At 39.5% G+C, this 60,948-nt stretch overlaps 3 protein-coding genes and 1 long non-coding RNA gene across 10 annotated transcripts; 1 reads left to right on the top strand and 3 right to left on the bottom strand.

The window, feature by feature from the left end:
- Positions 1-415: 415 nt before the first annotated feature.
- Positions 416-20,118, bottom strand: LOC124881127 (heterogeneous nuclear ribonucleoprotein C). Of its 4 annotated transcripts, XM_047386636.1 has the most exons (10): positions 19,983-20,092; positions 9,397-9,446; positions 9,273-9,323; positions 8,437-8,702; positions 7,394-7,466; positions 5,136-5,183; positions 4,753-4,922; positions 3,054-3,167; positions 1,634-1,785; positions 416-1,507 (listed from the first exon to the last, which is right to left on the bottom strand). In XM_047386636.1, the coding sequence occupies exons 3-10, from the start codon at positions 9,275-9,277 to the stop codon at positions 1,421-1,423; spliced, it is 915 nt and encodes a 304-aa protein (XP_047242592.1). In that variant the 5' UTR covers positions 9,278-9,323; positions 9,397-9,446; positions 19,983-20,092; the 3' UTR covers positions 416-1,420. The 4 variants fall into 4 exon arrangements, with proteins under 4 accessions (XP_047242592.1, XP_047242591.1, XP_047242594.1 ...); XM_047386635.1 differs by lacking the exon at positions 9,397-9,446 and having other exon boundaries at positions 9,273-9,351; positions 19,983-20,118; XM_047386638.1 differs by lacking the exon at positions 9,397-9,446 and having other exon boundaries at positions 3,066-3,167; positions 9,273-9,351; positions 19,983-20,118.
- A 990-nt stretch (positions 20,119-21,108) lies between these two features.
- si:ch211-63p21.2 (FH1/FH2 domain-containing protein 1) lies at positions 21,109-34,932 on the bottom strand. 2 transcript variants are annotated; one of them, XM_047386665.1, is made up of 9 exons: positions 34,811-34,932; positions 26,209-26,349; positions 25,875-26,057; positions 24,168-24,287; positions 23,921-24,082; positions 23,573-23,835; positions 23,252-23,477; positions 21,621-21,729; positions 21,109-21,524 (listed from the first exon to the last, which is right to left on the bottom strand). In XM_047386665.1, exons 1-9 carry the CDS (start codon positions 34,880-34,882, stop codon positions 21,496-21,498), a joined length of 1,305 nt encoding a protein of 434 aa, XP_047242621.1. In that variant the 5' UTR covers positions 34,883-34,932; the 3' UTR covers positions 21,109-21,495. The 2 variants fall into 2 exon arrangements, with proteins under 2 accessions (XP_047242621.1, XP_047242620.1); XM_047386664.1 differs by lacking the exon at positions 34,811-34,932 and adding an exon at positions 28,282-29,249.
- On the top strand, positions 34,332-46,816 carry si:ch211-63p21.1. Of its 3 annotated transcripts, XM_047386666.1 has the most exons (7): positions 34,332-34,366; positions 34,827-34,928; positions 36,556-36,645; positions 36,925-36,999; positions 41,700-41,770; positions 41,871-42,042; positions 44,499-46,815. In XM_047386666.1, the coding sequence occupies exons 2-7, from the start codon at positions 34,860-34,862 to the stop codon at positions 44,706-44,708; spliced, it is 687 nt and encodes a 228-aa protein (XP_047242622.1). In that variant the 5' UTR covers positions 34,332-34,366; positions 34,827-34,859; the 3' UTR covers positions 44,709-46,815. The 3 variants fall into 3 exon arrangements, with proteins under 3 accessions (XP_047242622.1, XP_047242623.1, XP_047242624.1); XM_047386667.1 differs by lacking the exon at positions 36,925-36,999 and having other exon boundaries at positions 44,499-46,816; XM_047386668.1 differs by lacking the exon at positions 36,556-36,645 and having other exon boundaries at positions 34,336-34,366.
- Positions 46,817-50,714: 3,898 nt separating this feature from the next.
- On the bottom strand, positions 50,715-52,855 carry LOC124880024. The gene is made up of 5 exons (XR_007041215.1): positions 52,640-52,855; positions 51,985-52,107; positions 51,571-51,908; positions 51,301-51,480; positions 50,715-51,085 (listed from the first exon to the last, which is right to left on the bottom strand). It is a non-coding gene; the product is annotated as an uncharacterized LOC124880024 (long non-coding RNA).
- Positions 52,856-60,948: the final 8,093 nt, after the last annotated feature.

Genomic DNA, 60,948 nt, shown 5'->3' with positions numbered 1-60,948 from the left:
CAGCTGTTCTATCCACACACCTTTATCCTACAGCTTTCTGGGAAAACCTGAGCATTCAGCAGAATAGGTCGCCTGACACAAGTAGAAAGGTAGCAGCCAATACTGCTTATGCTGGGAACCTTTCATGTGCAAACTGTGCATTCAAAAATAGGCTGTAAGTGTTAAACATTGGTTTCGCTAAATCTGGCTGGACAGGTGGAAGACTAACAACATGAAATGGAAGTTGAGTTTAGTCAGGGACTTCTACAGTGATCCTTTAAAAATGATTTGATTGGACCCCGACTTGATTCCTGTGTTAAGATCAGGACATCCCTACCCTCACAAACTGTTACGCAACCATGCTTCTCAAATAAATTAAACATTTAGTAAAATAACAGTAAAACACAAAGAAAACAAATGCATGCATTTGTTCAAATTATTATTCTTATTATTATTTATTGGCATGTGAAGTCAAGGAAGAAACATACATGTGAACATGGAAGCCAACAGAGCTGGCCGCATCGAGGTCAGTTATCGTTGACAGAATAGTATAGAGAGGAAGGGGCCTTTGTGCAGGATCATGTTTTTATTTTAGAAACAGATATAAGGGAAGATTGTCTAAGGAGCAGAACACAAACAGGTCATTGTTGTCTTGTCGTTGGCGCACGCAGCCACCTGCTGGTTGGGATGCGGCATTGCAGCAAGATTAGCAGTATTTTTTGAACGATGTAGGAAAAGGGAAGCCACAGTTTTATATCAAAGCTCACATTAAACTAAGGTCACTGATTTTGTTCAAGTCAACCCAATCAAAATCAATATTTAAACAATGAACAAACAAAGAACAACACATGCAAAAAAAAAAAAAACGAACAAATTGTGCCAGAAACATCCCATTTTATAACTTCAATGTCAGAATTTAGTGTTTTAGGTAAAACAAAAATAACTTCCTGAACTTACACTTCTGAGTAAATGAGTAAACAACTCTCTTTATTGTACAGTAAAACAGTAAATCTAAATCTAGTCCTTAGTGCACAGCACAGCATAACGCTGTTAGATGTTGTTTTCCAACATGAAACAAGAACACAGTGACCAAGAACTCATCTGAGAGTTCCTGCAAAACAAACGCAGCTCAGTTCTCAAACATGAAATCATTTACATTAATCATCTGCCCAATTTAAATTTTCTCCAAATGTAAGAAATCTGACACTACGCTCTACTAGCAGCAAGGGGCCATTAAGAGCCAAATGTTTAATTTAAAAAAGGGAATAAAAACACCAACCTTACTTATTTGTGTACCTGTGGGGAGTGATCTCTACAACACTGTGTAAACATTTTAGTCTGTTCAGCAGAAATGAGCACATAACTGTGGTGTGGAGAGACTCTAAATAGACAACTTGTTTTGCACAAGCTTTTGTGTTTTCTCTGTGTGCCTGTGACCCATTCAGGACTCATCTCCATTGGTGCTATCGCCGTCATCCTCAACTTCCGCCTGCTCACCCTCATCTCCATCTCGCCCTCTGCTTTTCACCTGTAAAGGGAAGCAAAAAAAGGAGAGCATGAGTGGAGCACATCCATATGACCTGTAGACTGTAGAGAACTGGGTTGGAAATCCTACAAAAAGTTGCATGAAAGAGTCACTTCTGCTTCAGTTCACCTCGTCCTCATCCTCCAGCAGGTCTCCATCCTCTTCTGAGTCATTCAGCTGCTGGCTCTCTCTGGTTCTCTTCAGGCTGCTCTCCTTCTTGCTGGAGGTAGACAAGGAGAGTGGAGACACCTCACCAGGCTCTGGCTTGGAACTTTTCATCACTGTGAGAAAAAGAGAGACAAAGGGATCCAAGCTGAAAAAAATAGAAATGAATTAAAGAGACCAAAACTTGGATTCAGTTTATGCATTTGAAATATTTATGAGCTGGTTTATGCCCGTCAGATGTTTGGTGAAGGCCTTGGAGTTTTGTTGGAGAACATCAGTGAACAAACAGCAACATGAAAACCAAGAAAACAATGTCCACACTTGGAAAATCTCACAGACCTTTTCTCAATACATCAACGGAAAATGGTAAAAGCACATCTGCAAATCTATATAAATATGGCCTCCATAAATGGGCAGGCTGGGTAGGGAAATCATTAATCATAGAATTAGCCAAGAGGCTCATGGTAACTCTGAAGGAGCTACAGAGATTCAAGGATACTGCTGGCAAGGCAACATTCAATTGTACACTCCCCAAATCTGACCTTTATGGATGAAGAAAGCCATGTTTGTCACCAAACCCTGCTTGCTAAATAGTGGTGGAGTTAGCATCATGTTGTGTATTTGATGTTCTTTGGATGGACAGGAAAGCTGGTCAGAGCTGATGGGAAGATGGACAGAGCTCAACACAAGGCAGTCTTGAAAGAAAACCTGAAAAGGCTGCAAATGACTAGAGACTAGGGAGGAGGTTCATCTTCTAGCAGGACAATCACACTAAACATACATACATGAATGTTCATGGTTATAATGTTGCAAAACATGGAAAAGTTCATACTTTTGAAAGGCACTACATGTATGAGACCTATTCAATGTGTTCAGGGACTTTAAGGAACACCAGAACTGAAGAACATCCAAGGAGCCCATAGCAGTTTCTGACAACCTAAGGTTTTTTCTCTTCTACTACCAGTAAATCAACTAATGAGGGGACAAAGATTTTTGAAACAACGTCTTTCCAGGCAAAAATTGGTTAAGGCTCAGCATAGCTCCAGCAGATACAACTAATCAGTCACGTCTTTTGACATAATGATCATAAAATTGTTGTAAAGCGTTCAGCAAATCTTTGTTTAGAAGTAAAACATACCGAACTGTCACATCATAGTGAGTATTAACCCACTCCTACAGCTGACTGCAGTACAGTAAAACAAACCCAAAACAATAATGCCTTAAAACAGACTACAAGTGCCCAGAAATGTAACTTAACAGTGAATACATCATGGGACAACCTATTTTTTTTCTTATATTTCTAATAATGATACAATGTTGGGGACATTTCTGGAAAAGATTGATGAATTTAGTTCTTCTGTCACTTTTGAATCTGCAGGCGTACCCAACTTCTTACTGTGGTCCTTCTCCATGTGCTCTAAGCTGTCCAGCAGGTAGTCCACCTTGTGTTTGATCTGCTTCAGCTCTGTCTTGATGGTCTGCAAATCATCTGTCCTCACTGTGGGACAAACAGTAGTTGATATGTTAGTGGACTCCTGTGTGTGGATATGCATTAAAGTATGCAATGCCACTCAAAATGATTGTCCTTTGCAAAACCCCTCAGGCAAATGATAGAACGTGTGGTTTGGCATCTGAGATGAGATCAAGGTTTTATTTTGGCTCGGGACATTTTTGAGAGAACAGAAGGAAATGTCCACCATTATTTCAGGTTTCCAATCAAATCATCAATATGGTTGGCACTCAAATGTAGGAAAAGGTCAAACAAGCTTTGTAAAATCCTCAAAGGCTCCTCTATCAGGCTCAATACACAGGATGCAAGAAGAAAGCAGAATGACTTTTGCACAGAAAAAAGAAAATACACCTGCGGCCATCTCTGATATGGTTTAAATCTAACTACAGATTGCAGAAATACAAAGGAGATTCCATGTTGTTGTTTAAAACACAATGGTGAACACAAAATGAAATGGCTGTGAGGTAAAAAACCCAAGTGCACCCTACAAACTCTGCTTTTTTCTGTATGACTCAATCGGTCTCTCACATCTATGTGGAGGAATGTTGTCCCACTCTTGTTTGCATTACTTTACTTCATTGAGGATAACAAACGTTGTCTGTACATCTATAGTTAAGGTCCCACTATAGCATTTCACCCAGGTTTAGGTGTGGGCCTTGGATCAGTATTAAGATGTAGATTTGCTGCTGTGTTTGGATCATTTTCCTGTTGATTTGGTCATTAGGGTCATTCGTTTCACATTAGACTCTAAAACCCTTCGGTGTACAGAGAAATTAGTGAGGGGCACCTGGTTCTGTAGTTGCAAAACAAGCCCAAATTATCAACCATCCACCACCATGCTTGAGAGCTATTTTGATGTGTTTATGATAATGGGGTATGTTTAATTTCTTCCAAACATGGGAATGTCAATTATGGACAGTCTTTTCTACTCGTAAATTATTTTTCTTACTGTATAATAAAGGACTTTATAATAATAATAATAATCTTTATTGGTCATTGCACATGTACATTACAACAAAATTTGTCCTCTGCATTTAACCCATCCCTTACAGGGAGCAGTGGGCTGCCATTGTGCGGCGCCCGGGGAGCATTCTGGGGCTAAGGGTCTTGCTCAGGGACCCAGAGTGGTAATCTGTGGGATACAAACATGGCCCCTTGTGTCCCCTCTGGAACACAAACCTCCTGTTCTAACCACTAGGCCACCACTCCCCTTTAAATAGTTTGGAAACTTTATCAGACTGATGGACAGGAACAACTACTTCTCTGAGGTCATTTCTGATGTCTTACCACTTTGGCATTGTGTTAGCAGACACCAGTGTGATCCAGACTCCCAAATTGCCAAACCTACTTTTATAGACATGCTCACTCTTGTTGATGGTCAGAAAATTACATGCATTTTGATTAGAGGCACCACTTTCCATTTGCTTTGACATTTGAAACATGTCACCTTTAACCTACCCTCCACTTGAAAGTCACACTTGTATGTTGCTTTAGTAGCAAACAGAGGTAGAAATTTTGACTGCACTTGAACACTTGTGGACCGCTTTGTGTGTCACTTTCAGCAAACACCTACTTGTCCAGGAGACCCTCTGGATGCTTTTGGAAGAGGTCGACGAGAAGGTGGTCTTGCTCCTTCGGCTTCCCCCGCTGTTCAGACTGACCTTGGGATGCTTCGAGGAGACCGCGGCACGTGAAAGAGTGGGTGGGGGAGGAGGGGGCAACCGGGACTGGTAGGGGTACATTCTGAAAGTCATGGAAGTGTGATGAAAATATTAAATACCATCACCGCAATTGGTTTCAACATCTTCATTCTAAGAATTAAACAGTAGTTCATTTAGTTTAGGGTTAAGATGAAAAAAGGAAGAAATGTGAAGTATTACATTTGGACAGTAAAAGGCTGATGACAAGAGATAAATGTGAACATTTAATCCTCAGTAATAAGAATAGACATGTTACCTGTCATAGTAATCTCTTTGAAAATCATAATCCAAATCAAAGGATGAACTGTGGGGCAGCGAAACAGCAGAGATGTTAGAGAAGCACAAAACACACATATAGTGCTTTTCAACAGAGTTCATTTTCCTTACACCTACAACATTTGCTTGTGTTTTAAAAAAATATCAGATTTCAACCAAGTCAGTATTGAAAGAATGCTTTAAGAGGTCCCATTTGAAACTTGCCGTGTAGGAAACATGGCAAACAGGTGAAAGAAATGTTGAGGTCAGACAGAAAAAATGTAACTTTTTGGCCAACATGCAAAACTCTAAGTGTGCCAAGAAACCAGAACACCTTGCCCCCAAAGTGAAACATGGTAATGGCAGGATCATGCTATTCTTTAGATAATAAGATGGATGGAGCTTACTTACAGTTAAGATCAAACAAACTTGTGCATTAGAATGGCCCAGTCAAAGTCCAGAGCAAAATCTAATGTGGCAAGACTTGAAAATTCAAGTTCACAGATGCTCTTACTCTAATCTGATGTTACATTGATTATTCTACAAAGAACAAAAGGCAAAAGCTTCTCTGTCTAATTCTATCTCCAGTTTTATTTTGAGTTTAGTCTAGAAACACACCTCAAAATACTTACAGCTTTTACTGCAGAGAAAGGTGGTTTCATAAAGTATTTGGAAAATCCAGTACAGTACAATTTGCCTTCCATTTTACAATTTTGCACAACTTTGTGTTGGCCTCTGGCATCAAAACCTAATAAATCATTGAAGTTTCTGGTTGTAATGTGACAAAATCTGAAACAAACCTTAACTGTATAATGAATTTTGTAAGGCACATAACTTTGCTCTACTGCAGATAGATTATACTTCATCTACTTATTACTATATCATCAACGTATTACTTTGACATGTTAGAATGCTTCTTCAGCTGCGGCCTGTGGGGTGGAGGGGTTGAGTCCACTTCTAGGGCGTGGGGTCACTGGCGTTTGGATCAGCTGGGCGGCGATGGTGGAGCTGAGCTGGATAGTGTTTCTCCCTGGGCGGTCGTTGCAGTAGCAGTGATGTAGTGTTTTTTGTTGCTGAGGGGGGCGTCACTGGCCCTGGGTGCCTGCCGCTGGCCGGGAACCTCTTGGTGGGTGATTGTGACTGTGTGTGCCTGTTTTTTTTTTTTTCTTGCGACAGGTTGGGTCTTGGACTGCTCCCTCTCCTGGATCAGCTTCCTCCCCGCCACACCGCCTGCCGGTGGATGGAGTCTCTGCCCGCTGGTGTACTTGTGGTTCTCGGTGTCCGCGGCCGGGTGCTTTGGTGTGTGCTGGCTCACTCCCGGTGGCTGCTTGCCGGGGTCTGGCCCCCTGGGCTCTGTCGGGCCTCTGCTTGGGGGGTGGTGTGTACCGGGATCTTGGACCTCTGGGTCCATGGCTGGATCTGCTCGGGTGTGGACGGCTGCCAGCGGGGCCTGTGGGCTTGTCGCTGCGGCTCCCTGGGGCTTCTGCACTGTCGCTGCTGGGTGGTTCCCCTGGGACTCTCCACTGCTCTTCTCTGGGGGGGGTTGTGGTAGTCCCGGTGGTGGTTCTCCTGGGGTTCCTGTGCTTTCGGGGTCTTTAGATGTCTGTGGCTCCGATCTCCTCAGTGTCCGTCCAGGGACCATGGGACAGGTCTGTGGGTCCTCACACTCGCTATTGCATATTTTTGTGGAGAAACCTTGTATACAAAAGCGCATCCACACTCATACTCACAGGTGTTAAGCTTCAGGTGTTGACAGATACACAGATGTTCTATATTGGGCTGCACCTCTCACTAAGTACATTTTACATTCATAATTACCATGTACTATTTTGTTAAAAAAAACAAAAAACAGCTGCAGGTGTATAAGCAAGCAGGGTGTAATCTTGTATTCTCTTCATCCTTCTTTCTCTCCTCCACTCTTTCCTCCTTTTCTCCCCTTTTTCCCCCATCTCTCTCTTTTTTGAGCTTCTTTTTTCCTTTTCATTTCAGTCTCCGTGTCCGTAACAATTGAAATATTCCCAAAGACGTTTATAATAAAGTTTCTTTTATAAATATCAAGCAGAGCTTTAAAGCATTAGCTGTGATGCTCTGCTTGTGAAAGTAAATCTGTTGGGCAATTTCTTGGCACTCAGACAACAATTCTGAGCGATACTCTGCCGGACCGGGCATAGTTAAAAAAAAAAAAAAAAAAAAAAAAGAATGCTTCTTCAGCACAGCAGCTCTATTGTTACTGGGAAATTGAGCAGCAGGGGCACAGACCTGTACATGTCTGCTGCTGATCGCTTCAGTGTCTTCGATCGGCGAGGCTTCGGCTCACCTGCTAGATTGATGTCTGAGGGAAGAAAAACACGCAGGTTTAGAAGAAAAACTGTATGTTTTTTAAAGACAAATGGGAATTTAATCACACTAACTTGCAATTACTCAACTCTCTTTTAATCTGCATGAAAAAAAGCCATTAAGCAGCTTCACTTTAATGCTTAACTTTAAGCACTAGGGGGCAGCAGAGTGAATCGGCTGTTTGCACCAAACCCAAAAAAGCGGTTTGGATCTTCTTCTGAAGAAAACTATTCTGTCACTAGAAGATCCTGCTTAATATTAGTCTTGTTCTAGATGTTCTGAAGTTGTTAGACCTTACCTATCCACCACTGTGGTAAAACAAAAAAGACTTATATTCTTGGATGTATCCATATGATTTTCTGGGCTCTTTTCTTTTGCAGACTTTTAGTGAAAGCACAGCTTATCACAAAATGAACCATTAGAATTACGAATGTTAGTGTAGGCACTACCATTTTTTGTAAAATAATAGTATATTTTCCATTTAGAAATGTACAAAGTGTTATAATGTCATTAATGGCAGGCTCTAACACCAGACAGAGACAGCATTTCACCTTAGGCAAAATTATAACAAGAATATTCTTCTCTTTGGTCCCCCTCCCCTTCAATAAATAAATTAAAAGACAAAATACTCATGACTTAAAATTAATATGTTCTGTTAACAGCAGTTCCCCTCATCCATAAGTGGTTGTTTCATGAATGCTGCCCTTGGCAAAATTAAGAATCTGGATTTTGGGGTTTTCAGATATGGAATTCAGGTTTCAAGAAAGTCTAATCTGGTTTTATGAATCTTGTTTTGTCGTGGGAAAAATCCAGTTCATGTTTCAGCAGTCTATTTGGAATATAGCAACATATGATCAAATGCAGACAAGATTCCTTAAAAAACTGTGTTACAGTCCTTTAACATCCTATATTTTAGTCTAAGAGCCCAAGTTAGGTAAAGGTTCTAGATACGCAATCAGCCTCACCTAAAACCTGCCCAACAATCATCCGGCCATCCTCTCCAGCCACGGCGGCCCTGGCATTCCTCTCGTTGGAGAACTGGACAAAGGCGTAACCCTTGTGGATGGAGCAGCCAACGATCTTGCCGTACTTGGAGAAAATGGCCTCCACGTCAGCCTTGGTGACGAGCAAGGTGTTGAGGTTGCCGATGAAAACTCTGGAGTTCAGGGAGTGGGGATCAGTCTTGTTGGTCACATTGCTACTCGCCATGGAGCTGGAGGACGAGGACCAGCTGGGAGAAGCAGATAAAACGTAGATAATTGTAGAAACAAAAAGATGAGCTGGGGCAACTTTAAATCTGTTTGCTTGTTCTCTAGTTTAATAGAGTTGTTTTATGAACACAACATAAAGCTTAAACAATGTGAGGTAGAAGAACGTATGTAGAGAACCTCACTGGGTATGTCGAAAAGGTATAGCTATAAAAACGTCTTGTCAACGAAAACACAGAAAGTGATTACGTAAAAATAATTCAAATTGGTAATTTATTTAATATTTGCAGTATTTGAACCACTAAGGGCACATGAGCTCCCTCTTGTGGTGACCTAAATAAATTTGTTTAGCTAACAGCTCCAGTTAAACATTAAATATGTGAAAATACCAGTTTAAAAGTTGATCATGATGTTAAAAAAAAGTCACAATTATTCTAAAAGTGTTTGCTGCAAAAACAATGGCTACCACACTGGGCTATGTTCTCACTTCCAAACTGTGTATTCGAAGCTCTACCAAAATAAAAGCAGGGAAACAATAACAGAGGACAGCAGAAGGATTAGTGGTGTGGGGTCACAAAGCAGCCAACACTCACTCCATTATGTCTTTATTGGCTCGGTGGAGGGCAGCCTGCCTGTCTTTCTGTCTGTTGGAGAGAAGAGGGTCTTGAGGACCTGTAAGAAAAGGAGTCAGTGACTGAAGGGAAATATTAACTATACCTTCTTATATCTTTGGATAAACCCAGGTAAAAGGGAAAGAGGAATGACACCTGTAGGTAAAAGAACAAATTCATTTGAATTTACAAGCCTAATAGCTTATTATATTAGCCATAAGTATTTCATGTGATGCAAAGTTACAAATTTGTACTGAAAATATTTTGTTCAGATTTTGAAAACAACTAATAGCGCTTGTAAAAGGAAGAAATAGTATGATAAACTCTAAATTACCACCACACACCAGATAGTTGACATTTTACAGTGCAAAAGTTATAATATTGCTTTAGGTTTTGTCACATTTGTCAGATTACAACCACAATCTCCAACGTATTTTATTGAGATTTTTATCCAATAGACTAGCTTTAGCATCATCAGACATTTCGATGACCGATAAGCAGGAAAGAGTCCGGGAAAAATGTGGATTGATTGCAAGCAATACCATCATCTTAATATGCAACATCAAAATATAAATTTTGCGTTTACCTAATTTTATGAAGCCCTATGAGTGCAACCAACTATTTTAAGAAGTTACCCAATGTTAATAAAGATTAGGGATGCACAATATATCGGTAGTGGCCAAGTTAGTGATTTCTTAACATATTGGTTTATGTTGCCATTTGTTTATATGATTTGGGATGGGGAGGCTGACCATGTGATATTTGTTTTGTAATGTGACAGTGATAGTGATGCAGTGCAGGATTCTGGGGTGTTTAATATTGTTGCATTGCAGTGCAGCAATGTCAGTTGTGTGATCTTGTAATTTCATCTCATTATAAATACAGGTGTTTTTGAAAGGCCCCAGAGGTTTGTTAAAGACTAAAGTTTTAGTTTACTCTTGAAGTCTGACCTTTATGAATGAACAACAAATATAAAGCCATCACTGATAGAAGGTTGCCCTACAAGTCATGTAGGAGACATAGCAAATGTAGTAGAAGGTACTCTTGTCAGAGGAGACCAAGACTGAACTTTTCAGTATATCTGAAAAGCCTAAGGTTGGACAGAAAAACTAACGCTGCATATCACCGTAAATACAACATTCCCACTGTGAACTATGGTGTTGGCAGCATCTTACTGGGGAGAATGCTTTTCTGCAGTGGGGACAGGATGGCTGGTAAAGCTGATGGGAAGAAGGATGAAGGTAAAGAGAGGATAATCATGGCAGAAAACCAGCTGGAGGCTGCAAAAATGGGGTTCACCTTACAGTAAGGCAACCCCAATCATACAACCAGAAGTACAATACACTGGTTTAGATCAAAGTGTATTTTTATGCTAGCATGACCCAGTACAGCAATAGGTCCAACTAGAACTCTTAGCAAGACTTTCAAATTAATGTTCAATTAATGAGTTTCAGCTATTTTACAAAGAAGATACATCAGTCTGTATATGTCCAAAGCTGATAGACACATCAACCAAAACCAGCTGCAATTACATGTTCCTGGGAGCTGAATACAAATAAACGCCACACTTTTCATATTTTTCAGACGTGTCATTTTTCGTCCACTTTGCAAATATCTACAACTTAGTGTTAGTGTGCTGCAGAAGAAGTGTGCTGTTGTATGTTTGAATAAAAGTACAATTAAATAGTTCTGAGACTTCTCTTTGCTGCTCCAGACTGCAGTGTTTCAGTGTCGGCACAGTGTTGCAGCAGTTATATAATGCTCAGGAGGGGATGTGCTCTCTTATAATTATGAAAGAGGGAGTAAAGAATAACATCCAGAGCTATCCTATACTTTATGGTGTCTATAATCCTTTTGAGTGGATCAAACATGTGTGACTAACTTGCCTTTTTATGCAGACAAACATTTCAAGTATAAACCACTTGCCCTCTTGCAGAGGCAGACATCACTTGCCAAAAGTGAACACTGCAGCCAGCTGGGCTTCAGTGTAACCCAGCAGTGGCAGCAGCAGGGGGATTACATATCTGCAGCAGGCTGTCAGGCCAAAGCTTAATGCTGTGCTCTCCACTGCATGATTTGGCTGGTATGTCTTTGTAAGCCAGCGACCCGACAGAGAGACTACAGCAACAGCAGAACCAGAAGCTATGGTGTTTCCAATTCTGACAGGAGTGTTGGGGTTCAGGCAAGGTTCTGTGGCATTTTTTACAGGTCTGCTCTCATTAGGATTTTATTTTCAAAAAACTTTAAGTTCAGTCTTGGTATGGGCTGATCCAGGGAGTCATCGCTCAGTTATATGGTAAAAGGAACAGTTTGGGTTTTTATAAAGCAAAGTTCTGTTAACTTACAATCAGGATTTACCTGTAATAGACAGATGTCATACTGGGAATACATTTCAAGAGCAGTGGAAGGCTAACAGCTATAGTCAAACACTGAGATTTCTCAAGAAATTGCTCAATGTCTCTGCTTTGTTACTATGTTAAAGTTGCACTGACGGAGGCTGCCGGCTGAATCAGCTGACGGCGAGTCCACCAGAATTTCTTTCCATGCATTAAGACCTAGGAAAGTTTGGGAATGTGCTCTGATGCTGACATAAAACAACCGCCTCTCATAAAATCTAGACGTTCTGTCCCCTCTGACGGACCAATGAATGCTCATTTGGCTCTAATATGTGGTATAGTGGGACTATATCTACATGAGGCATTTTGTAGTTTGGCATCGTTATATTTGCCTTTCATCTACATTATCCCTGCATCAACATTGTGGCCCATATTGAAGCACCCCTCATCAACTGACTTATAATATTCTATTATTTGAAATTTGGCCATACATATTAAACCTCAGTTTTGGCCAGCTACTTGTATTTTTCCCCCAACTGTATGTGTCTGATATGGGAGAAGTGTTGGTGTTCCAACTGTAAAAGGTGCTGCAGGGCTCTTGACGGGACAAAGCGATGGTCGGAGCAGCCGTGCAGTGGAGGACAGAGGTGTCCCATCTGTACAGCTTATATCATCTGTGCATGTGTCTTTATTACAGCATGAGGAAGTAAAACCTGAAGAGAACAGATGTGTTCCCCATCAGGGAGATTATCTTGAGAATGGAAGAAATTAAAACAAGGGCTGGTTTTTCTTTTGAAAAAGTGAGTGATTCTTGATACTTTCTAACCATGGTTATTAAAAGGGCAAGTCACTTAGTGCTTATGTGTGTTATGAGCCAGATTTGACGCCAACTACAAGCGAGCTTCTGGTCAGTTCGCCACTTAATGCCAACATTTAGTAACCCTACTTAGATATCTGGTTCCAACTTAATTCTGTGAACAAACCATTTTGTAACCCCATATCAGTATCAGTTTAACTCTCTTGGTAGTTAAGTACCATGATTAAAAATAAACAATAATCTATGCTATAATTTAGTTGTATATTATATTCTGCAACTAAATTATAGCAAAGATTATTGTTTATTTTTAATCATGGTACTTAACTATATATATTATATTCTGCCTCCTCCTTGAACCGCCACCTTAATGTGTTGGAGGGGTTTGAGTGCTCGAATGATCCTAGAGGCTATGTTGTCTGGGGCTTAAATGCCCCTGGTAGGGTCTCCCAGGGCAAACAGGCTCTAGGTGACGGGTCAGACAAAGAGCGGTTCAAGAACCCCTCATGACAACTACAAAATTGAGGCACGTGACGTCGCCCGGTACGGCGGAGCCGGGGTCCCACCCTGGAGCCAGGCCAGGTGTCGGGACTCGTCGGAAAGCGCCTGGTGGCTGGGTTGCTCCTCGCGTGACCCGACCGGGCCAAGCTTGAACAAGAGACGCGAAACCATCCCCCAGTGGGCCCACCACCTGCAGGGGGAACCGTGAGGGACCGGTGCAAAGAGGATTGGGTGGCGGACAAAAGTGGAGACCTCGGCGGCCCGATCCACGGATGCTTAGGCTGGCTCTAAGGACGTCGAATGTCAGCTCGCAGGGGGGGAAGGAGCCTGAGCTTGTGCAGGAGTTCGAGAGATATCGACTAGGAATAGTCGGGCTCGCCTCCATGCACAGCGTGGGCACTCGAACCCATCTCCTCGAGAGTGGCTGGACTCTCTTCTACTCTGGAGTGGCCCACGGGGAGAGGCGGCGGGCTGGGGTGGGTTTGCTTGTCGCCCCCCAGTTCAGCCGTCTAGTGTTGGGGTTTACCCCAGTGGATGAGAGGGTCACATCCCTGCGCCTTCGGGTTGGGGAGAGGTCTCTGACTATCATTTCAGCCTACGGGCCGAGTGGTAGTGCGGAGTACCCGGCCTTCTTGGCATCCCTGTCGGGGGTGCTGGATAGTGCCTCTCCCGGGGACTCCATTATTCTGCTGGGGGACTTCAACGCCCACGTGGGAAACGACAGTGACACCTGGAGAGGCATGATCCGGAGGAATGGCCTCCCCGATCTGAATCCGAGTGGTGTTTTGTTATTGGACTTCTGTGCTAGTCACGGTTTGTGCATAATGAACACCATGTTCAAACATAAGGGTGTCCATCAGTGCACTTGGCACCAGGACACCCTAGGCAAGAGGTCAATGATCAACTTTGTTGTCGTATCATCAGACCTTCGGCCACATGTTTTGGACACTCAAGTGAAGAGAGGGGCTGAGCTGTCCACTGATCACCACCTGGTGGTGAGTTGGATCCGCTGGGGGAGGAGAAAGCTGGACAGGCTCGTCCTCATCCTCCAGCAGGCTCAAGCGCATAGTGAGGGTCTGCTGGGAACATCTGGCGGACCCCTTGGCCAGGGATGTATTCAACTCTCACCTCCGGGAGAGCTTTGACCAGATTCCGAGGGATGTTGGAGACATAGAGTCCGAGTGGACCATGTTCTCCGCATCTATTGTCGATGCTGCCACCCGTAGCTGCAGCCGTAAGGTCTGCTCGGACCTGGGAGGAGTTCGGTGAGGCCATGGAGAAGGACTACCGGTTGGCCTCGAAGCGATTCTGGCAAACTGTCCGGCGCCTCAGGAGGGGGAAGCTCCAGGAGTATGGAATCGGGGGCCCTTTACTTGGGGCCATCCGGTCTCTGTACAAGCGGAGCAGGAGTTTGGTTCGCATTGCCGGCACTAAGTCGGACCTGTTCCCGGTGCATGTTGGACTCCGGCAGGACTGCCCTTTGTCTCCGGTCCTGTTCATAACTTTTATGGACAGGATTTCTAGGCGCAACCAAGGGCCGGAGGGGGTCTGGTTTGGGGACCAGAGGATTTCATCTCTTCTTTTTGCAGATGACGTGGTCCTGCTGGCCTCCTCTACCCAAGACCTACAGCACGCACTGGGGCGTTTCGCAGCAGAATGGGAAGCTGCAGGGATGAAAATCAGCTCCTCCAAGTCCGAGGCCATGATTCTCGACTGGAAAAGGGTGGCTTGTCCTCTTCAGGTTGGAGGGGAGTTCCTGCCTCAAGTGGAGGAGTTTAAGTATCTTGGGGTCTTGTTCACGAGTGAGGGAAGAATGGAGCGGGAGATCGACAGACGGATCGGTGCGGCTGCCACAGTAATGGGGGCACTGTGCCGGTCCGTTGTGGTGAAGAGAGAGCTGAGTCGAAAAGCGAAGCTCTCGATTTACCGGTCGGTCTACATTCCTACCCTCACCTATGGCCATGAACTTTGGGTCATGACCGAAAGAACGAGATCCTGGATACAAGCGGCTGAAATGAGCTTCCTCTCTAGGGTGGCTTGCACTCCCTTAGAGATAGGGTGAGGAGCTCGGCCATCCGTGAGGGGCTCGGAGTAGAGCCGCTGCTCCTCCACATCAAGAGTCTGCTGCCCCGGTCCCGGATAAAGCGGAAGACGACGAGTACGATTATATTCTGCAAAAATACGAATGATATTGACACTAGATCCAACCAAAATGAATCCAAGCGACCTCCTGCTGGTAGATATTACTGACTTGTGTCACATAACCACACGTTCCTACTGTAGACAATTAGAAGATTTCAGAAAATGAAAAAAAAAAAAAGACTATATGCGGATACATTACAGGGGCCCGTTAACCCCACCCCCAAAGGCGGACTTTATGTTTATGTGTATAAATCTTATTTATTCATGGACTTAGAATATACAAAACTTCAATTAAAGACTTTTATTTTATGTTACATATTACAGCAGGTGATCAAATCAATCAAAAACAAAAAGGTAATAACATGTAACAGCAACACCTAGCGCACAGAACATAGTGAAATGGCATGAATGGCATCAAATCAAATGACCGTTCCACACTGTTTTCAATGGAGATGACTGGTAACTGGATCCAGTGATCATTGCTCATACTGGAATTAAGGAACGTTTTTCCAGGCTTCAGCTTATTAAATGATCTCTTGGCAGATACAACCTTCATAGGCATGGTGGGAATACCTCACCCCTTGCCTGTGTTCTTCTCTGCTAAGTCATGTGGTCAAACAAGCATTTTTTAATAGCTTTAAATAAGTTACACATCTTGCTAATGAACGATTTCAACATAAATATTTCAAAAGGAATCAATGGTTCCTACACTTCCACCTATTAAACCAACCTGTTGCCTTCCAGTCTGTCCTGATTCTCTCTCTTCTTCTTGTCTTTTTCTCCATTCTCACAGCTGAATTACATGAAAAAATACTGCAGTCAAACCATGCAAAAAAACATGAAATTTTAATTTTAAATGGTTGGATATCAGTTACTGATTGGGCGCTGCATCTGAGCAGGCTTGTCCGATACATGACAACAGCACTGTAGTGTTATATCCCAGTGAAGACATTTAAACTCCCAAGTTCTATAATTTATCTGTTGTTTGATTCACCATCTAGTTAAACAACTGTCTGAACAACTACATAACCACAAACAAGTTCCTTTTTTTTCTTGTCATGATTGTTATATTGTAAATACGGATCAGTACATAGTTGTCATTTTACAAGTAGTAGTTTCAGCCAACCTGAAAACCAGTCTCCTGATACTCTGACATTACTTACTTACTGTCTTTCAACCACTCTGAAAAGCATTTTTTTCATCCCTACAACATCTTTAGCTCCCTGTCATCAGATGACAACATGCTTCAAATTAAAACTATCGCACTAAAAATAATTACCCACCGTTGGTTTGGCGCCCCCTGTAGCACAGGCTGCCAATGCGCCATATATAGTGCACACTTTAAGTGAGCCACAGTGTCTTTAGTACAGGGGCCATCACAGGGGCACTGGACCCTTTTGGACCCTGTCTAGAAGCACCCATGGCAGGCAAGTAACTGGAAGAACAGAGATGTATTCATTTTACATGCTAGATTTTGTCACCTAATGTGCTTAAACAAAATCTGTGTTTTATCATAGAGGAACAGTTTGGTGGGTTGACCTCCTTATGGCCAAAATTGAATGTAGGCGACCTGAATTTATTTGGACTTTATTGTAAAAGAATCAAATAAATGTGCTATAATGTAATGTTGGTGATTCTATTTACTACAAAATTAAGATGTATGCAGAAGATGATTCAATGAATGAAAAATAATTAATTTATTGTGATCAGTTAGAGGACCACAAATGGCCCCCGAGCCGCACTTTGGACAACACTGGCTTCAAGGGAGAAAAAAAAACCCTCCCGGCAAATCCTGTCTGCGATGACTTGATGGTAATAGGGGGTAAAAAGTGACCCTAGTTACAATTGTATTCCGAATCGATGCTTTTCAGTCAAAGTTTTGACTGGAAAACTAGATCATGTTGGAGCTGCAAACCAATTTCAAATATTTATGTAGTGAACTATGAAGATGAATCAAATTTTTTAATCTGACTGAATTGAGTTAAGAACTAGTTCTTGCTAAGGATGAAGTAGAACGTTCATAATAAATACAGAGTTAAGAATCAACAGGCCACAACTTCAAAACTTGAACATGACAAAAAAAAAAACCCGTGTGATTAGTAATAGAGCATCCGTCCAACCTCAGAACCCTTGCTGCATGTCTTACCCCCTTTTCTCTCTGCCCATTTTTGCCTGAGAGCTGTGAAGAAAGGCCACTTGTCATAAAATTGCTTAAAAAATAAATAACATTCTAGGTTTAAAACCAATTCATTTGACATTGGACAAACACCTGCTAGTGTTGATGTCTTTCTTTTTTGACATTTAACAAACAAAATGTGTTTAAACTTTTCTTAGTAAACCGTCTACATGTTTATTCCAATTGCATTGAATGGTAATGGGTCAGTTGGCCAATTCGTTCCCTCATCATGTATGAAAGCCATTTGATTCCTTCTTACTTCCATTTCATACACATTAACAACCTATTCTGCATCAGTGAAAAGAAACTATATCTCCTGAGTTTTCTTGTAGATAGAATATTTTCATGGATTATGGAGATAAATGGCCATCAAAATACTTTGATCTGAATAATCTAATTTGATTTAACTGCATGTTATCACTGTACTGTACCCCACTGACTGCTGGAAATAGGCTCTGGCTGACAATGATCGGTTATCAGCCACAACAGCAGTATTAATATCTGATATCGACCCAAGTTTTCATATCGGTGCATCCCAACTGGTTTTTAAAGCTGAAATTTATCTATGAATCTCTTTAAAAAAGGTCAATTTTACTATAAGGAACAACCAAAATTACATGTTTATATAAATGGATAATATCATCACATGGCTAAACTAAGAACCAGTTAATGTATTCGTCTTTTTACATTTTCTGTAATCAAGTTTGACCACAGACACTGATCCTGAGGCTAAATGATAATGAGCCAAGGACAAAGCTAATTAGACCCTGCTGGAGCTCAGTACACATAGTCATCCCTCAGGACAGGCTTTTCCCACAAATGCAGAAATTGAAAGAAAACGTCTTAATATAAATTTGTCAATTAACATTATATTAGGATTAAAGACGTGATTAGACAATTGTGACATAAAATAGGTATATTTCCTTGTTAAATTTTGCAAGTCCAAAGTCGCCTGGAAATGACGTCAAAGGGGAGGTCTCCAGTCATTCGTTGTGTGAACGTCAATGATAAACGGTTCAGGTAGAAGCCAAGTTGCGTTAAAAACAGCACTAATATGGTGAAATGGTGCATTGCTGGTGGTGGCAGCAATACTACGACAGCAGGCGTTAGTCTGCACTACTTTCCAGAGGTGAAGAGGATCAGAGCTGGAAAACTGACGAGGGCTGGTCCCGCCAATCACTGCCAGTTGTGAACAAAGTACTTTTCGGCAAACTGCTTTGAACAAGAAACCTCTGAAGTCACTAGAGAAATTATTGCAGAGGTCGGGATATCTTACAGATGAAGGAGAATGTTGAAGCAGAGTCTATAGACTCTGCTTCAACATTCTCAGAGCGTCTGATGTGAAAAGATCTCCACAGAAAAGGTTGTTCCTGCTGTTGCTAAACGGATCAACGCTCAGCAGGTAAGAATACTTCCTTGTTGCAAAAGTACATTTATATATTGGCAGTTATTGTCATTTTATTATTAATAATAATCCAAAATTATAATTAAAATACGATAAATTATATGCACATATACTATACTATATATTTAAAAAAATGTTTTCTAAAGATTCTAATACTGCTCCATTCTGCTCAGCTTCGACTCCGGTTGTTTTACTGAGGGCCGCATATATATAAATATATATACTGTAACCCTGAATTTACACTGTATCTGCTCTGGTCTGGTCCGCTGCGAAGCCCTGAGGAGCTCCGAGAACCATACGCAGATCGCTCAATAAAAGCCAGTGATAAATGCGGTAGCATTGAAATATATCTACAGAAACATCATTCTTTGCTGCTGTCTGTGTTGCCAGCCATTGTAGCAGCAGTCAGTTTACGTGCCGGGGGTTCCCTCTCTGACGTCAAAATTGCAAGGGAGTGGTCTGAAACTGCCTTTTAAGTGAAATGAATGACCATATATCTTAACAAGAGTTTATTTCAGCAGCATAAATATACTTTTTGAAATATCTTAATGTTTCCTTTCTGTAAATATAATTGTAATATCATAAAAAAATTAAATGTCAGAGGCACTTTAACATCTGCACACCTCAGAAAAACTCCTGTCTTGTGTGCTTTATTAATTATAACAAAATTACCAAAAAGGAATAAAATGTGTGGCACCCATGCAAAGAAAAATCTTGTTTGACTGTGCAAAATGTTCAATTGTTGTCCTTGAAAAATGCCATAATCATCTTGCCTGAAAAATGACAGAATTCCTCAGAGATTTGCAGCAGGAAACATAAAGCCCCAGGCCAGCAATCACAACAAAGAAAATGCAAAAAACCCTCTATGTCAAGAAATGTAAACCAGGTTTTATGTTGGCTGATGAAAAAGAAACATCAAAAACATCTGTTTTCTTTCCTCCCAGAAATCGAGCAAGCCATTTAAAAAAAAAACTGTCCAGATCATCCTGGAACAATCCTCCACATTTCTCTCCATGAAAACGAGCCAACAGTCAGATACATGATAAGAGAACACAACATGCCTGAAAAATGGTGGTTTGGAATAGAAAAACAGAGGCAAAGATACTGAGGTGGATGCTACACAAAACTAGTTTATAAGCTGTTTCTACTGCCGTCACAAAATGTACGCCATAACAGCCAGCCAGCCAACACAGTCTCGGGAAAACCAGCCAGGAAAAATTGCAATTAAAAAAATAACATAAAAAAAAATCCCAAAGACGCTTCAAAATTCAGAAAAAAATGAAAAAAGTGCGAAAAATCTCTCGTTAAAAATACTCACCAGGACCTTAATACTAAAAATGAGAACAAGTGAAAGCTTGTTTTACTTGGGGAGATGGATTATCCGCTTACTGATCAGCAGCACCTTGACACGAAATGGCGTCGACTCACACACACTGCAGAGCGGAGACGATCCCGCCCCTATTGGCATTCCTGTCTTCTGATTGGTTCCCCCAACAGCAATGTTTGAGCAAGTCTTTCACGGATTGGCTGCCACGCTGAACACACTTGTCTGTCAACAAAGACATCTGCAACCGCCTGTAGTCTGACGCAAGTGACGGCGTGAGAAAGTTTTGGTCAAAAACCTTGACAGGAGACACCAGTCACTAAATGCTACGCTATTCCTGAGTTTTGGAAATGGGCTTCATTAATTTAAAATTTGAGCTTTATATTATCCAGCTTTATAACTGGGTAATTAGGTTAATTTTTATTTAAGATTTAAAGCTCAGATTCAACACATATTGTCCCTATATGGTTTATTTCATTGCCTTTTATATATATATATATATATATATATATATAAAAACACCACACATCAAAATTGGCTTATGACCCAGTTTAGACTAGAAGAAGAGAGGGAACAGTGCTTCCAAGAATATTTGTATGATTTAAGACAAAAAGAGTCATACTGAAATAGAGGGATAAATAGGGAATGTCATGATAGGCTTTATGAGGGGTTCCTCTTGTCATATTTATTGGCTGTACTGCTTAAGACTGTCTCTCTACAAAATTGGACCTCTGGTTAAATGGAGATCTAGATGTTAGAAATGAAATTAGTTACAAAGTGGCTCAAGGACAGTAGAGTCAACATTTTGGAGTGGCAATCACAAAGGCCTGATCTCAACCCCCTAAAAAAATTATGGTCTGAGCTGGGTGGCCTACAATCCTGACTCAGTTACACTGGTTCTGTCAGGAAGAATGGGCCAAAATTTCAGCAATACTGGGAGAAGTTTGTATAAAGGTTCTAAACATGATTGACCCATGTCACACGGTTTAAAAAACAGTTCTACCAAATGCTACGGAAAATTAACCAAACGTCTGACTTAGAAGAAAACATGTTTTCACTTTTCTGACATTTGGTAAATAGAATTACTTTTAATAATAATTACTTGCATAAAACAGAAAAACTTCAGTCAGATTTTGTGTCTTTTAATACAGACTATGCAAACATCTTGATTTAACTGTTGATGGTGAAAAACTGATTGATATCAAAACAGTTAGCATCAGCTTTTTAATAAACGTCCGATTTTTTATTAACAATTTTGTAGCCTAAAAAACAACAGGAACATTAGTGTGGCCCATGCAAATTACAAAATTAATCCTCAACTCAAAGTTTTAAGTGTGTTCCACAAAGGTTTACTGCAAAATGCACTGACTATTCAGTGACAGATTACCAGAATTTCTCTGGTGTTGCAGTGACAGGTTATGTGACAACCAACCCTGGTCTACCCCTGAGTGACAATGCAACATCTTAAATAACTTTCTCCAGGGACTAAAAGAGAACATCAGCAAGGTCACAACTTCAGTTTTCTTGAAAATGAACCTGAAAGTGAAACATATGAGCACTCATTATGACACAAATTTTATAATCTCATAAAATTAAGGAGAGAAACTGATCAAGAAAGCATAACAAGCATACCTTGGAAGTCAGCCATCCTTCTGCGGTTTCGTGGTAAAGTTGCATTCATTCTTGTAATGGTCTCTGGTGTTCTCAGCACCTCCTCCAGCCGACAATGTTCATCGCTTTCCTGCATGGTGGATCAAAAGGGGTTTACTGTGATCTCATAAGGATGGTTCAGGATAATTTTAAATTAGGTTCTGTTAAAAGATCTTCAGCCGTTAATATGGCTCTGGGTCAATTTGCCCCTGGGTCATTTGTTGCCATTTTATCCCTTTGTATTTCTCTTTTGTACCTGAAAGAAAACATTTCATACCAACGCACATAACCAAATCAGTTTATTTCTTGTATTTTTGATGAGTTATGGAAATAAACAATCATAAAGAACTGAAATTTAAAGCAACCCGCTTCCACTGATCGTAGTTCGGATCTCTGTAAAGATCACTTGAGCCTTCTAAAATATGACATTTGACCTCTGATATAAAATTAATAAATATATAAAACAATGGGATGGGGTTGGGGCTAAAAACCTTACATGCTGTAGAGAACTCTCTAGGCACCGTGACCAGGCGATGAAGGGCCACAAATAAAGGAGACTTCTGTTGTCTTAAAATAAAACATCAATTTAAAAAATTTCATAAAGCTTTTTATGAATTGGATTAGATAAACCTTTAAAGAGGAACTAAACCCCAAATCAAATTTTTTTTGCAGATAAACTATATAAACAGGGCCTTAAGTGCGCTATCTTTGTTACTGTGCTTTTTTTTTTGAATTTCATGTAAACTTGTTTAATTCTGAAATATTTGTCCTAAAACTGTTTTAGTGCTTCCCTCTTTGGGTTGAATGGTGGTTACTGCAATTGAATTTTCCTATTGGTTCAGACGGTACAGCTTGGTACATGCTTATGTTACAACCCCCCGTGTTTGGGCATAAAACCATCTCACTCAGACACATTGGGGACAGAGTTATTCTTTTACATAGGGTTTAGTTCCACTTTAAGCTGTCATGTTTTCATTCCACAGATTTTTACAAACAAGCCAATGATTATTTACATGGGATATGGAGGTAGGAGACGTTGCACCACCTATATTATTTCTTTGTGAAACATGTACTGAGAACATTGGGTGGTGTAAATATCAGTAAAACAGCATTCCCCTAAATCTTTGTATAACATTTTTCTTTATACCGTTTTACCCTTTTTACACAAGGGCAGGCATGTCTGAATTAATTATTTCCCTGTCATTTGTTGGATTTGAACCATTAGTATTATAAAGTTGTTTTGATGGGGAAAGCTGTACTAGTTCTGTTCTCAGTAACGTTTCACACAGGAAGATTATTAGTGATGCACCACCACCAACCTCTCTTTCCCATGTAAATTTTCATCTGCTCTTGTGTAAATAACTACCTAAGGCAAACAAGATGACAGTTACAAAAAAATGTGACGTTTGTGAGATTAGTTGTTTTAAGACATTTAAAGGCCTTCTGGGACTAGCAGTTAGCTTTAAGTTTTGGGACCAGCTTATACATAATGAAGACGCCAAGAGAGTTTTTTTTTTACTGCAGATAAGATATTAACGGCTTATACCTGTCTAACCAAACTTAACAACTAAATGTGTAAAACGGTTTGGTGTGGAAGCGTTTGAAAAAGCCACCTGTGATGCTGGAGGTTGCTGACATTTCCTCCTGCCCACAGGTGTGCTGGGGCCTGGGCTTTTGGCTCCACTCTTCTGCTGCTCACGCTCCCTCTGCAGGAGGACGGCCTGCCTTGTGGACCTGTACTCCAACGAGAAGTTGCTGATGGTTCTGCAGAAGTCCTCTGCTCTGGTGTCTCGCACCATGGTTCGAGAGTAACCCAGGAAGAGGAGGAATGAGTGGAACCTTAAACAGCCAAAAGGTGTCAGGAAAAATGATAAGCTGTAACTCATAGGCGAAGACTTTCACTATTTGGTTTGTGTTAAACATCTGCATCGTGCCTGTTAATAACTCGACGATGGACTGCTCTCAGGACCTTCAGCCTCTCCTCGCACTCTTTCAGGATTTTGGGGAGCCTGTGACGGATTGAACCCTCTGGAGCAAACAACTCCACGTCATCTTTACCTTTCCCTTTTTCTCCTTTTCCACCTTTTCCTCCTTTCCTCTTTTCCTCAGTCCTTGCCAGAACCTTCAACTGCTCCCATGATGCTTTGCACGTGGCCTCTAGCTGAACTAAGTTGGACTGGACCTGAGAGTAGTCACACTGAGATGGGGTAAATGTTTGAGTATCAAATGTGATTTTGTTTAAGTAATACCCTTTTTTTGTCCTTATTTTTCAAAATGCAAACCTTGCCAGCTTTAGTAACGGCAGTGATGTCAGAGTAAAGGTCAGAGGATTGTGGGTAGAGCTGCAGCAGGAGCACGCAGACGTGGTGCAGCAGAGGCTGGCGGGTATGCGTGTCCCTCACCTGAGACAGCTTTCCCAGGTAACTCAGTTCAAAACCACGTGCCTTGAGGAGTTGAAATCTCTTGTCAAACATTTATAAAATTAAACAAAGGGTGTTAAAAATGAAACTAACAGTTTTACTCCCTCACCTTACAGCCGTTGAGAAAGTTACCGATGGCTAACACGGTCGCTAGAATACACCTGAAGGTCTGGCTGGCTGCCAGCTGTTCCATGGCCAGCTTTAGGTGAAAAAGAGGCTCAGCAATTTCCTATAAAATGAATAAAAACACATATACAGGAGATTGTGTGAATTAGAAAGCATACTGCGTCTTACTGAAGTAGTTTTTGTTACCTTACAATCAAGGATTTAATATGATTGACCAACACAGAACGGTTCCTCATTGAGAACTGCTAAGAAAAGGACACGTAGTTTTTAAATAGTTTCTCAAATGAAAGCGGTGCAAGCATTTGTAAGTTCCCCTGACTTTAGCAGTTGTGCACCAAATTGTCCCAACAGCAAAGATAGGGAAGAAAATGATTTGGTCCGATGAGACCAAAATGTAACATTTTGGACCACATCCAAAATGCTATAGTATGCACGGGAGAAAACTAACACTGCACATCCCCTTGAACACACCACCCATAATGTGATACATGGCAGGTATCAGGTGGCTGCATTATGATGTCGGGATCTTTTTCTTCAGCAGAGAAAAGGAAACTGGTCATTAATGATGAGAAGATGGATGGAGCTAAATAAACACCAATGCTTCAGGAACTGGTTAATAGCTAAAGAGGATTTGTGACTGGGATGGGGGTTCACATTCCAGCAGGTCAATGTCCTTAAACATACGACCAGCAGAACAACCTTTCACTGGAACTACAGCTGCAATGTTTTGGGATATGTCTCTAACAGCTTTGTACTACAAACTGAAACTTTGCCTATTCTTATAAGCAAGAAAGCTCCAGCTCAGTCAAATTGGACGGAGAACCTCAATTTTTAAGTGTTCCCACAGATTCTCAGTTAGATTTAGGTGTGGACTTTGACTGGACCATTCTATTGCATGGATAGGGTCCGATCTAAGATATTCTAATCCAGCTCTGGTTGTATGCCTAGAGTCATTGCCCTGTTAGAAGGTGAACCTCTGCCCTTTTAATATCTAATATGTTTTCTTAAAGTCCTCTCCTGCATGTAGCTCCATTCACCTTCCCAATAGCTCTGACCGGCTTGTCTGTCCCTGCTGAAGAAAAGCATCTACACAGAATGACGCGGCCACCACCATGTTTCACAGTGAGGATGTTCAAGATGAGGTGCAGTGTTAGTTTTCCACCACACATGATGATTTGGTTCCTGTGTTTTTCTGTTTGCTCTTTGCAGGTTGTTGCTAACAGCAAATTGAACTTCTTATGGATTTTTATAACTGGGTCTCTTCTTGCCCCTTTACCATCAAGGATATATCTGTTGAGTGCTATCTCTATTATCCATTAAATTACTTCCGTAGGCAAATGTTTTTACTGGATTTTATTTAAAGGTAACAGAATAAAAGGGGTTAAATACATATGAATGACTCTTCTTCCTAAAGGAACCATGGATTGTCTTTTCTTTAACTGTACAGTTATGAGCTTTTTTGTTCGTCTGTATATAAAACACGTTGTGGTTGAAGTATGAAAAGAAACTTTAAGGGTATTTTTTTTTTCTCTGCAATGTAGGTGAGCCAATATATATATATATATATATATATATATATATATATATATATATTTTGTCTTCTGTCTTTGGAAGAGAGAATAAACAGCAGTGGTATGTTTTCATCAGTCAAGGTGACATAATCATGGCAGGCATCAGTGTTTTCATCTACCTTCTCTAAGGAGTCATAGTCCAGAGCGAAGGTCCAGAGCTGAAGTCTTGTACTCAGGTGAGGGATTTCTCCCAGAGTGAGCAGGCACAGTTCAGCCTGGGCCAGGGGAGAGTGAGGCTTCTGGGCCTTGGCTTCGTTGATCAGACAAAGCTCTTCCTCTGTCGGGATCAGAGCTTGAAGTCGCTGGTTTAGAGGAAATGTGAAAATAGATTCAACTCAAACACGTGTCTTGCAACATTCTCCTGTTATGCTGGAAATAGCAATTTAAATGCCCTATCAGAACAACAGCTTAAAGGTTAATAAATACAGAAGGTCAATGGCGTATTTTCTGTACCTGAATGTCCTCTCTGTCCAGCACACTGCTGTCCATGCTGTAGATAGCAGGGGGGAGGAGGCGAGGAGGAGGCAGGCTGCTCAGGGCAATTGTTATGATGTTACTGCGCTTCATGCCCAGCACTGAGACAGATGACTGCTTCTGTGGAAGGGCACCAGGGTTATCAGGCTGTTATGACAAAATACCATGTTCTTTCATTGGCTATGCTTTGTGTTAAAAATTTCCTGAAAAAAAACCCATCACTGTTTATGAATCTTTAAAGCATGAATTACTATTGTTGTGTAATGAAATGAAAATTATTCATTAAATCCCTAAAACAATGACTCTTGGAGAAAAAATGTAATACAAGATTATAGAGCTTGTTGAATTGAATCCAAAAGAAAAAGAAATGGTTAAAGATGATTGTAATTACAACTTATGTTCCATTTTGATATGATTTTTACTAAGCTGACCTAGGTTGACTAAATAAAGAAGATAAAGAGATATTTTCACTGACCAATTGATTCTAAATTAGTATACAAAAGTCTTAATTCATCCATTATTTTTTCACATTTTACTTTTTAATTAGCAAGACCTCCATGTAACGCTTTAAAGCAGTATTGAGGGAGTACTCATGTTTTCTGAGGAACTTTCAAAATCTTTCCTTGGACTTTGGCTGCGTTTTCAGTAATGTTTAGTTCAATGCCTCACCATTTTCAAAGGAATGTTTCACTGTAACTGTGATCAGTGAATCATTCAGCCATCCAAAGGGTTCCCAAATGTTCCAGTGTCAACATAACCAAGCAGACATAATGTAGGAAACAATCAACTTTATCTGTTAACAATTTGTTACTAGATGTCTGTTACAAAGACATATTCAATAGAATATGCTAAACCTTTTTCAGATCAAATGTACTAACAACTTTTAAGTAGGAATTAAACATACTTTTTATTAAGCCCACATTTCTGTTGGAACGTTTTTTTATTTGTCTGATTACTGCACATCTCTATACTTCAAACTGGTCCTCTACGCATCGTCTCTAGTTGGTCCAAAATGCAGTTGCTTGTCTGCCGACTGGTACGAAATGGAAGGAGCCTATAATCCCAGTGTTGGCCTCTCCACGCTGGCTTCCTGCTACTTACAGGATCCACTTTTACTGTTTGTTTTTAAATCACTAAATGGCAGAGCCCCTTTTTACTTATCTGAGCTCCTATTGATTCATGCTCCTGCAAGAACCATGAGGTCCAGTTCAAAATGGATATCATCCACTCCAACGTCTGAACTCAAATCTGGAGCCTTCTCTGTGACAGGTCCCAGACTCTACTGCAGACACATTTTTATGGACTGGCTTTTAGCACATGTTGACCTAAAAATATTCATTTTAACAGCTTTAGTCGCTGTTGTTTAAGTTATTTTAATTGTCTTATTGTATTGTTTTTTCTTTTTTTTCATATTTCTGTGGCATCCTTAATGTGCATTTCATTTATTTTCATTACATTTTAGCTTGTAAAGCACTTTGTGCAGCATTAGTTGTTGGAAATGTGCTAAACAAATAAACTTGACCTTGATGTCATATTCTAATCCGTAATGCCGGATTCTATAAAATGTGTTTTACTCCATGAATTGAGTTACTGAAATAAATAAACTTTTCAACAATTTTTCTAATTGACTGCAATTTATTCCTATTTATTCAGTTAAAGTAATGAAAAATACCAAACATTCAGTCATAAGCATAAAACGTGTGTCAGGAATCCCCAGTTATAAAGGGTAAAACACACCGGTTAGGTGTGACTCAGTTTTGTTCTGTGTTCAAGCATCATTGCTGCCAAAAAGTCACCCTTGGCTAAAGTCTATTGATATGTTCTGTCTTGGTGAACTTCACTTTGACCCGTCCAGTATTCGCAGATGGTCTATCATTGCTACATCAAACCCTCAAATTGTATACATTATACTTACTAAGTTGGCTGTTTTGGGACTGTACATGAATGACCTTAACACCCCTTGCTGCCTTGTCCTTTTAAATTGACAGAAGGCATTAAAGTCTTGGCCTGAAGGGTTTTGTAAAAGAGGGTATCATTTCTTATCATTCTCACCTGCCGCCCAGAAACCACAGTAAAACTGGTGCTGGTGGCCTTAGACTCAAACAAGTACTCCAGGCGGTTTGTGTCCAATTGCACTGGCTCCAGTCCGGCCCATATAGTCTGTTTCCCAAAGCGAGTCATCCTGGGAAGCGGGGCCAGGTTCTGGAGTTCCCTCCAGTGAAGCTTCAAGGTGTGACCTTTAATCACTTTACCTTTAGAGGAAAAAGACAAAGGTGATGCAAGAGGAGGAGGTGGAGGTGGAGGAAGAGGTGGTGGAGGAGGTGCCAAGGACAGGTGTTGACTTGGTGGGGATGTAAGGAGTTCCTCGTCCTCTTCGCTGTCGTCCTCATCCCAGAGATCAGAGAAATCCAAAGTGCTGAGACAAAGGCGCGCAGCCGGTTTAATGATCGTGTCCCAGGACTGGTCAAAATTCCAGGTCAGGTCCTCGATTTGATCTGATTCCTTCATTGATTTTTTTAAAGTAATAAATGTGTTAAAAAAAAAAAACAAAGAAGTAATTTTTTCTTCTTACTCCAAAAAGCATACCTCTACCGCATCCTGGAAATAAACAAGGCTCTTTTAAGTTCTATCAGACCATATTTATTTCATACCTTACGATCCTCATAGAAACAAAACTCTTCACTTTCCTTATTTCTCTGCTCACTGTGCAGTCAGACACCACCTCACCGACACTAAATCTCCATCTGAACATCTGCGGATGCTTTGCCTCACTTGTCCACCACAGGAGCGCACAACTCCCACGCCCAAAATCCAATTTTCTGAGTCACCTCTGGCCGTTTTTCACTCCACCGTAACCTGTAATTGCCTCGGTTGTCGTTTTTTTCCCTCAGATTTGAAGCACCGTGCTCTTGTGAGCCCTGATGGGCTGTGTTTAAGTTCTGGTTCTGACTCTGATGAGAAAATTCACAGAATGCCTTTCTTGCAGCTCTTCCAGAACATTCAAATGCCTCGGCAGCTGCCCTCTGACTTTCATCTCTCTGTGTCTTTCCAAAAGTGACGGCCAGTGAGAGTTTCAGTTGGTGAACGAGGGAGAGGGATGCACCCGTTCATCAGATAAGGTTTATTTGAGCTGCGCCCTTTTCCTTAATTTCCTTATCGAGGCTGAATCTCCTGTTTGTGTTGGTATCATGGTGTATATACAAGCCACTTTATCTCCTTCTTTGGATCTGTTACTTCCATCCTCTTTAGTTGACACACACAGAAGTGCACATCTTGGTTTAACCTGTTTCCTCTGACAGTTTTATGAAGACATATTGTTGTTACATATTTTTTAAGAAGAAAGGTGAACTTTTTATGTGCAGGGTTGCTCCAAAAATGCTGAAAGTATTCTGTTGAAAACAATTTGGCTACAAACAACGCAAAGCCATTTCCTTGTCAGTTCTAACTAACTGTATTGAAAGAACACGATGCAAGGGACACAGCAAACACAGAGGAAAGAGGTGCTCTGGTCAGAAGACCAAAACTGAACGGTTTGGCCAACCTGCAAAAGGCCATGGTGGTGGCAGCACCATGCTCTGGGGATGCTTTTTTTTTTCCAGTGGGGACAGGGAATGTGTTGGATGGAGCAGACATGGCATCCTGGAGGAAAACCTGTTTCTGGGTGCAAAAGACGAAGGTCCAGGGCTACGCAGTATGTTGCAAATATATTATCAGTGTGCACAATATTGGTATTGCACAAAACTGTTAGACATCAATAGGTTTTTGGGTATTACATTTCAAATGTTATAAATTCGCACTGACACCGATAAAATATTTTGCCGCCTTACTGCAGTAGATGAGACCAGTTGTGAAAATACTTTAAGATGCCATACATCCATGCTGAAAGCGCTCTAAAACACACAGTATGTTGTGTGTCCTCAGAGGTCGTCTGCATGTTCCACAAGCAGCTTTAATGAGGATCCCTCCCTCGGCCATTAGGCCTCCCCTGATTACACTTTATCTCACTCACTGGTCCTGCTGTCTACAGGCGGCAGCAGGACTCATGGGAGAATCCAGCCAAAATGAGCTCTATTTGAAAGGCTTAATATCGTTTAAGCATTTATTTATCAACAGAGCATTTTAAAGTCTGCTGCCAAGTATACATAGTCACTGTTTGTCTTGGGAGTGTTCAGAGTTTCACTTCTTCAGCCTCCCAAAGACAGTTTAAAATAACTTTACTCCCAAATAAACAGCAAACTTGTTTTGGCCAGGCTTCAGTTAGCTCCCGATAAGTGTAGCTGCAGGGATTTGGTGATGATGTGGTACACTTGCCAAAAGGGACACGTTTTCTTTGGGATCAGACAGACAATTTTGGGATGTGAGCAGCCAGGGATGTTTCTTGTCTCTGTTTCTGTGTGTGTGTGTGTGTCAGTAGCTGTGTAAATAAATGCATGCAACTCTTTCTTTCTTTTCTGCTGCTCCTCTGTGGGTCCCACCACGGCTACTGGACTGACTATAGGTCGACTCTAACAGCTCCAAGATAGAGATCAGGGCAAAAATGACATGTAATTGCTCCACATTTGAGAGGTTTTTTTTAAGTTAGGACCAGGAAACTGAGCTTTGATTTAGTTAGAAAGGTCAGCTTGTAGTGGGACGCTCTTACAGCACATTAAATCTAAGAGGTTTAGTTTTCTGAAACCCATGCATTAGTCTTAATTTTTTTGTTATGATGCCAATATAGTTAAAAAGTCATTCACCTTAAAAGCTTTATGTGTCTCCACAGTGAACAATTTGATGGCGAGACACGCTCACACGACTCAACACTCACTGTGACTGTGCACCATTTTACTCTAGGCAAGTAAATGTCTCATTTTTCTCAAAGACAATAACATACCAGTGTACCACATTGCCTCGCAGCACATATTCAATGCAACAATGAAATGTTGACAGCAGTGGTGACCTGCAATTCTTTGTCCAGTAGGTATGCGCCTTTCTTTGGAGGAGATTATTTAAGGGCTCACAGAACCACTTTTAAAATGTTATCCATAGCAAAAGTGGAGGAAATGTAACATTTCAAGCTTTTTTAACCCTTTTGCAAAGGCCTTGCATCAGATGTTACATTTTAACCCTGTCTATTTGAAAGATACACCTTTCAGAATTTGCTTAGAATTTGAAGGCACAGAACTTTCCACTCTTATTGGCAGTCCTGGTAAAGGGTTGTTTAATTGGTAATCCACATCTTTCTGTTTTTCTGTGGAATAAATATGACACAACACAAAGGCCACCTTCAATCGATTAGGGGCAACAGTGGCAGGTTTAAATGGTGGGTTCCCGGTTTTAACCCCTGCCCCGTCCGTCTCTGTCGTTGCGTCCTTAGGCAAGACTTCACCCGCCTTGCCTGCTGATGGTGGTCAGAAAGCTTGGTGCCGCTGATTGCATGGTAGCTTCACTTCTGTCAGTCTGCTCCACCTGTGGCTACAATGTAGCTTACCTCTGTCAGGCCTGTCAGGCTTGACAACAACTCAGGTTTATCTTTCCACCAAGCACAGCAAGCCGGATGTGATGGGGGTGAAAACAATCTCCAAAAATAACTTTTAGAAACTTGCTTTAAAAAGTGGCATCTTGGAGTCACCAAGTCTCCATATCAGTCATCAGATGCAACTTGTTTGGTTTGATGATATCATCTGCTTTCTCTCCATGAGCTTCATGAGGTGGTCACCTGAAATGGTTTTCCAAACAGTCTTGAAAGAACTTCCCAGAGGTTCATTGGGAGACGGCCAAAGATTAATATTTCTGTCATCACAGCAAGGGGCATCTACTTTAAGCAATCTAAAATATAAAACATAGCCTATAATTGAGGGACTGGTGATTTTGTTAAAACAATTATGAGTCAAGATATCTTTTTCCCGTTCAAATTAAAGGTTGGGTTTTTCCAATTTCCTCATTGTGAGATTATGGTACTAAAATGAAAGATCAGTTACATTATTATTTTACACTTCCTCCTTAAGGGGCGCCAAGATGTGTGGAAGGGGCTCTATATCAAGTACTAAGGCTTAATAAATAAAATAATACCTCATTGCATTTATTTAGGTTACATCTCTCTGATACCCATATTTGGTTGACGATCTGAAACATTAAGGCGTGTCAAGAAAAATGAATCAAAACAAACAAACAAACAAGCAAACTCCCGGCAGGGAGTCGAACCCAGGACCTTCTTGCTGCATGGCTTAAGTGCTACCCACTGCAACACCGTGCAGCCCATAAACAAAAGTTCTTTAATAAAATTAATTAACTTGTTAGCTTTATGAATTCACAAAATTCATATTTAGTTATGTACATTTAAAAAAAAATTTAATAAATAAGTGATGAGCTTGGTATATGTCATTTTTACAGATGATCTAAGCAATATTTAAGGTAAAGAAGTGGAACAAGGATAATAAGAGTTTTATCTTTTTTGTAATTTTTAAAATCAAATTCTTGATGTTTACATTGTATTGCATGAATTGTATGATTTTCTTTTAGAACCTAAAAATAATCAGAATCAGAACTCTTTATCAGAATTACAAATACAAATACAAATAATCAAATTTTTGTAGAAAACGTTCTGATACAAATGTTGTCCTATCAACTGTTTTTTTACACTAAAGAATCCATAAACAAAAGTTTTTCCCAAAAATATTTCATTATGTTGAATCATTTAAATCACTCGGATGTAACACCAGTGACACAATAGCATCGCTAAAGGATATTAAGCTCTTAATTTGTGAATTTTTTATTTTAACAGTTGGTTTACATTATTTATGGCTAACATTTTATTTAAACCAGCTCAATCATTCCTAGCAATACGATTCACCCGTTTTAAAATCTTTTATCAAACAACTACTTACTTGTTTTTAATAGAACATTTTAGTCATGTCATTTTGAATTATGTCAAACATTTAAGTTATTTAAAAGCAAATTTTAAACCTTTTAAACTGTATTTTACATTTTTTAATAATCTGTCATGATATGATCTTTGTAGACTACATTGCTGTGTAAATATGTTAGGTAACAAGTGAGAATAACATGATTGAAATCTAAAATAAGCTATCGTTTTGTTTTTCACCATACTGATAATGTAACATCCATGGCGACACCGATGAAATTTTAATCAAAAATATAGAATTATGTCTACATGTCTGCCATGTGTCTCGTAAAATTATGAAATCACTTAAATAATTATTGTACATTTTCATGTTGACTATTTTTACATAGACTGCTAATCAAGTTAGACATCTCACCGACTTCTTTACCCAGCCAAAACTTGCAACCAATGCATTTTTTCACAGTAAAAGCATAATTTTCTTTTGTCATGTAACACGAATGAGGCCATTTGGGGTGGCAAATATGTCTTTAATATTATTTCAAAGGGACATGTTTTTACAGTTTTATTGTTCTATTTATTACATATAGGGATAAAATATAAAAAGGACCTTACTTAGCGTGCAGTTCTGCGAGATCTCTCAGAACTGTCATTTTATTTCCTATGGCCTTTCTGGGGCTTAAGAGATCTGATTTATGTATAAAAAAAAGTGAAATATTTATCGCTAGGTAATCAAAGTGACAGGGAGATATAATAAATATCATTTTAACTATTACTAAAATAAAACACTTATATAAATAAACGTTTCTTCAGCGAAATTATGTGAAATGAAGATGATTATAAGGTCAAATTATGTGAATTACTGGCCTGCAACAATACACTTGTGATTAGATTAATATTATTTTTTTGAGGGGGGCAATACTTTAGTTACAAAAGAATACGTTAAAAATGCATTACACTGTGAGAGGTGAAGAAGTACCTGTCTCATTATTTTCAGCTGGTTTTAATGTCAGGACGTTGCATTTATTTTGAAAGCCCCGCTGAACGGAAGTCGCACCAACCTCTAGCTGGCGCTTCAGCGTCCTTTTGGTGTACTGTGAGTGAGCGCCTCTGTAGCTGCTCTCGCTGTCATCACGCAGGGGATTTGCCACAATGTCAAACCCAGGCGACCAGCGCGAGCTCATTGCTTCCCCGCGCGACAATGACACCCATTACCGCGTGCACAGGCTCGCTCTCTAATCATAAAACTCATCCGACCTTTCATGGGTTTATTCTGTGTCCTAGGATGTTTTTCGGGTAGGATGGGCTACTCTGCTCTTATTTTCTTATATTGTATAGTTGGGACATATCTGGAACATTCACTATTTATTCAGTAAATATATATTTGAATGTTCAGGTTGTATTATTTAGTTGTTCGCGTTCTTTCTTTGCGTGAAAAGTTCCCAGGTTACGTTTAACATTGATGCTCTTTGGTTATTACGTAACGGGAGTGCGGACCCTGCTCAGCTGATGTGAGAGAGGTGCTGTGATGAGATGATGTGATGACAAACCTCTGATACACTACCCCGCTGTCTGCGTAAAGGCAGCATCACTTCTACACCAATGCTGTTCTTTTCCCATTCTCATTGTAAAAGAAAAAATGCAGAGAACCCAGAAAAAGGCAGCCTTTAACTACAGTTAAAATAGTATTAGCATAATTTTCATAGCTGAGTAAGGCGAATAAAAGTTATAGTTTCTTACCCTATTCCTCGTGTAGGTCCATGTGAGTGTTTGATCCCGGTCAGAGGTCATGCTGCGGAGGGAGTCTGACATCCACAGCCTGTTTACCTCCGGAGAGACATCCGATAATGACTGTGAGGTAAGGCTCGAGATCTCGATTTTTTTTTTTTCCTGCGCACAAGCTGGTTTTAAGAGTACCTGGATTTTGGTTGACATTAAATTACATAAAAAAAAGAGATGATAAAGTCAGCTAAAAGACCTAACCTAACAAGCTGGTATACTGACAGAACCAACTTAGCATTTAATTAATAAAAGAAAAAACAATTGCATGAATTTTATTTTGGTAGATTTAATTTAATATTTATGGTTAAAAAATATGTATGTTTAAAGGTCATACGACCTTATGTTTACTCCTTTTCCTTTTCGGTTGTGTTCAGCCAAGATGCTCACCAAAGTTATATCCATTTCATGGCCTAAATTCACAAATATGAAAATAAATTAAAAAAAAAAGAGCAGAGAAAGCAGCCAAAAGAGTGATGACATTAGGTTTAACATGACAAACTCGGGTATGAATTCATAGCACAGTGTTCAAAAATTGTGATAGCAAAGTCTGTCTGTGAGCAGTACCTTGGAAACCTAACAAACCGCCACCCGATGGCGTAATTTAAAAGCGCTTAGTCACAAACCTAGTCTACCTGTATTTCACCACAGCAGCAAATGACTATTTGTGATAACACTGTCATTTGAAAACAACTCCAAGTCTGACCCCGATTGTTGCTCTAATTTGGACAGGAATGCTTCAGTACCATCCTCCCAACATCACCTAAATAAACCCTACTTAATTAATTAGTAATTCAGCTAGTTGTTGGGGAAGTCTCGTTTTTGTCTCCATATAATAAGTACATGATCGCAAACAACAGCTACAGTTGACACTGTGGTCTGGCTGCTGACTTTGTGCCAGAACAATCTGTTCAAACTATAAAATAAACTGCGTTGCCTCCTTGTTCCTCAGGTTTAGTTTCCTTCCTCCCTTAAATCCAGTTTTCCCATTGTTTCATAATACTGGGGTGAAAAGTCTTTCCAGTGGACACACCGTGTCTGGTGATGAGAAATCCGTCTTCCTCTCCAGGTTGCTTCCATTGTAGCTCACTTGCATTTCCTGTATAGATGATCTTTGTAACAAAAGTTATCACTTCACCTTTTTTCTGTGTTGCCAGTAAAGACCACACACTGTTCTCTGCTCAACACCACACACGACAAATACGAATAATGGTTAATTCAACATTTTAGGTCAAGTTCTAATGAAATGTTTATGCAGGATTTATCACTGAAACAAATGAGTCAATGTTGGATTGTGCACATTATTGAACATTGCAATGACAAACTAATATACTTGAATAAGATTTTAATAATTTGTAAGGTAAATCCTTTTTGTTATGTAATCTACAAAGAAATGTCTTTTATGAGTGGATTTGATGTTAATTACTTCCTTGACTTAATTACCTTGGTTTTTTAGCATTCATGATTTCCATGTCTGGCGGAGGCAGTTTAATCAGCGCCTGCTTTTTAGCTCTTGAAAATATAAGTAGGTGGAAAAGGTTACGTCACAGAGCCATTAGGAGATGCATAATTTGAAAAGTTTGGGAAACAATATCTTAGAACTTCCTTCACGTAGCTTTGTTAATCTGCTGCTGGCAGGCAGTAAAAGGGATAAGAGGCATCAAAGAGTCAACAGTTCATCCTCTCTGCCTTTGTCTCTGTCTCAGATGGGGGCGAGTTGTGAAGAGGTAGAGATAGTGTGTCTGTGCGAGGCTGGTCCCTGTACACTTTATTCAGAAGCACACGCGCCTACGCTGGTGAGTGCTCAGGCTTCCCACTTAAGTGTCTGTGGCGGTCGCTCAGCCCGCTCGGAGGCTTTCTCTAGCTGCAGTTGTGCTGTAAATATGCGCCTTTAGCCTCCTGCTGACCTCTTGGTGTCTCTGTTGCTGCTTCTGTTTCTGTACAGTATGTTTTACAGGAGCTGCGCAGAGCTGACAGCTGTCATGTGTGTGTGTGTGTGTGTGTGTGTGAGTGCTTTTCCATGAAACCTTTTCAGGATCAGTCACTCTGCTGTCTTCTCGCTTTTCTGTCGTCAGGACACTCTGCTATGTGAACACTGTGGAAAAAACAGAGTCATGTTAACCAGGTACTCTGAGGGATATGGCACAGAGGTAATATGTGACATATGTATGTGTGTGTTTGTGTGTGTTTACTGATATCAGTACTGTGTTTTTAGGCAGCTAATATAGGAAGTTATAAAGCATCCTATACACTGAGCTCTGTAGATTATACTGTGTGAGTTCTAAAAGGTTCCAGCGTGACAGATGTACAGTGCTTCAAAAAAGTATTAAAGCCCTTGGTATTTTATCACATTTTGCCAAATAACACGTTTTTAATGAACAGATATCTGGGAAGTATCTCCCGTTACTCTGTGGGGATGCTTTTCTTCAGCAGGGAGAGAAATTTGGTCAGAGTTGATTGAGCTAAATACAGGATAACCCTTTAAGATGCTATGAGAACTGAGGTTCTTCAAAGCATTGAGAAACAAATCATGACTTTCAGATTTTTATTTGTAAATCAGTTCAGGAACCATCTATTGTTTTCCTTCCACTTCAGAATTCTTCACACTTTTGTCTCAGTCTGTCACAGAAATTAGCAATAAATAAACTGATGGATTTAATGTTTCCAAATCTAAATAGGCTGTGCAGTAAAAATACTTGCAAAGCCCTGTGCATGACTAAGACCAGGGTCCACGTTTGCTAAATGACTGATTGAGAGAAGTTTCTTACTCTATCAGTGGAACTAGTCTAACATATCGACTGGGCAATAAATCACGCTGATATTTCCCATTATTTGAAATACAGATTGACAGTGAAGTATCACTCTGTGCACTGCTGATGCAAGACTTCAGTCAGCAGTAGTTTAGTGAGCAATGAGTTCCAACCAGCAGATTTTCTCATCTGGACCAGGTAATCTCACTTTTATCTGTAAAAAACGATGCTTGTGAGTCACCTGAATTGTCTCCAGCATCAGATGTCTGGAGGCACAGAAGGACAGAGAAGCAACTGGTTCAGTCAGCCTATCGCACATAGATGTTTCACACCTCAAGAAAATGGCAACTATTAAATCCCAGTTGTAAAAAAACCCACTTTGGCCAAAAGGGATAGGCAATATGGGTAATGTTTGTGATATACTCAGAAAAAACATTGTGAAAATGATTATTCATCCTTCATTAATAATGCTAAACTCTAATTAGTCAAAGCCCTTACTGTTTGGGTATAATTGGGACTGTTAATGTTGCTGTTTTAACTGTTTTTACACTGTTAGACTCATCAATAAATGCTGTGTTTATCTTTCCAAATATGAGGTAACAGCTTTTTAAAAATTGTTTAGCATTATAATTGTGCCTGTGAAAATAATTGCATCTGATAATGGATTTTTATTTTTTATTTTTTAACAATAATTGTGATTGTGAGGGTTTATATTTTTAATAAATGTATTATATTTATTTATTTTATTACTTTCTATTGGTACTATCACAATAAGAAAGAGGGCGGCATATTCTTATGAAAACATGCAATAATGTTTGCATATGTCGCTATGATGATATAACTTGCAATAAATAAATAAATAACTAGGAGTCTTAAGGTCTCTCTGCTTTGGATTCATTGCACACCTAGACCTCAGATAGTAAGTATTCTTTCAAGCTACTGGCAAAAAATACGTTTAATTTTTTTCTATCTCAACAACATGGTTTTATTGAAAATGTTGCATCTCGCTGCATTTATGCAATGACGGTTTTGCAGATTTTTTATGACTTTACTAGAACATCTTAATGCTCTTCTAAAACGTCTTCTGCTGCATTAAACAGCAATCGCACATATATCGCATTACCTGAATGCTTGTTACTTATTAAATGAGTTCATATTTATTGCACTTCAGGTTGTTGACATTTATATTGCATATAGAGATCCTGCAACTATGCTAAACTTGCGATATATTGAGCAGCCCGAAAAAATATATTCTTATCCAAATGTGCATAAAACACATCAATCAAATCTCTCATTGAGTTGTCTGTTGGGCTTACTGGCATTTTTGCATGATTTTCAGACACATTTTTCATTCTAAGCTTAGACCACTTTTAGACCAGTCAGTTTTGTTTGATCTGAACCTAGGCAAAGTATAAATCCAGGCCACATATAGATGTAACTTTGGCTTATGTCTAAATGAGGTCCATGTGCAGCCTCAGCAAACAAAGAAGGTCTGTTGCTGAGCTGCGTCTGGCCTCTCATGAATCACCAAATGAGGTGGCACATCCTGCAAACGTGAGCTTTCATAGGTAAAGCTGGCATTGTCGAATTAAAGGGGAAATGGGGTGGAACTCGGCAGGATTGATGTGACTAACTACAGACACTTCCTATTCTAACTCCCTGGTTACCCAGATGTCTCAAGCTGAGAAGCTCACTTAGCTGTTGATAAGCCAACCTCTACAGCGCAGTGCCTACTTTAGTGGTCCAGAGTAACAGGTTGACTTCAGCCACGCCATACCATCACAGTCTTTTCAGGATTCACATTGAGATGGCCCAATTGCATCTCAGTCCTGTGATTTGCAGAAATTAATTAAAATTTTTTATCCCATCATGTGCCATTAAATAGGCTGTGTAGATTAGGGTTGTGCAAACGCTTTTCTTCAAGGGTCCAGAAAATGTCAAGTTTAAAATACTGGGGGGGGGGGCCTCAACATTTTGATTAGATTTTTAAATTAAAATTGCAAACATATATTTTTTTTCATTCTTACCTGCTCAAAAAGAAACTAAAGACAATATTTTAATGAAACAATGAGCGTGGTCCTTCAGTAGGAAGGGAATCTGTAAATCATTGTAGATTACTCAGGTTTGCTTTCTTATAAAACGACAAAAAAAATTCATTTTGTCGGGTTGATTGTTTAGATTTTGTGTGTGGGTGTGTATGTGTGTGTGTGTTTTCAGCAGCAAGAACAATATATTGGTGTCTCTTGTTTTATTCGGCCAAGTAAAAAAAAAAAAAGTGGTGCTCCCAAGTCTGCTTTGTAGTGAAAGTCACTGGATGTTTGTGGTCATAATTACTACCAAATTACATTGAAAACAAAAGACGTGGTTGATAAAAGAAAACATTTTGTGTTGCAATTTACATTTTGCATTTAAAGAAGATTTAAATTTGTCTATTTTTTCAAAGGCCTTGAAGAATTGAACATTGCACCCTGACTGCCTGCATCAACCACCTGAGCAGGAAAACCAAATTAAAGCCATTCTTATATTGTTGTCAAGGGCAATTCAAGGTCTACATCGTTATGAGGGCAGAAAATGGCTGACAGGCTGCACTTTCCACACTCTTTCTTAGGTGTTCTTCCAGCAAAGAAATAAAAATCTGTGAGTTATCTAAATGGTTACTAGTCCAGAGGAGTGTCTTAGGGGAAGGACCCAAATGCAGAGCATAGTAGAAGTGATTAAAGATTTTAATAATTAATGGAACTTACAAGGAGACCAGCACATGGAGCATAGGCAGAGAAACAGACAATGACATGTCGCATATGGCATGGAACAGAGTAGTAACGGGACAGGCAGGCAAACAGTACAAAACAATAACAACCAGCTTATATACAAGGAGAGAGTGAAAGAGTGAGAAAGGCAGGGCAAGCAGGTGAGGATGCAGAACAGCTGAGACCAATGAAGGCTGAGAGACCTGAGGGAGAGAAGAGTAATGAGCAGAATGAGAGCAGAGAAAGACACAAGGAAGGATATCTAACAGAATAATAATGCAAACATGTACATAAACCAGAAGCTAAAACAATCACGAATAAAATGAGAAAGGCCTAACAATAAAATGACCTAAATTAACACAGATGAAAACTAAAACATAGCAGCGGATCGTGACAAGGAGAGTAGTAGGAAGAAAAAAAAAAGTGGTCAAACACTTTATCATGCTGCTGTCTAATGATAGGTTTATTTTATGTAATAAATGCAGCTGGTTGTCTATTATAACAGTGTGTTGTTTGTTATTAATGTAGTCATGACAAAACTCAATGAAACTCAATGAAAAGAATCAGAAAGTGTCTAAGATGACGTCTGACATGATTCAGAATACTGAATAAGGACTCATTTCCCTTATTTCAGCTGCTATTCAATCTGTACTCTTCAATATGCTCCATAGACAAAAAAAAAAAAAAAAAATTATAGAGGGACTTTTTAAAATAAGCAGATAAAATATCAAGAAATAACATAAACTTCTTCAAATTCTTTTGCTTAGATACCAACAGAAATGCTGTGCAGTTTGGATATAACTGATGGACTAGAGTCAGCTATGCTAATCTCTTTGGAGCAATCATTATTGACTGCTGTATAAATCGACCATGATGCGGGTTAGTCAGAACAACTGCTCCTTGGTTAAAAATCTTTAGATCCTGACTGCACTGACATTTCAGAACAAAGTTAGTTAAAACCAACTCTGCTGAACAAACTACTTCAGAGCTTTTGTTTGAATGATCCCAGTAATTATAGCAAACCTTCCCTTTGAAACAAAAATGCTGTGCAGAAGTAGTTCAACCTTTTCGGATGTTCATTCACCTGTTCCAGAGACGATCGATACCACTGGGATATAAATAGGATGACATTTATTTAAGCCGTGAGCTCATTGGTCATAAGAGGCGTCAGCTGCTTCATGCATATTAACAGAAGTGACACAATGAAAAGTCACACATGAACGCATGCGATTAGACACATGCCATCACCACATGGTGTTTTTGACAGCTAATGGCCATGATTCACTGAGTTTCTAATTGAGCAACAGCTCACATTTTGAATGTAATGTATTTAAATGTTTCTCTGTTCTGCAGGAGGAGTGTGCATTATCCGACCCTCAGGGAGAAAGTGATGCAGACGCTGACATAGAAGACACAGACTGCAGGTTGGATGGGCACACACGCCTTCACGGACTTGTTCAAACATGTTGCTTGGCTTGTACTTCTTTCCTTATGGTGTTTTGACCTTAAGCCTGATTGGTTCAGACTCCAGGAGCACAGTTCTCTCCAGCGAATCAGCTCGCGCAGGCGCAAGCGTCCTCGAGTGGCGCGTCAAGACACCACGGAGAGCGAGGACGACGGCGGGCGGAGCCACAAGACCCATCGCTGGAACCTGCGTCTGAGTCCTGACAGGGCACACAGCAAGACCATCCTGGAGGTAGAAGTTAAATAATTAAGCCTGTTGGTGTCATTTAAAACAAAATAGTCCATAGGTGGTGTGGAACTCTCCTATCAAGTTTAACATACAGCACCTTCCGCACTTTAGGGGTATAAGAAGAATTCCAGATTAAGAAGTTGCTTTTTAACAGAAAGACAATGCCACAACTATTGACAACACTCTTGTTCTTTGTAGAACCTCTTGTTTCCCAATAGGACTGCACTTAGTCTTCTTTGACATTTCCCAAGTGTGGATGACCGAGAGATGGATCTTTTACCATTCTTTCTTTACATAGTCTCGTTAGATTGTCTAGAGTCCTGAGTCCTCTCTCTTGTTCTCTTCTGGTAATGCTATGTGAGTTCTACTGTATTGATTTGGCCTCATGTTTGTGATACTCGTCCAATGATGACCCGTTTTCAGTTCCCTTGCTCACCAGTTTTTATTTAACATGTCCTGGTATTTCAGAGTCAATGATGCCATGTACTCTCGCAAGGTCCCAGGGTCTCTGGAAGAACAATAGGCCCACAGCATAACAGATCCTCCATCTTATTTAACACTGTGCACAAGGAGCTTTTCTATCATATTCATTGTTTGATTATAGGTAGATCAACCTGGAGTGTTTGTTACTGCAAAGTTGAACATTAGTTTGATCTGACCAAAGCAAACAGCGCCAGTTGAAGACCCAGTTGAGTTCAGCACAACTCCGTATTAAGATTTGTGATAATAGGCCAGAAAAGGATTTTCCCAGTAGACAGTCAGCGTTGTGCCAATGCATCCTTCAAAATAACTACTTCTAAACTCAGTCTAGCCATGTTAAAATGAATTCACTTACATTCATCATTCACCAGTTAAACATTTTGTTTGTTCATTTATCATATTTGTTTATGTAGGTCAAGTAGCTATTCAACAACTAGCCTATTGATTATGTCATCCCCTAGAATCTGTAACCTGACTTGCATCTGTTTTATTATCGCTTTTTGTCTTTGCTTATTTTGTCTTTGTTCTCATTGATCTTGTTTTTTTTTTTTTATCAGAAAGCAAAATGAGTTGGAAATTTGGACTGAAAGAGGGTCCATTTAGACCCTCTCTACCATCCTGTCAGCACAGATGAGATTTGGCAACAGTTTCACACCTTAAACTGTTATTCCTCAGTCGAAAACACATAATAAACCAGAATAAATAAACCAGAATAAAAGTCAGATACTGAAAGGTGAAGTTGTCTTGAAAAAGGGGCAGAAGCAGGTACTGCTCAGCGATAACATCAACTACGTAATGTATAATTATATATATTTATTACTATATAATAATACATATAATTTGGTCTTATGGGAGTCAAAACAATATGAGATTCCTGTTAATTTTTTTATAAAGTCCTAGATCTATTTAGTCACATCAGATTACAAAATCTTCTATCATCCAATATAAAGGTAACGTCTTTCCTGCGACGACACATAACGTTTCTGTCTGAGAGAAAAAACAAATAATGCAGCTGCAGTTTGCTCAGCTTTTCTTTGCAGTTTGTCTTCAGTTTGTTTTCCTACATTTAAAGAAAGGCAAAAGAATTAGAGTCAAGTTTAAAGTGAAGGGACAGGCTGGCATTATCAATATTGTAACCCCTCCAGATACTGCAAAAACTGGCTGTGTATGTGCAACAGCTAAACCGTACACACACAGCAGCTACCAATCTCACCTTGAGGGAAAATGTTGCTGCTCTTTTCTGCATAAAATATCAAAAGAGTTCCCCCTATAAATCTGGGGTTGACCCTCGGATAGAGTGCTATTACATGACGCCAGGGCGAGGTTCGCTCCCTTCGAGTTCGTCATGTACAGCATAATCTAATTCAAAGTTCCAGCCTTGTGGCTAAAAGAAATGGGTTTTGTTTTGAAGAATATTTCTTCAACAGGGAAACAGAAAGTCATGGTTTATTAATTAAACATTCCGAGACATTTTGATTAACTTACATAAAACTAACTTGAAAATGCTTCAGTTTTATTAATTTTATATGAATTCTTGGGGTGTCTCTTATTGTTGCACTGGTAATTTTGTTAAATATAGTCACTTCCTAACATTGCATTTTTCTCATATTAATGGTTGGTTATTTTTCTTCACTCTCTGTGTGAAATTATGCTACCAAAATAAAATCTAGCTATTGTATTATCAAACCTACGGTCCAAGTTGTTTTTAATTGTGTTCTGTTGCAAAATTGCTGTAATGGTGATTCATTTTGCGGCTTTTACTGAGTCTTTTATAAGAAATGTCTTTGCAAATAACATTTTTGTAATTGGTTTGATGTGAACGTTTGTTGGTCTCTAAAAACGAAAAAGAACATTATAGAAATAAACAAAGAGGAAGCACTTCTTGGTCTTTTATTGGGGTAAAGAAACAGCAGCAAATACATTCAGATACAACAGAACAATCCCCTTCCTTTGTTTTTTTGTTTTTTTTTATCTTTCAGGAGAGTGTTTCACAGGTGAGGCCGCTGATCATCACTGGGCCCAACGTTGAGAAGCAGAAGAGTCCAGCAGGTCTGCCCCGAGGTTCTAAACTGATGTCCCTGTGGCCCTCGTCGCTCTCTCTCCCCGTCAAACTTCTGCTCCTGCTGCCTGTCTCCCTCTCCCTTGTCATGGTTATAATCTCTTTCCTGCTGCCCAGGACCGCCACATGACATAACATTCTGTTTTCCAAACATCACACAAATGTCATCATGTCTTATAATGTAATAGATAGCATAAATATTTTTTATTTTTTTAAATGAGGAATATAAACTACAGTAGAAGATAGTTAGAATTGATTTTTTTTCTGTTTAGGGCACAATTAAACTCCTGAAGGATGTTAAACCCGTTTTTGCCAGGTCTTTTCACTGAGCATACAATCACAGCTAAAAGTAAAATACAAACTGAGTTCTTGGCTGTGTCTCAAAGCTCACCCTAAGTTTCAGTTTCTCACCCCCTCGTTTGTAAAAATAGACCTCTCATCTTGCGCCGTTGTAATGAGCTGCAAGAGCGATATGAGTGGGGGGTGGTGGTGCAGAGAAGCACAGGAACTTTCAAATAGGGTAATAACACACTCAGTAGGAAAACATGTGAAATGCTGCTACACTATGCAATTCCTCCATTCCTCCTGCAGCACTGTGAGTGCTCTTAGAGATCTTCTGCCTGGTTGTGTCCTTGGCCCCCATCCCATAACAGCCCCCCCCCCTGAGGAGGGAGTATCTTCTGGGACCCGTGGCTCTAAATAGCGTGCAACCCAATTTAAAAGGCAATAGGAGCTGAGATTAGACATAGCGTCTCTGATGTATAGTCTACAGAACATGGATTTTCTTTTTTTTCTATTGTTTAGGGAAATAGTTTAAACAGCAGTCCATCTTTGTTATTTCTTCATGACAGAATCTTTCTGTGTTTATAGTGAAATGAGCTGACCTCAAAACAAAATAAGCTTTTTGTGAAAGATACTGTAACGATGTACAATACCTTCATATACACCTAGTTATTCCCATAATGCCAACATGACAAATGTTGATCTTATTTATGTGGGTTATTGTATAATTGTTTAGAAAAACTGAACTTGACAATCAATCACACTAATTGTTGCAAGCTGAAATGCCTTTTTGGCTTCTGCACTGTGTTATATTTATTTATTTTATTATATGGTGTTCTTTTAACTTATGAGTGATCTTTGAACTTTTTTGTCCTACATGACAGGAGAGAGAAGTGGATGTTATTGATATCATTGTGTTGTACTGTATTCTAGTCCAAACTGTGAATAAGTTTAGTATATGAAACCCTTATAGGTTTTCTACCCTGGTGTTTTCCCCTCCTAAAGCTTGCTTTTCTTCCAGTGTATACTGTACGTACATTCATCTTTGTATATCATGGGGCAATAAAAGATCAATAAAACTAGATTGTATTTTAACAAAAAGATGTTGTGGGGGTCTATTAATAGAACATTTTTTTTATTGTTTGAAAGGTATTTATTGAGCAATATAAAAACATAATATTTCTTGTTGGAGCGAGGTCTGTGAAGTGTAAGCTATTATTTTGGGCAGCGGATGTAAAAACATGAGGTTTAAGCTTGAAAAGAAGAATGTAAGTAAGTAGTTATTGAGGTGCTATGTTGTGTCACCACATAAGGACAGATTGGCAGACAAGATGCAGACGAATTATTGGTGCTAATCCCGCATTCGCATCTAACGGTGACTATTAGCTAATGCCGTTTAAGTTAGCGTCTGCTTTGTAGATTCCTATTAAATATCATATGAAAGGGAGTATTTAATGCTGTTCTGATGTTAGGACCATGTTAGAATACAACAGGCTAAAATCAAAAATATATGAACTACTCAGACATCACAATATTTTACACTGATTTGGGATTTGTTAAACCTTTGATCTAATTCCTACAACTAGAGCATTGAGACTTATTATGTAGCTTTTCTCTACCACAGGTGAGCTGGGTGTATTGTTATACTGGCAATATTTCTACTTCTTGAAGGATGGAGAGATATACTAATAGGAATAATTGTGATTTCCATTCTTTGAAACACCCATTCATTTAAAAACATATTTAGTTGGTTGCACTTGGAAACTTCACCATTAGATGTCACTAATTCTAAGGCACAGTCAGTTTGGGTGGCTCAGGCCTAGATTTAATTCATGATTTGGTAAGAATTTCCTCGAGAAGCAGTGAGAAAAAAAAAGTTGATATTCAAATAAAAATTTAAAAACACCTCCACAGAAACTTTTTAAAGCAAGTTATTGCCTTTACTGAAAGAATTGTGTCTGTAAATTAAAATATTTTTTCTTCTCCTTTTTCGTCTTTTATTACTACTGACAGTTTGCCTGTTTTTCTTCAGCTGTGTGTGACACGACCTACACTGCCACCTACTGATGACACCATGCAGCAAATTTAAGCCCCTCAGACCTAGTTCCTATAAAGAATCAGAGATTTTCTATGAAGCTGCTGTTTTTAAAGGTTTGCTTAAATTCTATTTGCCACTGAATCGAAACCAACCTTTTGACTTTCAAGACTGTCAGCAGGTTGCGTAGCCACTAATTCTGTACTTATCGTGTGGTTTCATGACCCCAAAAGTCAGAGAAGTCTTTGACTTCGTAACTAAAGTTAATGAATAGGGCAAGATCTTATTTCTTGTTGATTTCAGTTTAGTTTTATTAAGCCAGGCTAATTGGATTTTGGTTTCAGATTTAGGAAAATAAATGTGTAATCTCATCTAACAATTGTTTAACAATCAATATTTGTCCAATCTGGCTTTCATTATTTTCATCCCTATTTTTGGGACTGGCTTGTTCCCTCAAGCAAACAAATGAGGCACACTGGCTAGTGAGGATAGAGTGTGTTCTTCCACTTGAACTATACAGAAAAGAGACAACTGTTGCCTAGCTCAGAAGCTGCTCTTGATGAAATGGCCTAAGGGTGAGACATGTGGAGGTGGGGTCCCATAACAAAGTTAGAGCTTCTCTTGCTACAATCGTTGTTATGGTAACAATCAGGCCAGCTCAGAGATAACAGAATTTTTAGGAGTAGGTTGGGAGCGGCTGTCAAAAAATGAACCCTTGGTTTAGGGAAAAAAGGTGACTACTTATTAGGGTTCAAGTGGATTAATCAATTATTGAAATAAGAGGCAACTAATTTAGTAATCCAATAATCATTAACTGGTGTATACAGACTCTAAAACATGCCATTTGCTGGAAAAACAACCTACTCAGAGTAGTAATTAAGCCAAAACTGTACAACATACATACTTTGTTTGTAAAAGTGCTCTATCCAGATCTTCTCAAATGACATGGTTTTAGCTTCATTCGTGTTCTTACAAATGTTTTGTGCATGTGCACCTTGCAACATGCAACAAACTACATTGTCGCTTTTTTGTTAAGACTTTATTATTAAAATGCCATGTTCTGAGCACTGAATGAGGTTATTTTTTTTACATGTTTTTGCCATTTACAATGCATTTAAAATGTGCGATAAAATGTTTGTTTACTGAGGTATGTTAATTTGTTAAGAGTATCTCTTGTTAGATTAATAAAACAAAATCGCTAGATTAATCGATTACCAAAATAATCAATAGCTGCGGCCCTACTACTTAGGGGGGAACATGTTTAGCTAAAGGAAATCCGCTATATCAGATTGTCATATTTTTCTCTATACCCTACACGTTTGGTAGCCCAAGACGTACCTGTATTACTATATTGCATAGATGTTTTATTTAGTGCATCTCTGAAAACAGCCTGACTCATTTGCCTGCAGTGGTGAATACCCTTTGTGCATGTTGTTCAGGAGTATTGCTTTGCATGTGAATGGCTGTGAGAGTGACATAGTTACAGTATAGACAGGTAGGAGTTAGTTTTTTCAAGCGAGGTATTGCCCACCAGTTTCACTTCCATTTCGCCCACACGCAACGCTTTAACTTTGGAGCATTTCAGCAGGATTTGATTAGAGGCTAACCCCTGTGGACACAATCAAACGCCAGTTGCAGTGGTTTTCAGAGGCTTGGATTGGACTTCTTTTCAAAGATCCATAGTCAGGAAATAAAATATGTTAAATATTGGCAGAAAACAGGATTTCCAAAAGGACAACATTTTGCCTTTTACAAACTGATACAATATTTTAAGGTGCCCCATTTATTTTTTACACCCTTTGGTCAGCATATACATCAGTGTAGTTTATTACACTTACCGGCCACGTTATTAGGTACACTTTGCTAACATAGATTCAACAAAGGGTCAGAACCATTCCTCAGAGATGTTGGTCCATATTTACATGATAGTACTCAAGCCGTTGCTGCCAATTTTGTTTGGAGGGAAATTTGTCTGTTAATTACTTAATTAAACAAAAAGTGATTTCAGCCAAAAATTATTACGTTATATTACGTTATTGAAAACATGTTATTTTACTTTTTACTAACATGTTTCATAATTTTAGACCCTGCTTCTCCTCACCAACTCCTCCCCTTAGCTACCAGCTGACAGGAGCTCCAGATGATGTATTTTATTAATTTGTTTTTGTGGCACTAGTGGCCTTTATTGTTTGGTAGCTGGGCAGGAAGGCAGAAAGAGAAGAGGAAGACATGCTGTGCATGACTGGGGGAACTGAACACAGGACATTTGCATTCCGGACTGTAGCCTCCTCATGGACCTACTCTACCACTGAGCCACTCTGCTGTTCATTGCTACTAATAATTAATTCAATTAATGACATTTATGTAGATCTGTTTCCCCTAAAATTATACTGCTTGTCTGACATTAAATTATTAAATTCCATGAAATGGTCTATTCTTTGAATGACCAGCTTTTCTAGTATTTTGGAGAATTGGCAGAATAATGGGTATACTATAGGTCAATGTCAGTCAGCCATTTTCTACTGCTTCTTCCATAGTGGGTCACAGAGAAGCTGGTGTCTATCTCCAGCAGTCTATGAGTGGAAGGCAGGGTAGACCATGGACAGGTTGCCAGTCCATCACAGGGCAACACACACACACACACACACACACACACACACACACACACACACACAGGACAAACAACCACGTACACACTCATTCACACCTAAGGGCTGTGTAGAGTGACCAATCAACCTAACAGGTATGTCTTTGGACTTTGGGAGGAAGCCGGAGTACCTGGTGAGAACCCACGCATGCACGTGGAGAACATGCAACTTTCATGCAGAAAAACCCCCGCCCGGATTCGAGCCCAGGACCTTCTTGCTGCAAGGCAACTGCGCAGCCCTACAATGGTTTTGTAACAAAATCAATGATTTTCTTAACTAGTGGCATTACATTGCAGTCTACAGATGGATTTTTCCTACATTTCATATCTAAAATTTTATTGGGATCTACAAGTTCCTACAAAAATTAAGAGTTTGTTGTGAATTTATCCACCCAGTCATCCTCATTTGTTGCAAGTTATATATTTTATCAGTTACTTTTTCCCTACACCTACAAAAAAACAAAAAAAACAAACAAACCATGAAATCCTTCAACCATATCATACATGTTCTTTGAAATCCTTTCATTAACAAAATAAGAATCTACTTTAGGGTAACTTTTTTGTAGTATTGATAGTTCTGTGTTTAGGGGAAATGATCAATATGTTCGTTTCCAGCGGTTCTCAGCAGCCCACTTGTTAAACTGCATTTCAGATAACTAGTAAATATACTGTCTAAGTGTGGTTGAGTGAGTTATTTTGCTGGGTTTAGTAATGTGGATAATGGCTTTAACTATACATCATACTGAAATCATTTTATGTTCTTTTGGATTTAGATATTAAATTCTCCAAATAAACATGACTAAGATTTACATTGGCAAATGTTTCTATTTTTATAAAGTCACACATGTTAGATGCTGTAGTGCTGTACACCCAACTGATATAAATTCTATTAATAAAAGCAGTCATGTTTTTTAGAGTATTATCTATATACAGAGCCATACCCCTTATTTATTCTTCTTGTTCATATAAATGTGAGATCCTTTCAACTGTGAAAGTTAAATGATAACCCTCAGACATCTGTTGTACACTCTACCACACCCTGTGGAAGGTCAACGTAAGATGCTCCAGCTCTAAAACATTGCAGCTCCTGAGAACAAACAGGACCCATGTATTCAAATTCAATCGGTTGTGTGTTAATGACAGAAGCAAGTTTATTCCTGACTTTGCAATAGCTGTTGCGTTTACCAGCTTGAATGGTGGGTTAACATAAAAGGAGAGCACACAAGGAGATTTGCTTCCACAAAAAAATAGATTAAAATAAAATTAACCTGAAAGAGAAAAGTCAAATTACAGGTGAACCCAAAAGTCCAATCAATAACCAAACTAAGCAAATCTTTCACAACTTAAACATAAGAGACGAATCAAACAAATGAAGATCTCAGGAGGGAGAGGGAAAGGGCTGCAGCAGCAGCATGTGTGGCAGATCTTAATAAGTAGCCAGCAATCAAGTCAGATACCAGGACCTGCAGAAGGCCTCTCTTCAAACCGTGCAAACAGAACAGTCAAAAACAAACCAGGGCAGTAACTGTTGTCCCACAGATTCCTGCAATAAAAAATGCGTTGACATGAAAGTAGGTCAAAATAATAACAGTTTCAATTACACATAATTTTAATTTATTCAATACAATGATTTGTTCACAGTGTTTAGTTATACACGATTGTTATATAATCACACAGCAAAAGGCACTGAAATGACGAAACTAAGTCCAAGACACAAAAACACTGATAAAAATGAGGAAAATTTTGTCAAAATCCTACCTCAGCTTGTGATCTGCCACTTTGGTTTCCCATTCGGCATCGGGAACATAATATATTTGTCATTGTTTTCGTAATAGATCTGACCCACATACAGAAGGACACTCCGGAGAAAACAGAGTAAATAAATGATGTTTTATTTGTGCCAAAAATAATCAGGAACGTGAAAGGACAAATCTCCAACTGTATGGAAAGAGGGGAAGAGAACTGGTGAAAACAGTGAACTAAATGAAACTGAGCCAAGTAATGTTGATAATCAGGAGAGTAGCTTACTAAGTAGGTGCGGTCAGGTCGCCAGGGGTAGAGGGATTTGGGGTCCAGGTTGTCGAGGCTGAGTTTGTTCAGATGATCTCTTAGATATTGTTTTGTGTGAGCTTGGAGATATCTGGAGTTAGTTCGATATGCAGGTACTTGCGTTGGAGGGTGGACAGGGTACACTTATGCCTTGGTCCAGGAGACGGAAGCAGGAAACTGCCAGCTTGATCTGAGTCCAGATGGGGACAGTAGTTAGGAGACGAAGCCCTGAGAACGTAGATAATCTTAATTGTCCAGAAACTTCCAGACACGAAGACTGTGTACAATAATGTAGATCCAAGGTTCAGGTTTTCAGCCTGCGAAGGAACATAAACAAAGTTACTCGAGATCGAAGGACAAAGCATAGACTTAGTGTTGGCTTGAGCTTGTTACCACGGAGGGCAAACACTCTTGCGTCGAAGTGCTGGCAGCCTCCTGCTTAAGTACTCCTCCATGCAATCAGCAGAATAAGTCACACCTGCCACCCAGCACACCTGAGAACTCCAGCACCTGAAACTATGTTGCAAGCACAACATTCACAAACACAACCCAGAACCTGACAATATTTAAGACTCACATATTTCACTGCACTGATTATGTGGTGGAGAAAGAAAAAACATATTTATTATTACAGTCACTTCAGCATCTGAGGTGTAAATTAACGTGGTCCCAATGACACACTGTGCCGCAGCAATGCAGTGTTTTCCAGCTTTAGCATCGCTGCTAGCTAGTTAGCAGACATGGATGCATCACAGAACGTATTACATGTTGCCTCCAGCTAAATTCAGCATTCTGACAGCTAATTAATAGATTAAACATAAAGTCAACATTACACATTACACACAAGTCTACTTTATGTACTTTACCTGATGCTAACTTTAGCCAGCATGGTATGCTAACTGGCAGGACCGTGGTGTACAACATATATCAACAGCTTCAGAGAAGCAAATAAAGACTCTGTCCTCATGAGTTGTATAAGGATATTCTTCTTTAAAAAATGAAAGACACTTTAGCTGTTGAAAGCTGTGATTTTGTGCAGATTACTTACCACTCACTGTATTTATAGCCTGGTCTTTCCTGGTATGTCCACTCACTGAAGCCTTGACCTGCGGTGCATTCAGATGCTCTCACTCCAGTCAGCACCAACCAATAGCGAAACATCTTACATCGTTCCTCTTTAAGCCCCGCCCCGAATGGTCATGTTCTCAGCACTCAAAATTCGAATTAAACCAAGAAAAAGGGAGCTTCAAAACCAGATGTTTGAGATTTGTAACCAAAGATTTCTGACATGTTTTGCAGACAAAACTTTACTTTTAAAAATAAATAATTTCATTGCATTTTTTAAAGTTTTGATCATACTATTTTTTTTGATTGAAATAATTTTTGTTTGATTGAATACTGTTTTTTTTGGTTGAAAATTTTTTTTGTTTGATTGGATAATATTTTTTGGGTTGAAGTTACTTTTTGTTTGATTGAATAGTAAAAAGATAAATTTTCCCCCATGATTTTGTCGGCTGCAGATCCATGATGCAAATTGACTGTTGTGCTACATCTGTAAATGTGCTTTAAAGGGTTGAGATCTGGTGACTAGAGAAAATTAATGAGAGTTATGTAATGGAGGAGAGAGGGTGAAGGACTCTGAGAAGGCCAAAAGGCCTTTTTTGGACAAAAAGAGGGTGGTAGATGAAACGCAGGGTGATGAAAATTAGAAGGCTGAGTAACAGAACCAAGAACAAAATGCCACATATATCTTCAGAAACATATAAGCACAACAAGTTTCATCTTATCTCGGGTTATCAACTTGATCTTGTCTAATAATACTAGATTGCCATCCTTTTCTTAGCCTATGACATCACATGTTCAAGCGTACCTCATAGTGTGAGATCAGATGTTCACGCTGATTTCAATCATGACCTCAAAATTTCATTATGATCTCGCACTGAACAGATATTTATCATGTTTTCACCTCATGACATGAGGAATTCATTCTGCTCTCACTTCATGACACCGTATAGTCATGCTAGACTTAGTCTGATGTAACCTTCTTATCTTGTATTGTCATTGTAAGCCAACTTTATGACATCAGATGGTCATCCTTTTTCACATTATGACAATAGATTTTGTTCTTTTCTCACCATAACATTTTAGCTGTTCTCAACTGTTCTCAACTTCTGACCTCTGATTGTCATCGTGATCCCACCTTCTGAGATCAGATGGTAATCTTCTTCTTAACATATGGCATTAGATGTTGATCATTTTGTTGCCTTACTGGATCAGATGTTAATCCTGATTTCAGCTGGACATCGGATTTTAAAGCGATGTTAACGTTTAGACATCAGATGCTTGTGTTGATGTGTCAGTTTCAATATTTCATCATTATCTCACATTTACTGAACAGATATTAATCTCGGTCTCCCCTTATGACCTCATATTTTAAATATGTTATCACCTGATGACATTAGAAATTGATTCTTTTATCATTTTATAATATCATGTGGTCATAGTAAACTTATCTTTTGACATCGGTTTGTCATCCTCTTCTCACCTTATTATCTCCAGTTTTCAACGTGATGTCATTTAATAACATCATTTAATCAACCTGATGATCCTTTGATCCTTTTTTGACCACAGATGGCTGTCCCTTTCTTCACTTACGACATCAAAGAGCCACCCTTTTATGTCTCATGAAACGGTCATCACTTTTTTAGCTTATGACATTAGATGTTCTTTTTGATCTCAGCTTTTGGCATCGAATATTAATGCTCCCCTTATAGTGTAGGAAGAGACGTTTATTTCAAATTCACCTTTTGACTTCAGATGTTCATCTTTACCTCACATTATGATAGAAGATGTTTTCCCTGATTTCCCATCATGACCTTAATATTTAATCATTATTTCACAATTACTAAACAGATATTCATTTTGGTGTCAGGGTTTGTGGTTGGTTGGGAACGGGATGCAGACAGACGCTTGGAAGCCACATAGTCTTAGACATCATCTCCTTTTAATCAAAGATAAACAAGTGATTTTCACAAGGATACGGAGCTGGAGACACAGGAAGATAACAGGAGCAACCAACAGGGAACAGGTGAAACCGGTAAGCCCCTGTTCAGAAGGAAGTGAGTAGTGAGACAATGGGAAGGAGAGGCAGGTAATCAGGGTGAGTACCAACAGGTGTGGTGATTAGGTGTAGGGAACTGAGGGAATTAGGTTACTATGACTACAGGGAAAACTCAGATATGGAAACACGAGGAAAGACTAAGCTAAACAAACTTAGGGAAACAGATTTGAAGGGAAACACTAACTGGGCAAAGCAGGGAACAAGAAAATAAACAGAACATAAGCTAACATAAATAGTAACTAGAAGGAACTAAATCTAAGGACATGGAAACAACTAAAATAAACAAGAAGAATACTAAACAAGAAACTAAAACTAAATAAAACCAAAGAAGGGAAATAACCATAAAGAACAAACAAAAGATAATTAAACTAAATTACAGATGTTGTGATTATGAATCTGAGAATATTATTTAATATTTAATATTAATATTTTAATATTTGATCAAATAATATTTCGGTCTGTTAAAGGTTGTCTTGTGAATACCAGCCTGTAAGGCGATGGTATTAGGACAAAATAGAAAGGTGTGAGACGAGCTCCGACATTATTGAACAGCATAAACTCTGCACATATATGGAATGAATTCACACAATTTCTTAAAATACAAGAATTTATTAACAAAAATAAGTCAACTCAAAGTCAAACATATTTCAATCAACAAACTCTTTACTATGCTAAAACAATCCTACTAAACTACCAAGCAGAATTAAAGAATAACGAAGAGGCTATGTACAATATAAACAAGTTGATTAAAGATGATTGAAAACCATGATTGAAAGAGTGATGCAACATTACCATGCAATGTTATTTGCGTTTGAGAACCAAGGATTATCTTGAAGAATCTGGAAGTGACGTGAAGTTAGTCTTGGAACTAACTTAGGCAATAATCAGCATACCTTTAGACAACCATTCACAATGCAAGATCAGATAAATTATTTTAATAAAATAATGTTTTAAGAATGATCTGCTGAATAAAACCAACCTTCTGGATGACTAATTCTCAACGGTGTCTCTTTAGCTGCCTTTATTTATTAAAATCATATTTAAAGAAATATTATTAAGGAAATGGTAAAATATTTAAGGACGTATTTTGGAAAAGAGCCACATCTTTGGAGAAATGGGGCTCAATGGTGTTCACTTAGTTAACAAATTTAGTAAAATGATGTTAGGGACACATTATTTACTGGATTGAAAACTAAACCTTTCTGGGTAAATATTATTTAGCAGCAAGCACGTGTTCTTACCTGTTAGCAGTTGAAGCTAACAAAGGAGGCTGATAGCTTAGCACCAGAATCAAACACACACCTTTAAAAATACTGTCAATAAAAGGGTTAAAATGCATAAGCGCGGACGGCGCATTATGATCAATCTTCTGTTTAAAATCACCCTTCAAGTAAAGTTTGTCTTAACTTTAAAAACACACAAACAAAGGACACAACCTGAACATGTGTGCTGCAGATATTCTGCTAGCACCAAGATAGCTGAGTTCAACACAAACAAAACCAAACTTCATAAAATGAAAAACGTTTAGATCATTTCAATCTAAATCACTTCAATCTCTCTTATTCTGCCCAAACACCAAACCTCGTATGAACGTGTTGAGGAGCTGTCCGGACGATGACAAAGTTTGAAGAAACATCCACAGTTCACTCGTACTTAACTTTGCATATGATCACGTGATCTTATGACACCCTTGGATCCAGTTTGAAGAGTTTATGTCTTTTTGCCAGCAAAGAGACATTAGCGCGCTGGGCCTCCCCTTCCAGGTCCCACAGAGGAGGAGTGGAAGAGGCAGGATGTAGCAAGAGCGGTGCTATTATTTGGACAGTGGCGTCACAGGAAGTCTGCACTTACCCTGTTTCTTGGCTGTGCCGGAAGTAGGTTAATGCAATTTATTTTGAAAGTTCCAGAAAAGTCCGTACCGCATTTCCTGTTGTAACTCATGGCTGTGGGTCCCAACACAGACTTGGGGAAAAAAATAGATTTAAAGTAAACACACAAGCACAAGGATCAAAACAAATACTAACTAGACAAAAGTAATCTACTAATCAAAGGAACAGGGAAAACCTCTAACGGCTAGGTAAACAAAAACAAAGAACAAAATGCCAGATCCTGACATCACTCTACCCTCAAGGTCAGATGCCAGACGACCTTTACAACTCTGAAAAGCGGTGCGAGAACCACTGAAATTCTGGGAAGCGGTGCGAGAACCGCTGAAACTCTGGGAAGCGGTGCGAGAACCACTGAAATTCTGGGAAGCGGTGCGAGAACCACTGAAATTCTGGGAAGCGGTGCGAGAACCGCTGAAACTCTGGGAAGCGGTGCGAGGCCCATCCGCCTCAAGGTTCAATGTGTTGTGCGTTCAGAGATGCTCTTCTGCATGCCTTGGTTGTAACGAGTGGTTATTTGAGTTACTGTTGCCTTTCTATCACCTCGAACCAGTCTGGCCATTCTCCTCTGACCTCTGGCATCAACAAGGCATTTGTGCCCACAGAACTGCCGCTCACTAGATATTTTCTCTTTTTTGGACCATTCTCTGTAAACCCTAGACATGGTAGTGCGTGAAAATCCCAGTAGATCATCAGTTTCTGAAATACTAAGACCAGCCTGTCTGGTACAAACAACCATGCCACATTTAAAGTCACTTAAATCACCTTTCTTCCCCATTCTGATGCTCGGGTTTAACTGCAGCAGATCATCTTGACCATGTCTACATGCCTAAATGCACTGAGTTGCAACCATGTGATTGGCATATTAGAAATTTGAGTTAACGAGCAGTTGGACACGTGTACCTAATAAAGTAGCCGGTGTGTGTAGTGTAATCCGTGTTTTATATTTCATATATGGCTTGTGATAATTGTATCTGACACACTATGGATTACAGGTAAAGACACTTCAATTCAGGATATTCATGTGGATGTTCATTGTGTTTTCCTAAAAAATATAAAAAACATTTTACGTCAGATGATTTTGGTAATGCATTTATTGTTAGCTGTAATAAATTGCCGATGATTTATTTTGAAATTTGGTCAAACCAGATGCAAATATAATAATTGTTCCCTTCTAGCAATTGCAATTGTTCAATTGTGACACTGTAGTATGAGGTTTTGTAGGGCAAAAACATTACAATACAGTGAAAACTGAAATTCTTTTTAGCTCTGCAGATTTCCAATTTTATTACAATACCTTTATCCTTTGAAGTAATTATTTCCTTGAATAAACATACACTGCATTCATTAATTTCTTCTATTTTATTAGTAGTTTTAAATAACATTGCTAAAAAGGCTTCCTTTGTTCTAAAGTCCCATTATTAAGAAAATATTAGAAATTTTGTTGCTTTGTATTGTTACAGTGTTAGTGATTCTTTTCCAGAAAGAAGATGTATTAAAAATTGTTATGAACTAAAGCCCTTTTTCGAAAGGGAAATCAAATAGTAGTTTAATAACAAAGGTGTAATGCTACATAAGTCACATCTGCGACCTGTACAAGTTTCAAATAACAGTCCCCATACACTGAGTATCTGCTTAACCAGTAAAGTCAGTCAAATGCTGCACATCAGTTTACACAGAACTGATGTGGATGCACTATTAGTGATCAGTTACAAAGGGAATAGCATAAAATCGCCTGGAGGTTATTCTAACACCTTGCTGTTAACCCACAGTTTTATGTGCGCCTTAGAATGTCAGTCGAAACTTTGCACATTTACACACAAAAATCTTTACCAATTCTACTTTGCATAACAGTTTTGACTCGGTGTTACTTGGCACAAAGGCCACAACACAAAGAGAGACACAGTATGTGAAAAGTTGTTAAAAGATAGATTTATTATTATTATTATTATTATTATAAGTATTATGATTTTTATTACTATACCAAGTCCCTGGGTAAAAGAGAACAAATTCCTCATTAATCCACAGGAAGACCTGGAAGTGTGAACGTTTGGCAAATATTGTTAGCAAACAAGATAGCTCCCATGTGCAGTGATGTAAAGTTTCCTACAGCATTTTTTATTTGTGATGTTTTGTTTAGTAGATAGTTCTAAGTTTGCCATTTGGCTTTAACATCAGTGTATTACCCAGATTTCCTGCTTTTATTGACCATATGAAGCAGAGCTATGGCTTGCTATAATTCTTATAAAATGAAGTTACTTTGCACACTATGAATGCTACCCAATGTCAATGCCATTTACATTGTTGTACAGCAAGGTGAAACAAGCACAGAACAAAACATATATCATGAAATAATTCAAAGACTATAACAGCATCATACTTTATCCAGTCTAAAAGTCCTTGCAGCAGGAATAAATATTTGACTACTGCTTTGAACGTTAGTCCGTGTTAGCAATGATGCTGCTAACATCACTTTACCAGTCAGAAACTGGACCCATTCTTTCCTCCACTGCCCTGGCAGCGCCGGCTTTGGGCATCACTGAGTCAGTGACTTGAGCCAGCAGCTCAAACTAATAACCCTCGGGCCCATTGGGCTCCAAAAGGTATCCCTCAACCTCCTGTGACAAGGGGTTGAAAAATCCTCCACCTCAAAAGACCAATCCATGGCATTACTACTAGCATCGCTCTGCTCATTGTCCATGTATGAATATGTCAAATTAAGCAACTACAGCCTTTCCTCGTTCTTCTCAACAAACCCCCGCTTAACCCCCTCTGCTCTTCTCCAGACTTGGCTTTGCCCACTTTGGTGGCAATTTTCATAAATTGCCTAGAGGCGGTGTTATGCTTTTACATCGGGTTTAGTTTCACTTTAAGCACCAAAAAAAGTTCTTAAAATCACAAAGAGCAGTGGGTCATAAGCTTATGTTTTATTGGTAAATAAAACTGGATTTTTTATTAAAAAAGAATGAAATCCTAAAAGTATGTATCACTTTGGAGAAAAAAAGGCAGCTCATTCTTTTCCAAATGAATGGAAAACCCAGTCGCTTCTTTAAAAAGAGCGCTTTCTTATTTGAAAGCTGATGGCACAGCCACCCCCTCATCGAACAGCAGCCGTCACCAACACGCACCTCCCCACCCAGAACCCTCAATGTCTACATGCAACTTAACATTTACAGGTGGCACCAGAGGCATCTCCTCTGGATGCCATTGAGCGTGCCCACCCTCAAGGCCTTACATGTGTGTGTCATGAAAATGTTATAAGTGAGAGTGTCTAAGTTGTACAATAAAATTGGGGCCCAGGTCGCCATCGCGGAAATAGAGTGGTACATGAGTGGTAGTGCGATGGAGTGGTAGGAGGAAGGTGTTTGGGGATGGGGAGGGAAGGATTGGGTGGCAAAATACTCTCCCAATGAGTCAGCTCCCTGGCTGACCCAAATAGGCAGCCCTGTTCGCTGAGTTCCAACAAGGGACAGAGGCACCAGTACATCCACTCCACCAAGGATAGGGACAGGCCCGAGAACCAACTGAAAACCAGGAGCAACACCCCCAGCCCCCCCCGGAACCACCCAAATCCCAGTCCCAACACCCAGTCCTCTGACCAAAAAAGCCACCGACCCCCAATGAAGAGGAACTGACTGAAAGTGCACTGCAGGGAACAAGAGCGGGCACAACTAAAAAACAAAACAAAAAAACGAGCCAACCAGCTGGCCTAGCGCAACAAGAATACGCTGCACAAAAGAGGGTCCGCAACCAACACTCTCAAATGCCCCCAGACCCACCGCAGCCCCCAGCCCGGCACCCGATGGCAGCCACAACCAGGCCAGCAGAGCAACAAAACATGGCCCACACCAACACCAGGGTGGCCAATATTTAGATTTTGAATTAGAACCAGTGGGACGTTTCAAAGCACATGCCAAGGTCATCTTGATTAGCAGCTAACGGTTAGCTAGTTTCTCTAATCTCACTGTTTTGTATCTCAATCTGTTACCTGTTACAGTTAGGGCCAAAATTATTTATAAATGTGGAAAATTTGGATTAAAATTTATTTTCATTTAACACTGAAGTTTGTATCTGATAGAAAATGAGAAGGGCATCTCTCAAAAATAATAAATCAATGTCAAAGGACTATCACTTTCAAAAACAATTTTGAACACAGAAAATCATATACTTAGGCATACCATTTAGGGGTGTTTGAATATTGTAGGATCTCCTGGCAGATGTCTTGATACCCAGAAATAAATCTTTTGCTGATAGATCACTTGCAATATACAATATTTTTGCATCTTGTTTTTGTTGGTTATTTAAAAGAAAATTTGTTAACCTCACCAAAACATCACTGACATACGTAGA

This window comes from Girardinichthys multiradiatus, chromosome 14 (genome assembly GCF_021462225.1).
Source record: "Girardinichthys multiradiatus isolate DD_20200921_A chromosome 14, DD_fGirMul_XY1, whole genome shotgun sequence".
NCBI classification, from domain to species: Eukaryota; Metazoa; Chordata; class Actinopteri; order Cyprinodontiformes; family Goodeidae; genus Girardinichthys; species Girardinichthys multiradiatus.
Note: the sequence above shows the minus strand (reverse complement) of the source record. Positions and strands in the feature narration are given on the sequence as shown.

Bases quoted from the DNA above. Each gene is read 5' to 3' on its own strand.
- LOC124881127 (XM_047386635.1), bottom strand. The intron at 5,184-7,393 runs GTCTGTGCCCCT...GCTGCCCCACAG, and splicing joins TCAGCAGCAGACATGTACAG to TTCATCCTTTGATTTGGATT. The intron at 1,786-3,053 runs GTACGCCTGCAG...TTTTTCTCACAG, and splicing joins GGACCACAGTAAGAAGTTGG to TGATGAAAAGTTCCAAGCCA.
- si:ch211-63p21.2 (XM_047386664.1), bottom strand. From the start codon at position 28,737: ATGAAGGAATCAGATCAAATCGAGGACCTGACCTGGAATTTTGACCAG. The intron at 24,288-25,874 runs GTAGATGAAAAC...TTCATTTTATAG, and splicing joins ACTATGACTCCTTAGAGAAG to GAAATTGCTGAGCCTCTTTT. The intron at 23,478-23,572 runs GCACGATGCAGA...TGGCTGTTTAAG, and splicing joins CATCGTCGAGTTATTAACAG to GTTCCACTCATTCCTCCTCT.
- si:ch211-63p21.1 (XM_047386666.1), top strand. From the start codon at position 34,860: ATGCTGCGGAGGGAGTCTGACATCCACAGCCTGTTTACCTCCGGAGAG. The intron at 41,771-41,870 runs GTTGGATGGGCA...TGATTGGTTCAG, and splicing joins ATAGAAGACACAGACTGCAG to ACTCCAGGAGCACAGTTCTC. The intron at 42,043-44,498 runs GTAGAAGTTAAA...TTTATCTTTCAG, and splicing joins ACAGCAAGACCATCCTGGAG to GAGAGTGTTTCACAGGTGAG.